Source organism: Vanessa cardui, chromosome 17 (assembly GCF_905220365.1).
Source record: "Vanessa cardui chromosome 17, ilVanCard2.1, whole genome shotgun sequence".
Lineage (NCBI taxonomy): Eukaryota > Metazoa > Arthropoda > Insecta > Lepidoptera > Nymphalidae > Vanessa > Vanessa cardui.
In genome coordinates, this window is record NC_061139.1 from 6631213 (window position 1) to 6691064 (window position 59852).

The 59852-nt window shown below is 30.6% G+C and overlaps 4 protein-coding genes across 5 annotated transcripts; all 4 read right to left on the reverse strand.

Annotated features, from left to right (window-relative positions):
• Window positions 1-230: 230 nt before the first annotated feature.
• LOC124536748 (sialin-like) lies at window positions 231-20417 on the reverse strand. The gene is made up of 9 exons (XM_047113333.1): window positions 20218-20417; window positions 8812-8938; window positions 6263-6353; window positions 4724-4966; window positions 3860-4031; window positions 3110-3252; window positions 2517-2737; window positions 1889-2189; window positions 231-1464 (listed from the first exon to the last, which is right to left on the reverse strand). Exons 1-9 carry the CDS (start codon window positions 20240-20242, stop codon window positions 1264-1266), a joined length of 1524 nt encoding a protein of 507 aa, XP_046969289.1. The 5' UTR covers window positions 20243-20417; the 3' UTR covers window positions 231-1263.
• Window positions 20418-28713: 8296 nt separating this feature from the next.
• On the reverse strand, window positions 28714-33021 carry LOC124536912 (arginyl-tRNA--protein transferase 1). Of its 2 annotated transcripts, XM_047113578.1 has the most exons (9): window positions 32870-33021; window positions 32620-32746; window positions 32302-32546; window positions 32152-32202; window positions 31857-31919; window positions 31602-31789; window positions 30760-30921; window positions 30486-30667; window positions 28714-30272 (listed from the first exon to the last, which is right to left on the reverse strand). In XM_047113578.1, exons 1-9 carry the CDS (start codon window positions 32958-32960, stop codon window positions 29867-29869), a joined length of 1515 nt encoding a protein of 504 aa, XP_046969534.1. In that variant the 5' UTR covers window positions 32961-33021; the 3' UTR covers window positions 28714-29866. The 2 variants fall into 2 exon arrangements, with proteins under 2 accessions (XP_046969534.1, XP_046969535.1); XM_047113579.1 differs by lacking the exon at window positions 31857-31919.
• Window positions 33022-34733: 1712 nt separating this feature from the next.
• LOC124537086 (sialin-like) lies at window positions 34734-38233 on the reverse strand. The gene is made up of 11 exons (XM_047113801.1): window positions 38000-38233; window positions 37775-37884; window positions 37133-37262; window positions 36964-37048; window positions 36644-36861; window positions 36413-36568; window positions 36194-36329; window positions 35932-36059; window positions 35563-35670; window positions 35122-35243; window positions 34734-34818 (listed from the first exon to the last, which is right to left on the reverse strand). Exons 1-11 carry the CDS (start codon window positions 38147-38149, stop codon window positions 34734-34736), a joined length of 1428 nt encoding a protein of 475 aa, XP_046969757.1. The 5' UTR covers window positions 38150-38233.
• Window positions 38234-38607: 374 nt separating this feature from the next.
• Window positions 38608-53052, reverse strand: LOC124537077 (sialin-like). The gene is made up of 7 exons (XM_047113790.1): window positions 52854-53052; window positions 44432-44558; window positions 42413-42506; window positions 40585-40824; window positions 40210-40515; window positions 39496-40017; window positions 38608-39412 (listed from the first exon to the last, which is right to left on the reverse strand). Exons 1-7 carry the CDS (start codon window positions 52879-52881, stop codon window positions 39170-39172), a joined length of 1560 nt encoding a protein of 519 aa, XP_046969746.1. The 5' UTR covers window positions 52882-53052; the 3' UTR covers window positions 38608-39169.
• Between the last annotated feature and the right edge of the window lie 6800 nt (window positions 53053-59852).

Sequence of the window (59852 nt, forward strand, 5' to 3'; positions counted from 1 at the left end):
TCATAGTATGCCAATTTGTCACGTATCTTTAAATCTTATATAATCATTCTGAAATAACGGATTCATATTAAAAGTGTACTTAAATATATAGGTATTAAATATATATTATTATGGCAATATTTATTTACAGAAAACGTAGAAAATGAATATTTAAACAATTTTAGGTGATAATAATATAAGGAACAGTATAAAATAAAGATTGCAGCCCACAGCAAAAAAAAAACAACAAATAAATTAAAAATAATTTAATTATTAATTCTCAAATACTCTCAAATTCCATCACAGTCTAACAAATAGTCAATTATCAACTAAATCTAAGATATGAGAAATGTCTTATATCGTACAGATATCTATAACAAGACTTGTTTTATATTATTGGCAAATAATTCGTATTACATCGTTGTGTTTCATGTTTTTTTGCAATAGCAACCTCATCAGTTAATCGAAGGAAACTCAATTATTAAGTCAATATATTTCGGAGTGAACCTTATCTCACATACAAACACCCTATAGATTTTAATAAGTTATACTATAATAATTAATGAATAAGGTATAGTATAAGTTCTAAGCAACGATTCATACAATTGCATTTAATTTATAAAAAAACAATTTCACATTTTTTTACAAAAGTATTTGTTCAGATAAAACCTTTAACTCTTTTTTCGTAAAAAAACTTATTAATTAATTTTTTTACATTACAAACAAATATTTCGATCACAGTCAAGCCTCAATACAAATAAAAAAAAACTATGTTTTATACTAATATGTCATTATTTAAATTCGTAATATCACTTATACTAAATTAACTACATTATTTTAAGTAAATATGTAATAACTATAGCCTATTCCAATCTAAGATGGAATACAGATAAACAAAAGTTTACAAAGATTTACGTAATTGTTAAAGCTAATCGCTCTTCTGTATTGTGCACTACAAACAGTTCTAGATTATACATCTTTATTTAAAAAAAGAACACTATTCCATATAACTACATAGTCTACATATTATATCAACTTAATGTTACTGAAAATATGAATAGTTAATGACAGCTGCAATGACAGCTTCGTTAACAACTAAACACGAGCAAAGCAGACTCGGTCAAATATGTGGCGTCAATTCGATGTATTTTTTTATTTGACTTTATTCCTCTCGTGTTGGAACAGGCTACACGTGACATTATTCAAAAGTATTCACTTTGCCAATCAAGTAATTACTATTTTATATAAAAGTAGCTAAAAATCGTCACGATCGAAACTAAGGTTTTATGTTTTAACGGCGATTGTAACGGTGGTATCGTTAGAATTTGCACTTGGTCTCTTGTCTTCTTCATCTTCTTCCTCCGCTGGTGCAATGTAATTCCATGATTGTGTCTCTCCTGTTCCAAACAGGATGAAATAAAGCGCTGAAGCGATATACAAAGACGCCCCGGTGATGAAAACTGGTCTCCATTCCGCAAAACCGTTCTGAAATTAAAAAAAAAATCACCATTTAGAAAAAATAAATCTATGTAATACGAAATAAATAATCATGAAAGAAGGAAGGCTTGTCAGTATACTTTATTTAAAAAAATAAATAATTGCTTTGAACATTATATTTATTATAGGAAACTTTTTCAAGTAATGTTATTCTATTAATCATCTATGTTATGAATTCCTTGTAAATATTTATAAAAGCTGTTTATTTAATTCTTTTTATGGTAACTTACATACATAACTACAGCACTCGTATGAATTACTTTTAATTATTGTATTTATATAATTTCCGATAAGCATCTACATGAAAAATTCATGAAGCTAAATAAAACTATGCTTTATATAAGAAAATATTTTTTTACTTCAATTAAAATGCTGTAATGTACCATTTTGCTAAGAATTGTAAACCACTTACCCCATTCTTTGTGAAATAGGCAGTAACAATAGGCGTAATGAAGCCAGCGGTGTTACCGATTCCATTAGCAAATCCATACAGTGTTCCGGCGAAATTAGGAGCAAGATCTTGGTGGTTGACCAGATTGGTCAAAGTGGCCGCGCCGTTCGATCCCATCGAGAATGTTATCAGAGCCACTGAAAGTATCGGCGCACATCCAGTGTACCCAAGAGCGATCAGTAGCAAACCAGGCACAATGTGGGAGAACAGGCAGAAGAACTTTCTCACAAACGTCGTCGAAACTATGTTTTGTTTCATGATTCTAAAAACATAATAAACCAATATTATTTTGCTTAAACTATCATGATTTAATCATAAAGACCCACACATGGTCACGTTTCGATATTAATTATTCGAGATTAGAACGTAAACTTCTAAAAGAAACTGTAACTTCAATCGCATATCACACAATTAAAGTAAGCATTACAACTGTACATATATTTAATATCTGTCAGTCGGTAAAAGAATGTTGTTTTGGCCACATCCGAACTTACGACCTAAATTCAAAAAACTGAAGAACACATTCACTAACATAAACATACCAGTGACCTTGTTAATAATCTGATTAAAAGTGTAACAACTTTCTCACCTGTCTCCAATTGCTCCGAAGATTAATGAGAATATCATCCTAGCTAAGTATGGCAAGGAAGACAGTGTTCCGGTTGAGGTGAGATTGAAACCTAGTGCGCTGGATACGAATTTTGGTGCGGCTGTCATCGCGAAGTACAGTCCCCAGTTATTGCCGTAGTGAAGAATCACCATGGCGAGGAAGGGAAACGAAGTAATGATTTTTAAGAAAGGAGGTACGGTCTGAAAAGATTTGTTATGATTTAATTAAAATTAAACAAATTAAAAAACATTAATAGTTGTGCAATGTCTGAAAACTGCACTTTTATCTATGTAATTATTCTTAAACAAATGAAATAAAAATTACAGTAAAATTCTGAGAATTCTCCTCTATTATTTTATCATCATTTGTTCCTTATAAAGAGATTTGATTAAGTATGTATACTTTATACTTTCTGTGCTTAGATGTAATAATAAATAATGAAACCTATTTATCGAAAATTGTAAAAATTGTGATGTCATATACGTTTCTCAGATTTACTTTAAACATTTAAAATAATTACAATACGATTATATGTATAATTAAAATTAGGTTGATTAATTTTAAGAACCTACTTTCGTCTTTTTCGAACTCTGCACTTTGTCGCCGATGGCTTTTAATATATAATCTTTTTCTGCAGATGATATGCGTGGATGTTGGTTGGGGGAGTCATATACCAAGAACCACCAAGCCATGCACCATACTACACCAATGATACCTGTAATTTATAAATATTTTAACTACAACCTTAAGCTAAATATTTTCAGATCACTCATAAACATCCAAAGCAAGAACTTCAACATCTCTGTTTAAAAAAAAAATTAGGTTACTTGTCTTTGCTCGTAACCTGAGCCTAAATCCGAATATACATAAGCAAACTTCTATTTATAAAATGATATATGTTTTGATTTCTAATGGCCGAAATTGGCCAGTGGTTATAACGTACATCTCAACCGATGAATGCGGGTTCAAATCCAGGCTAACACCTCTGAATTTTCATATGCTTAATTTGTTACAAACATTCATCTCGAGGTCGGCGGTGAAGGAAAACATCGTGAGGAAACCTGCATGTGTCTAATTTCAACGAAATACTGCCATATGTGAATCCACTATACCGCATTGGAGCAGCGTCGTGGAATATGCTCTTGGCCCTCTCCTCACAGGGAGAGGAGGCTTTTGCCGCCGTGGGAAATTTACAAGCTGTTATTATTATTTATCTATTCTATATATTTTCGATTTTGCATAAAATAAACTAATAAAGAAAATCACCTTTGTCAAGACATGTTATAATTTTTTTTATTTAGTTATTTTTTAATATCACTTACCAGGAACGTAAAATGCGTAATTCCAACCAAAGTTCTCAATCAGCGGCCCGGTGAGTGACCACGTGACGACGGTTCCTATGGCACCGCCTAAAAGTGAGCTCACGAATTTTCCTTTCTCAGCTGGAGGTGCCCAACTGGCAACTAGCGAGTGCAATGCAGGGAACAGGAAACCCTAGAGAATTAATTTATATTATTTCTGTTGTCTTAAATTTACTGGAACCGGAACGTTACTCAAGATACCAATTGAGAAATCGTTGGCGGTAGTTGTGAATAATATTTCTTTTGTTCTCCAAATAAACAAATGCCACCCGTGACCACGGACGCTGTAAAGTGCTCGAAACGTCGGAATGCCAAAAATAATTAATATACGCGATTCAAATCCGTTATAACTAGTTTTATTTTTATATTATTTCTGCTCGTAATATGTTATTTATGTAATCAGTTGAAACAGTCAAAAAATTAATTTTGTTTTTTTATTTCTAAGCATCCATATTATAGATATTCTGATCTATTTATTTAAAATTTTCCATGATGTCTGATGAAAAGTAAACAAATGCTGGTTTTTATCAATATCATGATAACTGCCTATTCAATCTCCAAGTTCAACCGACCTCACATACCTGATATAAAGATATATTATGTGACCTAGATCATTGATATCTGTTCGAATCTTTGTTATGAAAATAAAAGTTCTATTTAAAATATGATTATATTTTAAATAAATGAAACTCTGTCTGTATCGCTTTTATGGCTAAACCATACAAACGACTTTGAAAGAATTTCATTTTCTATATATTTATTTTTGTGTTTAATTATAAGTTGTATTAAATGTACAATAATATTTCTTACTAAATAAGAACTTACCGATAAAAGGCCGATGACGAATCGCGTGCCAACAAGGAGGGAATAATCCCATATAGCTGCTTGTGGTGTCAGAATTGTCAGTACAGAACTGATTAACATCGTCAAAAAGACGATTTTTCTTGGACCCCATAATTCTGCTACAGTGCCACTAAACAGGGAGGTTATGGCGTAGCCCCAGAAGTAGCTAGATAATACGTAGGCTTGTTTTTGGGCTGACCAATCAAACGTAACAACACCTTCAGGCTGCAAGAAGAAAACATAAATCACGATAAATACATAATATTTATTATCTTTACTTCTGTAAATCGTGAAGTCTAATTTGTAGAACATCATCGATTAATGCACCTCTACCTCTTATATAATTATCTAAGGCGTAATGTTTCAGCTGTGTTGAATTATTTGATGACTGGAGAAGTAATTATTAAATTAATTTATCTTAGTTACTGCTATAGATTAATCAAAATATACATGATAAAATTGAATTTTGTCATAAATGTATACAGTTATAGCATCATTACTTAACTCATTACTTAGCGGTTTTGATATTATAGACACATATTTTCTGCTAAATCCTTTGTATGGTACATCGTGTACATGGTCATTGCTCCATGTTGCCGGATTATAATGATTATTACCACTAGTAATTGTGTAATTTAGAGATAGTGATAAATTATCCAATTATACTATTATTATAATAATGACAAATGTTACGATAGAAATTATTCTATCAATTACCAAAATAACGAAGTATAATTCTAAATTCATAAGTGCCTTATCACACCTATTCTCATGTATTCTATCATCTTACGTAATAAATGATTCGTAATTCAAGAAAAAAAAATCTAAACCAATAAAAAAATCATGTAAATATAATATTTTATGCTTCTTACAATAAAAATCGAATAATGTCCTTCTAACCGATTTCGGCATCGGCAGTTTTTCTCTAAGAAGAATAGCATGTACATATTATGTTTCACATTGTGTGAATAAATACACGACGTTCCTCTAGTCCCTTGCCCCCGTACGCCAAAAGGATACTAAATCCAGATAGAATTCAAGTGTAGACCTGACGTGATTTCTGAGGAAAGATAGTGTACACACTATCTTTTTTTATAGTATAGGTTGGCGGACGAGCATATGGGCCACCTGATGGTAAGTGGTCACCATCACCCATAGAGAAGAAATGTTAACCTGTAAAAATATTAACTATTCCTTACACCGTCAATGTGCCACCAACCTTGGGAACTAAGATGTTATGTCCCTTGTGCCTGTAGTTACAGTGGCTCACTCACCCTTTAAACCGGAACACAACAATACTGAGTACTGTTATTTGGCGGTAGAATAACTGATGAGTGGGTGGTACCTACCCAGACAGAGGTAATAAATACATTACAATAAATTCTTAGTAGTAACACAATTTGCTTACAAATTGTAACTAGTATGGCCTGAGGTTTGAACCCCAGACCTGCAGGTAGTGCCAGTTCTAGACCAAAGAGGACGTCAAGGCATTCGATATAGTAGTTGTAATTATAATATTACCTGTCGCAGCACCCGCTTCGTAATCACTTTTATAGTGTCGTTATATAATGAGCTATCGTCATTAGCGATGGCCTCGCATTCGCTTTTCACCCTGTGAACAAAAGAACAATGTGATCAGTCCTCGCTGAATCGACTGTATAATATAAAAATATATTTAAAATATTTTATAACCATAATAAAACACATTTTTATCTAAACATGCAACTACTACTTTATTCGTATTTAATTACTTTGATAAAGATAACTATATTCAAGACTGTCATTGTTTTAAATTGTAAATAACGAGTTATAAAACTACAATTAACATTTACTTTATGTCTTTGCAAGCGATTTTCAATGTAGAGACTTTGAACTTTTCCTCTGGAAACCGTTTTATTCATATTTAGTGGCATTATTAAATTTCGACCTGTACCGTCCGCAATGTAGTCTCGTCTAGCTAAGTTACCGGCTCAGTCAGTCATTGAATCGAATCGCAATACTTTGTATTGATAGAGTATTGCTTAGTGGTAATTTCTAATTAAGTAATTTTCGGGTGAATTCAGGTTTTCCAGCTCAATACGGAAACGTCGATAACATAGGTTTCATAAGTGTAATTAATTTGACAATATATAATTATTTCAGCCACAAGCAGAGCAAGCCAAAGAAACAACTTTTTATATAGAAACAACTTATGATTCTATGATATTGATTACAATGACTTTTATATCGCAATAAAATTAATAATAAAATTTTATCTATTTCAATTTTGGAAGTTTAAAGGGGATAAACGTAGTGTAGTGGAAATAGACTTGCATTTTAAATAAAGATATATTAATGACAAACTGTTTGTAGCACATTATATATATATAATAGAGCTATTCTCAAAACGCAAAAATGTGAGTTTAAAGTTTGTTCAACTTTACTCCTTCGATTAGAATAGGCCATAGATATAATTTATTTTCGAAATGTCAAACGTCTGTTTCTGACAAACAGACATGCTGAAATCAAGAGGTCATACACTTTGCGTGTCTAACGTTGAATGAATAGGTAAGTCCATTTGTCGGCCTCTTTGATGAGAACACAATGCAATATTAAACCATTAAGTTATAGCATTGTCCTCGTAAGATCATTGTGATCGTTTTCATTGAAAAAATATTTAATAAGTGTTTATTTAAAACAAAATGAACTGTATAATCTTCATTTATCTCTTTTTCTTCATTTATCATTATTTTGTTTTGAATAGGTACGTACATAAATAACATAACGAGTACGTTAAAAGGGAATTCCCATGCTTTTCGGATGGCTGATTACGGATGATACCTAAGCAGAGGAGAGATAAATTATTAAGGCAAAGTACATAGGCGACATAGTCGTATAAAGAATTGAAAAATGACCTTGATAAAAAGTAAACAATTTCTAATAATAATAAAAATATTTCTCATATGAATCAATCAAACTTTATACATAAATAACATCAATTTGATATATAAAGCTATTTAGAACCTTCGCAGTATTAACAAGTTGGAAGTAAATGTTTAAGGTTAACTGAAGGTGTGTACGATGAATGACGAATTGATTGGAGCCGAGTGAATGATTATTTTGAGTATAACACTATTTATGTCGAAATAAACTAAATGCACCAACACGTAGTAAATTAAAATAATTCCATTTTGATTGTTAACCGGTGTAATATCTATCGCCTTGCGAAATATTTACTATATTTAAGATTTTATCTCATTATATATATACGTATAAATGTAAAACAAAACGTTTTTTTTCAGACAACTTCACCTTGAAGATATTATTCTGATAAATAATATCATCACACGAGACATCTGACCAGTCTAGGTATTTTCGGACTAAGTATTTACCTACGCCAATAGTATTTTGATCAAAAGTTTGTTATGTAATCAATTTTCACTTCCACACACGATATCAAGTTGCATAACATGTTGAACTAAAACGTGTTAGAGAGAAACGAAAATAAAACATATTTTTGCAAATTATCTAAACTATGTCATATTGACATTTCGATTTGAAGATGCCTGCTTGCCTTGTACGAACTTGTTTTTATTTCAAGATAGATTGAATGTAGCAGAGATAAGCTTAGTGCAAATCGATGGCACAACAACTTAAGGAATTTATTAAACGTTTTGTGAAGGTCTTCATTAAGAAGAGTTGTTTAGTAAACAAAATTGTAGAATTTGTTTAATTTATACTCTCCACAAACAGTTTTAATCGTGGTTATTGCATAGGATAGAGTTTTAGTTCCCTTGTAAGTTGCTACGTCTTTATTGTATTATAGAAATGGTTTTATATATTTATGTGTGGGAATGGTGACTGGTGAGGGAGGAAAGGGAAATAATTAATATCATCGAGGCCAATGAAGTGTGAAGGAATAATAAACGACGCACGTGTTATAATATCCTTGGTAGGCCGAATGGTCGACCGCTATGTACGTAATCGTAAATAGTTCTCCGAATGTCTTGCAATTCCAGTTCATTAGTAATACCTTATATATGTGTGATAATGATACCTTGTTTCAGTGTTAATTCTATAATAATACTAACGATTTAACTTCACTGTCGTCTGGAACCATTGCGATGATGTTGACGCTCATATTTACCCTTAACATGTAATTAACCCAGCAAGCGAAAAACATCATTAAGGCCACGTTAAACCGCGCCGGGATGACATCTGAAAAATATAAATACATTTAGTCGAACACAATTCGTTTTACGTATACATTTTTTTAAGGATTGATTAGTTAAATAACACATCGAATGTCAAATCAATGACGACAAAAGAAGGAAGACTCACGTTAAATATCTTTGAATTTTAAAATTGGAATATATTTTAAATATCCTTCGAACCGCATAAAATATTCGAAAATAACACGGCAGTGACGCATTCATGTTCATGATTTTATTTTTATTAAGGTAGACACCTGTGTATATGGACCATCTTATAGTAAGTCATCAGTCTGGTAACATTGAAACTGTAAGAAGTATTCGTAATTGGAGTGGCAGTTTTTAAATAGAATCAAGGTAGCATCTACAGATTACTTTACCTATTATTTATTTACTTTACCTTAAATTATTTTATGTTATAAATGGAAACTGTATACTAGATTTTATTCATCCTCGAAAAATATGCAATTAAGTATTCAATGCCAAATTCAGAGTTAACACGTAGATAAGATATTTAATATAGTTTTGTAAAAATCGCAGTCGTAGCCAAGTACGCGACCTCGTCCAGCAGACCTGAAAGCGATTTCGCGGAAGATAACTTTCAAATGCAATGTCAATATCGGATGAACATGACAGCAGGTCGCTTTGAATCAACATGACGATTTCAATAGAAATATTATATTATAATAAAACAAATCGAGACAAGTGAAAGGGAAAGCCTAAAATCCGATGAACTAGTTCAACGATATAATTATTCAGTGAACTCGAATAAATATTCGTTGGCACTATCTAAATTATATGCAATCCGAGAACAACAAAAAACATAACATAAGTATAGCTATTTTTAAAACAATTAAAATTATCTTTATTAAATTAATATTTTGACATAATGAAACACTTTTTGAGCGCATTCCATTATTTATTGGTGAATAGTCACAGGTCAAACATCATTAGATATCTTAATATATATGCATTTATTGATTCAAAGCCTATGAAAAATTTCATTGTTTTGATGTCAGAAAAATAAAAATAAAACTTTTTATAATTGTATATTGCAAATAGTAAATTTTTGGATAATATGGTGGTTTCAATCGACCCTGGGCTGTGTTACCTACCTATCTGACAACGAATAATAAAAGAATCGATACAAGGATACATATTAAGGTGCAAAATAATATATCTAATTACTACAGTACAGAATAAATATTTAATTAATTTAACATAATTAAAAAATATATTTTTTTTTATGTTAACCACTTGTACTTGATATTCGTTTCCTTATTGTGATAAAAAAAACAATAAAGATATTATTAAGAAGTACAGGTCGGATAAACGTTAGCGTTGTATGTAATTTAAGTCCTTTGAAGTCGTTCTTTGTTGGATCATTTCATTGTAAACTAACATAGTAGTAACAACAGCCTACCAACCACTTTAATAGTTGATTTCAAAATTGCTCGTGAATGACTTACTATCAAACGAATACACTACAATTGTAACCAATAATCATTTCGAACAGTTGAAAATATTAATTATCATTTCACCTTTTTAATGGAAGGACACAGTAATTATTATTTTTTTTAATTGATTTTAGTTTTATGTTAATTGCACTGGGTGAATATTTACTTCGATTGATAGAAATTCATCTAATAGCTAATCGTAGATCAATTTATTCAACCATTTATATTTATGTTAAAGAATGAAATGTGAATGTTTTTTTAAATTTTGTAGAGATATTTTTCTTTTGTGTTTTATCGTATGTGTTGTTTAAACTGTTTGCCTAGTCTGATTGTCCCTAAGGTCATATGGGTGACCTTTTGCTAGGCGATTGCCATGATCGAATGATTTTGTTGAACAATTATTATTGAATCACAAGACTGTAAACATTTGCGTAACGGTTTGGTCGTTTTAGCCTTGCCTTCTGGAAGATTCCGTTTACGGTGAAAGTGCAATAATGCAGGGCCCGAGTCACCGACACCAAGGCGCGACGTCGCGGCGGCGTCTTGTCACTTCCACCCGAGTTAAAATCTTATCAATTTATTTTTACATCTCATAATGATTAATATCTGAGTGACAGATATCGAACACAACTTTCAAGAATTAATATAAGCATTAACGGTGAGACCTACTTTCGTATCATAACAAACTATTGATTCAAACTTATGTTATTCACACATCATTTTGCGTACCGTTTAAAATCTCTGTACATTATTTGCATAACACAGTAAGAGTACGGGCAATATTTCTTTGTAATTTAACTTAATGGCTATACTTGTAACCTACATATAGTCAGTTGTTCTACATTGTCGTTCATTCTGAGATAACATATACAGTAAAGCGATACAAATTGAAATAAAATATTTACTGTGACGTTTTTCAAGCATTCAGCAGATAAATAAAAATTTTAACAAAAAGAAAAACCGACTTCAAACAAAACACTATTTTAAAACAAATGAATATGCACGAAAAAGTAATAAAAATAATTGCGTATTCAACATATTTTTTAGAGTCTTCCTAAGTTAAATGAAATGAAAAATATTAGACTACTTAAAAGTCGATTTACGATTATATAATGTAGTTATAGTTATTGGTATATTTGGAGCCGGTGTCAGCCACGGTGCCCTTGCCCCAACAATCAAAAGAAAGAAGCGATACGAGCCCCTTGATTGATCCAGTATATTATTGTGTAAAAGGTAATTTGTAAAAAACATATTTGTTAAAGTATTCTCGTATTGTTTTTTGATAGATATACTGTAGGGTTTATTGGCTGACACCGACTCCAAATATACCAATAACTATAACTACATTATATAATCGTAAATCGACTTTTGCAGATTTAATACGTCACGCGGCGTAAACTACAAGGATCCCTCGAAAGAGCTGTAATCGAACTCAGCAAAAAAACTTTGAAAAAGACCAACTATATTTCGTACATCATATGACATCACATCACATACACAAAATTTGATTAAAGATAGTAAGAAATTCTGCCCCATATCGCACCCTAACTGCGAGCCGTATAGGAGTTCCATCACTACATAGTATAAAACAAAGTCGCTTTCTCTGTCCCTATATCTTTAAATCTACGCAACGGATTTTGATGCGGTTTTTTTAAAAAGATAGTGTGATTCAAGGGGAAGGTTTGTGTATATAATACATGAACAATATAGTAAAGAAACACTGATAATTTTAGAAGTTTGCGATGTGATGTCGTAAATAAACAAATTCAGTAGTATATTTTGTATCAGTATTGCACCCGTGCGAAGCCGGGGTGGATAGCTAGTTGATTATAATATTCGACAATGATAATTACATAAACATAACCACATTACGGAAGGTGACTCAAATTTCCAAATAACCTATAAATAAAAGATTCGACTGAGTATCGCTAACGTGCTCCTCAGAATTGTTCCGTTCCCTTCCGTTCCGTTACTTTGTCATGGATCCTGTGCTCAGAACCTTACCAAACTTTCACCAAATTACCCTTGAAGTATATATTTTATAATAAAAAAAGAATTATCAAAATTGGTTAACGTAATTTTCAGTTATTCACCTATTTGTCGCACATATACATAATGCAAATTTAAGACTTATGTCGTTTTCATATGGATACCATCATCGGAAAAAAATAAAAAAAAATGGGACCCCACGGGAAGCACTACCTTTCAAACAAAAAAAAATTATCAAAATCGGTCCACCCAGTGAAAAGTTATGAGGTAACAAACATAAAAAAAAAAAAAAAAAATACAGACGAATTGATAACCTCCTCCTTTTGGAAGTCGGTTGAAAAGTATATTTCGTTCGATGATATCTCCATATAGTGTTTTTTACGCTATCACATTATACTATAGGAAATTGACGTGTTATATCGATTACATTGAAATATTTATAGTGTTATTATACAATTATCAATGTAAAAGACTATTACAAAACATATTTATGCTTGTTGTAGGTAATAATCAAACGGTTTTTAGTACTTCAGTACCTTGCGCTGCAGTCTGTGTATGTATTATCTATTTGTAACAGAATCGTTGGATCGTAACTATTCATTTAATGCGATTTGTCAAGGCCGAAATAGAATGAATGGAAGTTTACTTCCACATGACACAAATATATGTGAGAAAATTACAAAAAACAAGTTTCCGCAAATTATCATATCAATTTAAAGTAATTATTAAATTTTTCAATAAAAATAATTTGACTTTATAAAAAAATTACATACAGGTTTTTATCATTTACATCTTCCCTTTCACTTTTCTGCGATCTGTGGTACTCCCACAGATTTAGTGTCACGGGACGGAAGTGTGTAACAGGAGCGCGCGCTATTTGATTTGACCAATGAGAGCGCACGATGCTACAGTTGTACCAACACCCACTCATTTTTCCAAAGGATATATTGATAATATTGCTTATGATGAATATATGACAGACGAATTTCATCATATATACGAATACGGCAAGGGTCACTTGATTTTTTTTTTATTATTTATTAATACTATTTCGGACCTTAAGTTGTTGCAAAAACAATAGAAAAAAAGGTTTATCACTGAATGTCATTTTCAAATCGGACTGTTATAAAACTATTGTCTTATAATTTATGCTTGTTACATAAATTATTCATATAATTCGTTCTGTAATACGTTTTAAAATATGTAAGCAATCATTTCGACACCATTTTTGTTATCTATGACATATATTATGACATCTATTATAATAGAAATATTTCAATTTACATTATTTTTGTTATATTGAAATGTATATGTGAAAGAAGAAATATTTCAGAAAACATGTACATCTTTTTATGGTATAGTTTGGCGGACGAGCATATGAGCCACCAGGTAATTGGTCACCATCACCCATAGACAATGACACCGTAAGAAATATTAACTATTCCTTACATCGTCAATGTGCCACCAACTTTGGGAACTAAGATGTAATGTCCCTTGTGCTTGTAGTTACACTAGCTCACTCACCCTTCAAATCGGAACACAACAATACTGAGTACTGTTATTTGGCGGTAGAATAACTGATGAGTGGGTAGTACCTACCCAAGTGGACTTGCACAAAGCCCTACCACTAAGTTAAATATATTCAACTTGCTATCACCATTATACACTTTGGTCATTATAAGATGATTTTCGTTGACCCAAAGCAGTTTAATAAGTAAATGTGTATCTGCATGGGCTAACAATTATCTTCGAAATATTACGTGACACAATGTTAGTTAGCTACATGACTATTTAACTTGTATTTGTTTGAACGATTGCACATCATCTATTATTAATATTAAAAATAAATCATCACGTAGTTATCACGAGATATGTAAACTAAATTAAATAAAAACACAAGTTATAAATCTGAAAAATAACAACCTCTTTTGGTAGCAAAATAAAACAGGTATTAGTTTAAATAAAAAATATCATCACAGTAACAAAAATATAACAATGAATACAAAATATTCATAATTAAAGCAGAGGCTCATAACCTCTTTAGAATGATTATTTTAAAAGATTAAATTAAATGTAAAGAGACCAGTTATAAAATCGACTTTATAAGAATAGTATCTTATAATTGTTTAACTATTTGTTTTAATTTGACAACTCTTTGAACTAAAATAATAAAATATAATATACTATATAAATATACTATTAAAAACTTTGGAAAACGTATTTCTTCTCTGCTGAAGTCCACGTCACAACTCGTATGTGGTTCAAAACACAAAAATAAATGTTTATGTCTGTGTTGAAGTATTATTATCTACCTGTTAGTAAATAGACGCAACAGTCATAGCAGGTGCAATTATTCACGCTATTGTGATCACTTTCCTACTCTATCACACTCATTTTCATCTACTGTTTTATTAGCTGCATGTAAATGTCTTAAGCCTTTGTCAACGGCAAATTTAAATGCGTTCTACTTAAAATATAGCTAGCACTAGCGTAACCAAGTTGTATGGAATATTATATTTGTTATGCATCGTCGATTGTAAGAAATGCGAGTTCAAATCTCAAGGCGAGCGATGAACCACGCAAAACTCGTTAATCTTAAGTTTCTAAAGAAATAAACGGAAAATAATAAGTGTATTGACGAGTCGTTTGCATTTCTTATTACAATTTGTTATTTAACAATTTTATATAAGGCCTTATTGTGTAATTATGAAAAATACGAATACTAAATAATCAAGTGAATTTACTTCATTGAAGTAATATAATCTGTGCTTTATACTCAGCATGTATTTGTAGGAGATATGTAGCATCGTTATAAGATGTAAGTGTAGACATTTTTAAAATATTATTTTATTTATCATAAAATTAAACGTATTCGTAAATAAATATTATTTGTAATAGTAAAAAGGCTTATGAAATCTAATCTTACCGCGTATTACACGAGAAGATCTAATTGTATTTATTTCAATGTTAAACATAATATAATCAAAACACTTAGGTACATATTTGCATTCAGTATATAGAATTAACGCAAGAAGTTGTATAGAGTTTTCAGCTCTTGGGATGGTTTCCCGCCACAGTGATATCGTCTGGAGACTAATTTCAGTGTTCTTGTCGTGCAGTGTGTGGGCAAACAAATGTGCAGAGTGTAGTCATATTTACACATTTTCCGATGGGACGAAAAAGGACTTTACGTGCTTTCCGAGGCACGGAAATATACACACTTCTAACATCCAGACTCCGGACTGTTAATGAATTTTTCTATGGAAAAAATTAAGAATTTTTATCATCCTGACTTGGGCCTTATAAATGGCAACTAGACCAAAGAGGCAATCAAAACCGCCACTATTTGTGTTGTTCACTTTTATTTGCTGGTTGTATTGTGGGATTCGTTTATCATTTAATATTTTTTACGTTACCAATGGATAGTACTACTTTAAACCAACAGCTGTAGGTGTTTTCCAAAACAGCATTTAACTTTCTCAATCAAATTGCCTCAAAAAATCGTGATAGCTAGCCACCAGTAAAAAATGCAACATTGCTGTCAAATTTCAAAAAATAAATAACTAACACAGACAAAGAAAGTCATTTAAAAGGTATACAGTGATTATGAAATATTATTAAGAGCACTATTTGTTTAAAAATATGTTAGTATTTGAATAATGAGAGCAATATTGTGCATTGTAAAATCTAGTACTATCTCGGAAATGTTGTAAGTTGTTACCGAAATGCGGGCGCACGTACGATTTGAAAATACTTGCAAAAGCATTTATTGTATAATAACGAGTAGGTAAGTACTATATGAGAATATAAGATTGAAAAACATTTTATTCTATTTATTTATAAAATAGGGTCGACTAAGTGCCACCTGTTGGTAAATGGTCACCACCGCCCATACACATCGGCGTAAGAAATTTTAACCATTCCGTACATCACCATTGCGCCACCAGCCTTGAGACATGACTTGCCTGTGACATTGGCACACTCACCATCCAAACTGGAACACAATGATGCTAAATATTGCTGTTTGGCAGCAAGAATGTGTGACGTGTGGGTGGTACCTACCCGGACAAACTGGTACAAAGCCCTTACATGAAAAGGCTAACTAAATACCTTAACCTCAATCGATATTGTTGTGGTTTTTCCTGGAAACAAGTATGAAATTATAATAAAATGGTAGTTTCCTCTAAAATTATTTCGAAGATTACAGAAGTAACTATCGTTATAGCTTATCAGTCAGATATGTCATAGCTTGATTGTTTCTGAAATAATCTCTTTTACACAACTATTCTTAAGACTCACTTTTCATACTGAATCATGTGCTTAGTGTTTATAATTAAGTGAGAAAACAGAGATTTTTTCCAAAAAAAACATCCTTCCATGTTTGACGCAGCGGTGAAGTTTGGTGGGGTAAACATAAACATATTTCTGGTCCGAATAATTATCACCTAAGTTTCGAAAAAGATTTGCAAGTAAATTACATCCTATTTAACTAATAGTAAGATCTAATTTAGAAATTTGCCTTCTGTCTTATATCAATTTTATACACTCAAAATGTTAAGTACTTTAAATTGAGATAATATTTTATGAACATAACAAGCGACCGTAGATCTGTTGATCGTCAGCAAACAAATTGTAGAGTAGGTAATATCGCAAATGCGAGTACATTTTGTTAAATAATAGAATGAATAAGGATTGATATAGAAATGGCCATGACGCGTTGTGTTTTTTTCGAAACCGGTTTTTCCTAGTGTTTTGTCTGAGCTATATATATTTTGAATATAGTTTTTCTTTTACATCTTTTTAATACTATTTTTGCACCATTACTTCCAAGTATGTTTCTTGTACAAATGGTACAAAAATGTAAGTTATTTGGAGTTAGATGATAAGCACAAAAGCAAAATGTTTCGTTAAAAGAGTTTGGGGCTTGGTTTCGTTTAATCAATGTAACCGGTTATGCTCCTTTTAAATATTGATGACTAATTTAAAACACCTTATTTTAAAATTGTATTTTTTCTTTTCATAAAATTAACGACATAATACTTTTTTGAAACATGCAAGTCTTGCCCAAGAATAAATCGATAATTTACTATGTGCAACATAGTTAGAAATATTATAGGTATATTAGGAAATTAATTTTTAAATAATATTTTTATTTGAAGATTATTTTTAAAATACGATGCATTTAAAAATAAATAAATAAAATAATTTATTCGACATTTTTGATATACGTGTCATCAAAAATATTGATAGCGTTATGTAATTTGGTAAATACTTACAAAAACATAAAACATTATGTAAACATTAAACAGTAGGCAATTTAATTCTTCTTGTTATCTCGTTTATTATGTTGCCTTAGTAAATACATACACATAATAATATAATGCATATTAAATATTAAAAATAGTGCCTGCGGAGGTTATCCTAAATTTTATTTATTTCCGTAGCAGTGTCAGCTTTACATGTGACCAAGACGTTTTGTAAAATATTCATAAAAGCTTACTTCAATAAAATATTAATTCGCTAATCATAATTTTTAGTAGATATTCGAATGGAATATTCTTAACATAATATATGTTGAATGCGATTAATGTTGTATTTTCCTATACGGAATTACAAATGACAACTTAATAGAGTAACTGAATGATCTTATATAATAATACTTGTCATTAAATATAATATCCAATTGTAGTGATTTTATCGTGTCAATGTAGGAATTGTACTAAGATATAATGATCGAAGTAAATGGATGTTATTTTTATACAATATTTATTTTCAAGAATCAAATATATTTTTTCATTTGATTAATTTTAAATTATTCAAATGAAAAAATATATTTACTATGAGAAGGCCTTTGACTCGGTTGAAATCTGGGCTGTTCTGGAGTCCCTGCAGCGTTGCCAAGTTGATTGGCGATATATCCAAGTGATGAGATGTCTCTACGAAGCCGCCACCACGTCCGTCCGAGTACAGAATCAGCAAACAAATCCCATACCATTGCATCGAGGAGTGAGACAAGGGGACGTTATTTCCCCCAAATTGTTCACTAATGCAATGGAGGATATGTTCAAGACGCTGAACTGGAAAGGACGTGGCATCAACATCAATGGCGAATACATCTCTCACTTGAGATTCGCGGACGACATCGTCATCGTAGCAGAAACGCTGCAGGACCTACAACAAATGCTGAACGATCTGGCTGATTCTTCTATGCGTATCGGCCTACGGATGAACTTGGATAAAACCAAGGTCATGTTCAATGAACATGTTCTACCGGAACCGATTGCGATACACGGTACCGTCCTCGAAGTTGTTCAAAAATATGTCTACCTTGGGCAGACTCTGCGATTTGGTAGAAACAACCTTGAGGACGAGGTGAATAGAAGAATTCAGCTAGGTTGGGCAGCGTTTGGAAAATTACGTCGAATCTTTACATCGTCGATCCCACAGTGCCTTAAGACGAAAGTCTTCAACCAGTGCGTCCTACCCGTCATGACATACGGAGCCGAAACGTGGACACTCACGGTAAGGCTGGTCCACCAGTTTAAAGTCGCTCAGCGTGCTATGGAAAGGGCTATGCTCGGCGTTTCTCTGCGGGATCGCATCAGAAATGAGGCGATCCGCCAGAGAACCAAAGTCATCGACATAGCCCACCGGATTAGTAAGCTGAAGTGGCAGTGGGCTGGCCATATTTGCCGCAGAACCGATAACCGTTGGGGGAAACGTGTTCTAGAGTGGAGACCGCGTCTCGGCAAACGTAGTGTAGGACGTCCTCGGGCACGGTGGAGTGACGACTTACGCAAGACGGCTGGCAGGAGCTGGATGCGAGTAGCCCAAGAACGATCTCAGTGGCGTGCAATTGGAGAGGCCTATGTCCAGCAGTGGACGGAAATGGGCTGATGGATTATGGATTAATTTTAAATTTATAATATGGATCTGGAAATCACGAGCCATTTCAATCGAATAGAATATCTCATTTTATACACGATAGAGCCTAGAGACTTAAGGGAAATTAGGATAGGTCTTTCCGCCTCTAAACCCATGCTTACAGAAAGAAGGATGTTTTGTGTTATGCGTACCCATCAAAATCAAACCTCTAAAATAGCGAAAACTAAAACAAAGATAAAAAGAGACGTCTGCTAAATCATTTTGTAGAAGTAGTTACGAGTAAAACACACTACGCTTCCAATAGAATGGCATAAAAGCAATGGAATAATGACGATGGAAAAAGAAAATTAATTTTAATTGCATGTGCTTGTTTAATAATAAGGTACGTTTTTGTTAGTATATCTCAATGCTATTATATCAGATCTGAATTATTGCAAATTTATTCTATTGTCTTGTAAGTATTCCTTACTTAATTTACAAATAATGAGGTTATTTTATAATTTAAATCAAGGATTTATTCGCGCTACGTTGAATATTAAAGCATTAAGTATTCATCTCCTAATTATACTTGTACAAAAAAAATCGCACTAATCACATTTTAAAGGATGTGCTATGTAGGTACCAACGCCAGCGGTCAGTGAGACTTTAATCATTCCTAGACCCAAGTTGAGTGAAAAAGAAAGCGTGCTACCTCAATTACATACCTCTAAGAATATATTAGAAATAGTTATCACGTTTTATTTAACTACATGTTATTGGCGCTGTTTTAAATTATGAATGCTAAATAATAATAAAATTATGCTAAATTCGTTGATAAATAAAAAACTCAGTTTTTTATATTCAAGGATGCGAAATCTCTAGCCGTTTTATTTAAATGGAATGATCATTAAACATTAATTAAGCCAAATTCCGGTAAATTATTTTCTGTATTTTTTTCATATAATAATATACTTACCGAATAATTTTATGTTAATTTTCATGTTAACTGATAACCGCAACTGTTGACACTATAACGTCACACACCAAACTCAAGCACACACGAACGTTAGGTTGCGGCGGGCTGCGCGCGCGCTTGCCTTCATGAGACTGCTATTCGCAATGGTAAAAGCCTCTCGGACTCGCGTGCCACTCAACCATACAATTGTCAATGAACATTGCAACTTAAAGCGACGCACATAAATGATAACATCTAGACCCTCCTAAAGGTGATTGTAGTCATGCCTAGGCGCTACATACGCTCATACTTGTGCAGGCTTTTATTGAATCAGGTGATACTTCAAAGTAAATAAGGACGTAATAGAATAAACCTGTCTCTGCAACGAGTGTGTATGAAAAAAAGAAGCAAACTGCAAGTATTCTTGGTATTGCAGTTCTTACTTATTTTAATGTACCTACGTTGCTTTGATAGATGTTTTTGTTTCTTTTTAGATTGCAAGGTTCAACGTTTAAAAACACTTTTTTTACATATAGTCTGTAATTTGAAATTTTATTGTTTATCATTCTGTAAACTATTAATTGACTTCGTGTAATTAGATTTAAAGATTTTATTATAATACGTTTCAAGAAGATGATTACTTTGTTCGTTTCTTATATTCCTTTGAAATTACACAATGGGTCTTTAGAGACCTAAATACTAAGCTGTACCTAACACTAGCCTTTAAGTACTTATTAACGTCCGTCGTGGAACTCGATTGGGTACCGTTAATACGACTTTGTAATTATTTGTGAATCTCATTATTTGTCTTACACGTAAGCCTTAAATAACTGTTTCTTTCCCTGTGATTTGAATGTTACTTTCGTAAAATAAACGTATTGATAAATAATTTAAATATTTATTGGCATATGCACACATAGGGAGAGAGAGAACGATGAAATATTTCTTATAAATGTAAATGAGTATTATAAAAAAAATTATATGCATTTTAAATCAATCTCTCTCAAAAATCTAAATAAAATCCAATAGAATTTAACACAGAGGTCGATGATGCACTGCAGAACATAATTATGGAACAATTTTATCACCATATCAATTTAAAAAAATATAGGTAGCTGTATGTAATATAGCCGTCGAAACATTTTCAACATTAATATTGTTCTAGTTACATGTTTTACTTCCATATAATTATTATCCTCGATGCGCCATGTTACGTACCTTCTCACTTTTTTTTGTAAAACCTCTGGCGTCGTCTGATTTATGTCCTAAGGTATTGCTGCAGCTAAGACCAGTTCACTCGTTTTATAGAGGGTAAAAACCTTATTTAATTCTTTCATATCAGTGGAAGAAATATTAATAGGTATAATAAAATTGTAAATGCTACACACTCTGAACTCGAGCTACAAGATTATTAATTTAACTTTCATGTATTATTGCAAATATGTTATTAATAATCAAAACATGATTATAAATGTTATTTAGGTACAGTACAACTCTTGAGGCAAAAAATAAACTTCGAACTTTTTAGTTACGATGAGTGTATTTTTGCTTGTGACATACTAGAATAATTAATATAAAGAAATAATGTTCTAGAAAAAAAATTTGGCCCCGAGACATTCGTTTTATATGAATTATTGGAATTTATTGAATTGAAAAAAAATTAAAGTACATCAACAACTGAATGTGAAGTAAAATAAATAAGAACATTGTTTTCGTTTATAAAATAATGTAGTTTGCCGTCTCGAGTACGAGTCAGTTTTACACCCAAGGCGCGTCAGTAAATATTACACGTCATCCAAAACAAATATTTTATTTAATGCTCTATATAACTCGCAATTACTTTATTATAATAAAAACATGCAAAAACAATCCAAGCTTTGAGTCTTTGCCTAAATAGTAATCATTTAAAGAAAAAAAAGCATCCAACTCATATAAATGCTTTTAGAATCTTTAAAATAAATACCTTATAAAATAAATTTAAAATTACATTGCCCGTACATAGTTTTTTAACATATTTAATAAGCATGCCTATGCTATGCAACCAGTTTAAGGTTGCAAGTAATATTGATTATGTTTTGTATCTTAGGAAGAAATCTGATAAAATGCTATTCTGATGAACAATGTAAGGAAAATATAAAATAGAATCTATTAGTTATAAAATTCTCCTAACTTCTTGCTTGTCGTAAACGATAACTAAAGCATTGATATTTTTATGAGATTTAGTCAATAATACTACTAACAATGTCAACGAAATTGAACAGGAAATTGACAAGTATATTTATTGCGAGAACTGGTTATTACTGATACGCCTTTGTACGAGAGAACAAGTATAAAACTATTTTGTTGGAAACTATATAGAGCAGATAACTTCGATCAAAATCAATATATTCTTTAATCAAACGGCACAGGAAAAGATCAATAGCGTGTGCCCGAGAATGGTTACGTTCACGTAGTTATATCCCTTGGGTCAACACATTAGTCTTATAACTCATAACTTATAATTACATTAAAAAATTACCTTACTTTTATAAGACCAGAGAGAGCAAAGATGGCCCAGTGGTTAGAATGCGTGCATTTCGGGTTCAAACCCAGGCAAGCACCACTATATTATATATGTGCTTATAACTCATCCCGTGCTCGGCGGTGAAGGAAACCTGCATGTGTCTAATTTCATAGAAAATCAGCCACATGTGCAATCCACCAACCCGCATTGGAACCGCGTGGTGGAATATGTTCCAAATCCTCTCCTTAATAGGAGAGGAGGCCTTAACCCAGCAGTGAGAAATTTACGGGCTGCTACTACTTTATAAGACCAGCAAGCAACAGGGTACTTATACTACTAAAGTATGACGATCAAACATTAGTAGAAGTTGGATAGAACCTCCCGGTTCTACTCCGATCCAACTCTGATACACCGCAACTGGTTCGATTTAAATAAAATAGAAAAAACAGCTAAAAGAAGGATTTCTTTTTGATTTGATTGAGACAAAGTGATCATTTGTTAGCAAAATTGTTTGAATCCAGTTCATATAAAATGTCTTGTGATATTTTATTGTTGTTAAAAAATTTGCAATGCTATATCAATTGGTCCAAATTTGAATGAGAGAGGTGATTTATGAAGTACTCGTTTAAATCAAGGTGTCCTGTCAGTGTATTTTTGCAGGAGAAAAAGTAACTCTTGTCAACAACAATTATATCGGTTGCTCATGGTTTTAGGCAGAGGTGGTATCTCACATTTACGCTGTCTTATCGATATAAAACTAATATGGACCCACAAAGCAATTAAGACCAAAACTTTGAATAAATGGTGGTGGTAGGGCTCTGTGCAAGCCCGTCTGGGTAGGTACCACCCACTCAACAGTCATTCTACCGCCAAATAACAGTACTCAGTATTGTTGAGTTCCGGTTTAAAGGGTGAGTGAGCCGGTGTAACTACAGGCACAAGGGACATAACATCTTAGTTCCCAAGGTTGGCGGCACATTGACGATGTAAGGAATAGTTAATATTTCTTACAGCGTCATTGTCTATGGGTGATGGTGACCACTTACCATCAGGTGGCCCATATGCTCGTCCGCCAACCTATACCATAAAAACAATAAAAAAACATTTTTTTTTGCAAAATCTATCGAACACGTTTTGCTCGAAACAAGACACTAGTCGTTTTAAAAATAGAATAGTGTTTCTGAAATATTTAAGATAAGCTGCCTGATATGTGATGACAATCGTAATCTGCAATTTAGGTATCAAGACAGGAGTTCTTAAACCATTAAATTCAAAATTTTATCTTTCATTTTTTTCCTATATAAATTTTAATGTTATTAAAGTTATAATTTTAAAAATAATTTATTATATTATGGTTAAAATAATGTCCATTATCTTTTTCATTACGCGGCTGTCAGTTTACCAGTTTTTCTAACAGTAAGCGAAACAAATTTATGACATTGTATGTAGTACCAAAATAAAACAATATAATTATTCTACTAAGCATGTAAACATATTATATGATGTATAAAAATAAGCTGAGAAGAACATCGAAATAGCATTATTTCGTTTATAATAACTTAACCATAATCTATACGTCGTTGGAATTGGACTTGCCGGCAAGTGTGAGTTGGCCTCAAGTAATAGTTCACTCATTAAGTAGCTAGGTCTACTTCCACATAACAAACCAAATAGCAAGTCATATTGATTATCACACAAAGCGATTGCTTTCATAATAAATGTTTTTGATCATAGACAGATACTTACTTAGTAAACTCCGACAAATGATTTTTATTTATGGTGCCACAGACAAATATTTCTACTTATAGGGCTTAAATCTAACATCTACAGCTGCTTATTTCAAAAATAGCTACGTGAAATAACAAAAAAGTCTCGTTTTAAAGGCCGATAAAAAATGTATGCCTGAGTGAAAGTTGTTTCTTTAAAACGTAACAATATATGTATGGTATCGGTGTGTAATATTTTAAATAAAAAAAATAATGCCTGTTTTAAATTTGATGTTTTGTAATTGTTGTGAGTGATAGCTATTATACAATTTTAATTTTACTTGAAATGAATGAATGTGATAAAATTTTTAGATATCTCTCAAATATATTTACTGTAAAAAAAATTAAAAACATCCTAGATTAATAAAAAGATAACATTAACCGAGTTTACTCAGTGGCACTTGAATCTTATCCGAAGACTCAAATCGAAATACCACTGACTTTTCCTGTAGTTTGTATTTACAATTCATATAGCGCGTTCGGTGGTTAAAGAAAAAATCGTGAGAAATGTGTGTAAATGTGTCTGATGAAAATCTTTCATATGAGTATCGATGCAATCACATTTGAGCAGCATGGTAGCGTAAGCTTCAAAACTTATCCCTCAAAAAAGGAGTTCTGAGTATTATAGAGAACTTTTTTTAAGGCTCTTAGTTTATTTTTGTAGATGATAAAAAAGCGTGGAATTAATACGTTTTGCATTCCAGGCAGGATATATTAATTCAAATAATTGTATCGTTAAAAAAGGGGTAACTACTGAGTTTCTTGCCGGTTCTTCTCGGTAGAATCTACTTTCCGAACCGGTGGTAGCTTCACTTAATTGTTAAATGACGATTCAAAAGTGCTTGTATATTTTTATAAGCCCACTTGAATAAAGTTTATTTTGATTTTAATACAACTTTTGTTACATTTATAAACCATTTAATAATATAATTGTTCTAGAAAAACTGCTGCACGTAGGTTTACTTAATTACGAAAGGCATTAATCCCAATTTTAGAATCGCTTTTTTTGTCATGGTAAATCTTAGGGAAAAAGTTGTAAGAACATTTATTTGAAGATAATCGCATGATCTACGAGATATGTCTATACTGTTTTTATCATAAATAGTAGCCAAGGAAATAAATTGCCGTAGATTTTCATAGCGTTCGTTGTACCAAGGATTGTTTTGCGTGAATTTCACTAACAAATACAATTTAAAATAATAAGACGACAGCTATTATATCGACAATATAATTAAGAAAGACATTTAAAATATTTTACATTAATTGGTTCGTACAATCCTGAATATTTTATATTACTCATATTTATTTATAGGTTTACAAGTACATTAAAATCCAACATTATCTTTTATTACAAGTTTTTTCCTGCATCTTTAATCGTAGAATTTTGGTGTACAAAGTAGCTTAACCTGACGGACCTAGACTTAGGTCAGGTCAAGATAGCTTCACTTGATCAAATTTCTTTAAATTTGGATAAGCAGTTTAGGTATTAAAGCGTGAAGTACATATTATATACATACATATCATTACTTGAATATTGAATATTTTTATTGCATTGTATTGGCAAATATAAACGTACTGTTAACAAGTGGAACATAGGCACCCAGCTGTTGTGGCATATAATAACAACTCTCAATAATATATTATATCCTGATTTATTTACCGATACTTTATTATTTGTATAATGTATTATTTATAATTACGTTATTCGTCATGTTTATTAAATTAACAGTAATTTAACTTCACTAGTATAGTATAACTTTACGCTGCACTAGTATATAAAATTGAGAGTGTGTTAAGTGTTTTTATTTTCTGAAAAACCCACAAGTGTCAAAAGTACCTATAAACATATTCTTCATAGTTTGAACGGGATACGTGACCAAGTCTGTATTTCACATTATGAGCCTGAATCATAGTTTCAATATTTTCTATAATAATTAATTCTGGTACAATACAATGTAGGTACTACACACAAGTTGTAGATTTGAAGGTATACTGACTCTATATTAATATTCTAATTGATTTTAAAGGCAAAGCTGGTTTTTTTTATATATTTCTTTAAGTACTTACTTCTATTGTTATAAATATTAGTCTGTTTAATATACGTATAAGTAGGTATTTCAAATTTTATTGAAATAAAAAAATACTATGAATTGCGAGTTTAAACCTACGTAACACTCAAATTTGACAGATTTATGTTATCGTAGAACGTTTTGATCTTCAACATTAAATCTTCATCACATGCCAAAATATGATAAGTCTGCCACGTGCACTCAATACTATAAACAATAACAAATTGATAAGCGAGATCCCTGTATCCGATACTTTTGGATCTCCGAAGTGTTTTAAGGAAATTTTACTACGGCATATATTTCGTAAAGATAAACTACGATAACTTGTTTAAAACGTTTTTTTTATTATTTATAACTTTAGTCGATTCATTTATCACATGACATTAATCAAAATGTATGTATTTTATACATTTCTTATAATTTCTTATGCTTGAAAAGACTATGTAGCTTTAGAGTGATCAATTTCATAGCTACGAATATGAGCTTATTACACTAAACTGAGAGACTAGAGCTGAGATGGTCCAGTGGTTAGAACGCGGGCATCTTAACCGATGCTCGCGAGTTCAAACCCAGGCAAGCACCACTATATATATATATATATATATATATATATATATATATATATATATATATATATATATATATGTGTATGTGCTTAATTTGTGTTTAAACTTCATCTCGTGCTTGGCGGTGAAGGAAAACATCGTGAGCAAACCTGCATGTGTCTAATTTCATCGAAATTCTGCCACATGTGCATTCCACCAAGCCGCATTGGAACAGCGTGGTGGAATATGTTTCAAACCCTCTACTTAATGGAAGAGGAGGCCTTATCCTAGCAGTGGGAAATTTACGGGCTGTTACTTTACTAGACTACTTTACATAAAACGGTTTTTACTGTAAGTTTAATTTAAAAGTGTCAAAAGTGCTTTGCTTTCACCCGGAATTTGTTAAGGTTTCTCCATATTACATTATTTGTATTCGATTAATATAATAGGGTATTTGACAATGAGAAAAATAAATTGTGAATTATTGTAATCAGTGTATATTATGAGTTTTAAAAATGGTTATTTACTAACGAAAGTTTAAAATAATACTTAATTTATTCAAAAATTAAAATGCATTTTTTCAAACGTTTCTCACGTGACACGTCAATACGCTCCTGATTGGCTGGGCTTATAATGAAGTCACTTTCTTGTAAACCTTGCTTTTCTACTATATGTACCACAGATTAAAATACAGCAAAGTGACGTCACCGACCCCATTGCAGCGCCATATTGTCCATGTAGCTTTTTCGCGCGTTATTTAAATATGGAATTTTTAATATGATATTTTTCGGCAAATATGTACTAGAAATAAAAAAATCAACTTATAAAGGGTTCCTTAACCTCTACTAAATAATATAAAATGGATTTTAAAAATAGCAAGTCAAATAGCCTATTGCAGTTGAGCCCGTGAGTAATTACGTGGTGACAGTTTATTTAGCAGCTTATCTAGAGCTTTATCCTAGTTAATAAACAACGTTTTGAATTTTATATCGCCAACGTTTTGAATTTTATTCGCCTTGGTGGGCACCAAGGCGAGATCCAAACGTAACTTATAATGTTTAAGTGACAATAGATTAGGAGCTTCACATCTCTTGAAATCCATTTTAAGATCATCAGAATAATCGGTTTGATGGTAAATATAAATGGTTAAAACAATAGCAAATAAAATAATTTACCATTAATTCAACGGCTTTAATAAAGCCTGACGTCACCGACGTTATCGTGAGTGTGTCTCGTGTATAATACCTAACGTCAATCGTCATATTTCTATATCATATCGAAACGAACTCAATACCTTTGCGATGCGAATTCGACAGCTTTTCGTGCTAAGACTGATATATTCCATCTACAATATATACATTTTATTTATTTATTTATTTATTTATTTATGGTCCACAAAACAGATTATAACTAAAGACACGTTTAATACATAAATAAATATTATAAGCAAGCTAAGTTATAACCCAACAACTATGTGAACACAGATTGTAGACGAAATATTTCACTTATAAAAATCAAATAACATCAGCACTTAAGAATACATTGGATACATTACAAAAAACTTATTTATATATTTAACAGTTTATAGCATTAAATATATGGAAAGAAAATTTCAAAAAAAATACTATAAATGTTTCAAACATTTTATTGAATCCATCCAGACTATGTACATATAATTTAATTATAGTACACATTACACTAATTAAAATAACTTATTACTATACAAAACTAATTAGTAATCATATTAAAACAAGGAATACTATTTTAGGTGAAACAGGAGGTGGGTAGATTAAAAATGCAATTATGGATTATTCAAATAAATTAAGTACCAGGTATTTTTAAATAATGTATGTAGTTTAAAACAAAACACAAATGTATGAAGAGTTGGATAACCATTTCCGTATATACAAAATTTCTTTGAAGATGTGTAATTTTAACACACCTATCCTTGTAGCCCCCGAAAACGCAACTCTTTCAAAACTAAAAACTACAAATTACCATGACAGTTTCAATTTATGGGTTCTTAAAAATTTTTTCTAGCGCTAATTACTGATTAAACTGCTTATAAATATATTTTTTACGGACATAACAAAACCCTTCTTACCCAGACTCCCAAACATAAATGTTTTATATATTAATAGCAGTAAGAAAAGCTATACTTTCCAAACATCTGTGAAATTAAATTCACTATACCTGGGTATTAAATTGGGTCTGTCAAGTTAAAAAGTCAAATTTAATTATCTAGTATTAAAACGTTTATTTGTTTTCAAAAATATTATTAATTTTACTATAGCCTATTACAATATCAAGAGTGAAAGCAAATGAAAAACTATGACCTTGAATTATCAGAGGTATTTTTTGACATCTAGAAGAATCCATTACAGATTGGAGAGAAAACATAACTATTAAAATGGAATATTTTTGTTCAATAACTGTTTAGGTGCTTAGTATAGCTGAAGAAATAACAAAACGCATGGAAAATGTAAACCTAAGGGATACTTGTCTTTATTTCTTATTCAATAGGAATAAGCTAGAGTTAAGAGGAATTACACAAATAGTGTTGTATTATGAATAGAAAAAAAAAGACAGCAGAGTTAGTAGTATCACATAGAACATGTATATGAAAGATATATTGTATTACTTTTGGTATTGAAATAAGCTATGTTTATTAAAATTGGGTTAAAAACAACTGTATAGTTATTTTTTTTTAAGTAATACATTGTGAGACTAAAAGTCTGCTATCTTCTACTAGTACGTCTTTCTATAGTTTATATAAACAATAAGATATTATCTGACCACTACTAAGCTTCTAGCTGTTTTGGAGCCGACTAGCTTCGCATATTGTTGCATCTCTTCAATATTCTCATTTCTCTTCCCAACTCTTCGCCTATACAATTTGTAATGCATAACTTCTCCCCTTGATAACACCTGTATATAATTAATATCATTCTCACTAGGATAGTTTTCATCTACACTATCAATATCGGGATCAAATCTCGTATATGGCACAATTTCTAGTTTTTCCAAACAGCCTTTAATGGGGAACCATTTGTATGTCTCTGGACATAGTAGGTCTGATGGACAGAAATTTCCCTTATATCTCATCTTACGGCAAGAGTGTATATAGAAACCCATATAGTAGTATTGCAGAGACGGACTCATGGTATGTAAGTATCTGGTGAATGATATTTCTCTGAAAAAATACAACAAAAATAATCTAAATGATATAACGCAAAGAGATAAACCAAAGAAAATCAAATATAGATATGAGCTTCAAACAATTATATTCACATTCAGAGACAGACTAAATAATTGTACATATTATATACAGCTTGACAAATATGGCCAAATGTGTAAATGTTAGCAAACTTCACTATTCATATTAATAATAATCATAAAAAATTACCTTAAAGCGCCATATGTTCCCAGGGTCAAGTTTCTATATGCTGGATCATAAAAGAAATATACAGACGAAACACACTTAGGTAATATATCCAATACTCCTACTGCTATAATTTTTCCATCCAACCAGTATTGTTGATGAAATGATCCATAGCCACAGTAAGGACCAACCTCTGAATACTCTTCCTGTAATAATAATACATTTTTTAAAGTATTTTAATATTATGAATAAGTTTTCTTAATAATTTCGTCTTCAATAAAAATGTAAAGTATATTACCAACAATGGGCTATTCACTAAAAAGTCTTTAAATTTTGATTCTGTACACTTTTCTGGTTTATCACCATGAATTATTGTCTGGTACTTAACATAAACCTCATGGGTCTCCTTCGATGTTGCTAACCATTCTGCACTGGGTGGTGATGTTCTAACTAACTTTATCTGAAATAAATAAAATACAATTTAAACATATGATAAAAAAAATACTATATAATCACTAAATTGTAAGAGAAGAAATACAAATAAATAATGATTTATTTTACTTTAAATCTACTCCTTGTGTTCATCATTTTTAACAAAATTGGGATTAGAGTTCTTAAAGCTGCAACTGATATAATCTGATACATTGTATTTGTCATGTGCACGCATAATATAATCCAATATTATAAAATATCATTCACATTGTTAATAATATTTTGATAATTATTGTTGAACGGAGAGGCATATTGCCTGGGAACATGTTTGTGGTAAGTATATGTGGTTGGTAGACTATAACAGATGGTACATACAAATGTATAAAACAAATGAAAATTGTTTGTTTGTTAAATTATACATCTGGCAACACTGATCACCTTTACTTGAGGGAACTTAATTTTGATGCACTTAGTAAAATTTAAATTATTCTACTAATCAATCCTAATAGACAATATAATTAAAAGAGTTGCAGTTTTAGGGTAAGCTTTTTCTAAAAAAAGTCTTTTAAATAAACTAGAAATAAAATGAATAATATTTATTGTCACACGCAGCATTCATTTTGATAATTATATACATCATCACCCTAGTTTGAATCTAGTATTTATTATACGTATATCCTTGTTTTATTTATTTTACAATATACATACCTCAAATTTCCTTGTAACTTCATTAGGCAACTCATTTATAAAGTCTTCAATCTGTTTTTCCTTATTTTTATTAGTAGTGTCTAAACTGTTTATATCAACACCTTTATTTTTGAGTTTTTCTAACATTCTCTGGCGTCTGATTAGTTTAGCTTTTTTACATGGACCTTTTGTCGGATCAGGACCGGCCACTAAACAAAAAGTTAGTTAATACTTCATAATACTTAAAGTTAAACATAAAATAACACATTAACAAACCTTTGTTTTGATTTAGTTTTGTACATTTATCCTTAATTATGTCTGTTTGTGAAGTTGATTCATCTGTTTAGCAAGACAAGACAGTATTATTTCACAGTAAAATATTATAATTACCAATATTTTCATCCCTAATCTTACATGCATAATGTGCAATTAGAATGAAATGGAAACTTCCCAAGTTAATCAATCATAACAGTTCTTGAACTGAGTAGCATTAATAAAGAAGTTTTGAACAGCAATAATCAAGTCTAGCAATACCAAAGAGATTTTATATAGCAATTAAACAATATAATACCTTCTTGTTTAACGACTTTACTTGTGTGAGGTTCTTCAGTGGGTATTGTTTCTGCAATAAAAGATAAATATAAAGTTTAATAAATTATTAAAGTTAAGGCAATAATTTAACCTAAATAAATTACTTGCAAATATTTTATTAGTAATTTACCTAATTCTTCATTTCTTGGGTCACTCGCATCTTCAATAAACGGTAAATCTGTATCAGTTATAATTCCCTCCTGATGAACTCTCGTAGTTTCTACAAACTGTTCTCTACCCTCAGCATCATCAATAGTCATGTCTTCATTGCTCCTAGACATTGATTTATCCTCATCTTGGCCCATCAAGAATTTGTTAAATCTTTTCAATATTTTTTTCTGTGATTTGGAAGATTTGAATTCTAATGCTCTACATCTGTGCATAAAAATTTAACTTTCTTTACAATGATTCCTATATTGTGGACAAAGCGAAGCAAAGTAATACAAACCGAATGGTATACATCGGACAACAGATGATGTCTAGGGTTGGTTTATAGCAATATTTTCCAGACCGCCTCCATCCTCTGTCTATTAAATCTTGGTAATCCGTCACAGTCATTGTGTGAGCCCACATTCCTGTATGTATATTACAATTTATATCAACCATAAAAAGTATTATAAAGGACACATTAAACATTTTTTCATTCAATAACAAAAAAATCTAGTTAGATTTTACATTATGACTTTTATAAAAATTACCGTAATTATAATTTGAATTTGGTTTTTTACAATAACCGCATTTATAGCCATCATGTTCGGAAAAATATTCAATTATACTACGTTTCATCATATTTATATAATTTTAAAATTGTATAATATACAAAATCGAATTACTATGACAAACAAAAGAATCAAATGTCAGATGTCAATGTCAAAAAATACAGAATTCATAATCGGATTAACGTTTAGAAAAGTAATCAAATAAAAGCCATTATAAAAATATAAAAGTAACACTATTTCGTAACCTTCAGAAAAATATTAGACTCTTAAAAAGAAAGTAATTAAAGATTACTTCAAGATAATAGATTTTATATCTGAACTAATAATTTTTACACTACAATAGAGTTGTGTATTTGTGTTTAAAAATAGTTGAAATATAAGTGCTTAGTATAGCACTAGTTCAAAACTGGATAATATTATATTATGTGTTTCTTTAATTGATTTACGTTTTATTATCGCTATTAAGTTTTTTAGTCTTGCTTAATTTTATATTATTCCTTTTATACGTAACGTAACGGTTCATCGGTATAGATTCAACATTTCGTTCTGGCGTACTTTCAAATAGAATACTAACCATTTTTTATTTTTAACTCTTACAAAGACGAGGGCGTTTAAATTTTTCTACATATTAATGATTTATAATTATATTCCTGACAATTTATAAAATATTTTTTAGCATAGATGTTTTATGCACATCATATCCTAACATTAAATGCCTAGTGGTGCCGAGCTGTGTGAAATTTCCATTCCACTCAATATCAAACAAACCGCGAGAGACGTGAGAGGTGACTAAAAGGTTTTTGTATAACGCATCAATCGATCAAAATCACAAGCGTCTCAACCCCTCGTATGCTGATGGAAAAACAATCCACTACAAAAGTATTCCCTGTATGTAATCCCTTTTAATGCATTTTACTCATTGCAGTCACTCCAAATAAATGAGATAAGGCCAAGTGTGATCACAACTGATGATTTATTTTAATTTTTTTTATATTTTATGATCTCTTATTTTCCATTTATTTTATATAATTCCAGGTGGTTTTATGTACTACGCTATAATAATTAAATAACCATCGACACTATTACACACATTTTTCATATCTATTTTGATACGAAAAATAAAGTCCAATATCAATTACCGCCGATTACGGGTACTAAAACTAGGCATTTGGACTAGATCAGTGATTACACTTTAGACAAATTTCTGCAATGAAAATATTTATAAAAATCCGTATTGAAAAATTGTACATCACAAAAATGTGTATTAAATCATTAGTTTAAATAATACATAGTTTATCAATATTTTTGCAGAGAGAGATGAGCCCTGAAATGAGCTCTGCGCTAAACTGACCATTTCCCTTCATCTTTTTACCCCTTTAACTGGTTTAATTAATAGAAGTAATATTTTAAGAACCCAGTTTAATAAAAAATACAACAATACAGGAAAACAATAAAAAAATGTATAACTACAAAATATGTTTATATAAATCATTACTTCAGAAATTAGAAAAATTCACAATTTATTTATGTAACGAAACACTACAAACAGTATTAGACCTCAACTTAGGCAAACGGTGTTCCCTCAAACTTTTCTCATTCCGATTATGGTGTGGGCACAAAGTGACTTGGCCGACTGCTCCACAACACATAGACTTTCTCCAATCACGTAACTTCTATGATAATGTTGAAATGAATACCATAAACTTAATTCGACGAAAGTTTCATCGCCTTCAATGTCCTTGGACGCTGAGGCAACGAAGAACGATATCTATTGTTACAAAACATACATTTTATTATATAATTCATATTCGGCTTATATTTATTTCACTTTACATGTTGCTACTTACGAGGCATCATCAATTTCATCCACTTCAACAATGTTTGACATGATAGATGGTCTTATTACGATCCGCCTTTTTTGCCGCGGCCTTTGCAAGAATAGTATGATTTAAAAATTATGTACGAAATCAACCCAACTACCTAACTACAAACTATCTAATCATTCAAAACACACATACAAAATTTTATCCAATCGATTCAGCCGAATACAATATTATATTATTTTAAATTGAGATATAACCTATTGAATCTATAATTTACCATGGCGTAAGCAACTTTTTAAAATTTATTACCTACCTATACACTAAAATTATATAGGTAATTAAATTGTTTCCTTTAAAAACTGTTTTAAATGTTGTGCGTCTCCTTGAGCCAGACTCATAGTTAGTTACCTTCGCTGCATTTCATTCCATTCCTGAACATGCGTTTCACCCCAAACAAGGAATATGAGTCCACTCAACAACAATATTGAACCATGAAAACTCCAAACGTATTGCCACACCAAAGCAGTATTCTAAAAACAAACAAATACGCTTTTTAACCTTTTCTTTCAATCAATTGCTCAAGGTATCCTGTTTTTATAACGGTGTAAAAATCCTTTCTAAGATAAAAAAAAAACGCAATAAGTTAAAGGAAATAAATATAGTACGCCTAATTTAATTGCATTGCGCATTGAATATTCAACTCAGTACGTGCAAAATAATTGTGGTATGCGTGCATATAAGTGATATCTATAATTTGTTTATAACGATAAATTATAATTTGGGAAAGTGCTAAATGGATTGTATTTTAATATTTTACTTAATAGATAACCTAATCAAGTTGGTACTAACTTTATCATGAGTAACTTCTCCAACACATAGAGATATAATGATTCCGGGTAAATTGCCAATTATTTTAATTACAGTATTGATAGAATTGACGTAATTCGGAGATAGTTCCTGGAATCGTTTAAGTAGTTTATTAAAAGGGCACATAGTTAAACACGTAAGCTAATAATAAAATAAAGAAGTAAGATATTTATCTTAATTGATAGTCGCAAAGTACCACAAACTTTTTGTAGACAGAAATTTATATGAATATATGCTTAAACTATTATATTACATAATAAGGTATTTATAGTATTACATAGAGATATTTAATCTATTTAATTATATTTATTAAGTTTCTAAAAATAAAATAAGGACACACAAAAATCTTACGTAACAAATATCTAAAGTAAGATCCATTCCCGCTGCGGTAAAGGCAATAGCTGTGGTCAGCAGAACTGGGCCAGGGTTGATCGGCAAGAACCACGCCATCGACACTAAAATTCCCGGCAACACGTGAGCTATGTCAAATTGTATAAATATAAAATCATTCTTTTATAATAACAATACAATATATTAGTTCAATTTACAAGTTTAAATATAAAAGTAAACATAAAGGAGGTCCACAAACACCAAATACCAATAAAATACTTACAAAAAATTATAAAATATTTCCGGATGTTTTTAACTCTCCTAATTTTGTTATTATGTTTATACCAGTGATACGTTTGAATTATAATTGTCCCCAATAGCAATCTTACGAGAAAAGGTAGTGCAGTCAACGCTGATGCCTACAAAAATAAATTTAAATTGGCAAGCTTTTTCATATATTTGGTATATGTATATAAATCTTGAAATTATGCAGAATAATTACTTCATAAACACTATAATTTAGGATAACTGTGTAATAAAGAGGTCCATGTATACAAACGGATACGATCATCCAGGCATAACCAAAATTAAGAATACAAAGAGCCCAAAACGAGGTAGATTTTAAAATGATCTTCCACGGCGCTTGAGAATTTGTTAACTGGAAATATGTTTTCGATTAAAAACTAAAATTATATTGCAATGAATGATTGAAATTTAACACAAATCATATTACCTTAATATTAAAAACTGTTCCGATAGTTGTTGACAAATATTCTAACTCTTCTTTAGATATGAAGGTATGTTTTTCAGGGCTATCAGTTACTAAAAGTACCCATGCGCTGGCCCAAAACATTTGCATCGCTCCAGAAATATAAAACCCAAAAGACCATCGAAAGTAATATTGCACAGCTGCGCAAATAAGAAAAGTGCTACACGTGCCTGTTGTAATCCCTGATTAAAGGCAAACATATAAAGATTCGTGTAAATAGAAAAAACACTAAAAGAATGTAATGAATAAAATGGCTAATCTAAATATAATTTTACAAATTTTACCACAATACGCCCACATAAAGTGGTGTCTTTCAGTTGGTGGTACCCAATGTCTTAGCACTTGAACCATGCTTGGTAACATGGCACCCTGAAGAGAAGTGAATGTTTTCTTTATGACCGAGTTTATAATTTAATAAAAGCAAAATACTTATTTAGGATGAAAACTACTGACCGCACAAAAACCAATAAAAATGCGTACAACAAAAAGTACCCAGAAATTGTAATATGCAGATGCTGGAGTAAGACAATTTAAGACACCTGATGTAAAGCCCGCTGTGCCAACAACCCACATTGGTCCAAATCTAGAAATTACATATTAATATAACATAAATCCATGGAGATGCTTATTATTATAAATATTTTAATACAGCCCGCATTGCCATAAATACATCTTTATCACTTTCTATAATTATCATAGATGATAATGATAATGACCCCTTAATCATTTTTGGTTATAATGGCAATTTATAACGAGCATAATAAACTTCGAAACTACTGAGAAATTCGCGACAGAAGAACCCAAATATTTTTTTGACCCGATCTTGTACTTGAACCAAGATTCTTGGGATCTGCCAACTTATAAGCTACTAGTTTAGCCTCTACACAAATGATATAAAAAAATAACAACATATTGCCTTTGAGGCAAAAACTAAATCCAACAAAATATTAAATAATATGCAGCTTAACTTTACTATGAAAGCGACAAAATATGAGCAGTAGTCATTTGTTTAAAATGATCTATAGTAAGTACGTACGCACATAATGAAGTCCATATCCTATTATTTTTTATGAATATTCATTAAAAATATCTTACGTATCACCAATATTATGGAATAGTGGAAAGCATATGCAATATCCAATGTGATAAGCGGCAAGTAACAAGGCAATTTTCATTTCATTCCAATGTATTATATCAATAATATTCTGTAAATTTCACGGTGATATATATTATAAACAATAAGTCTATTAAATATTATGATTATTCAATACAACATAAATATTATGATGATTCTAAAGTTACACCTAAGTAAATACACACCCCAGATCGTGCATTTAAAACCGTACGAAGAGATGGAGTGTCATTATAATATACATTGAAAAGTCTTTTCGGTATTTCAACCATATCAACGATATGTACACTAAGGTTATAACGCACTATGTAGATTAGAAAATAACCAATAAATATCATTATTCCAACCTAGAAACGAACTATAAATATTAAGATTTTTGTTATTGTTATGTAATCTGTAGAGATTCAGAATTATAACTTACAAGAGCTCTAACACAAATTTTAAACATTACAAAATAAATTATTACATATAATTAAGCCAACCTGAATTATAATAAGTAATCAATCGGAGCGATCATTTATAATCTTCTTGTCATTTGTAAATGAAAGTAAATGTTTTAAATAATTTACAACACACATTTAAAAACATTGTTTGCTTTAGCTATCTAATATGCTATACTGTCTTTGTAAAGGCCGGTTTGCAGTTGTTTCTACTATTACTACTAATTTATTCTCTCTCTCTCTCTTATATCAGAGAGTGAAGAGTGAGTGATCAAATTATTGTTAAAGTTATATTAAAATTAAGGTGTTCTAGTTAGAAAATAAAAGTCAAATTATTAGAATTAAATTTATATATTATAATGATTTGAATAGCACATAGTCACATAATAAAACTAAAATAAACTAACTAATGAATTCAATTTCTCAAAATTATATTTGTAAATTTATTTCATTTAATAAAGGACTAAAATAATGTCATGTCAATGTATACGTCCTCCTTTATAAAACCTACTTGATGATCACCTAACAAATATTGGTAAAAAATTAAACTGAAACGAGTAGGTACTAATATACATAACATTTTTGGTAAAAAACATCACAGTCACAATTTTTTATAATCAATATTCATTAGGCACATATTGGAAATAATATAAAATAATTCGATTTGAAACATTAAAAAATGCAAAGTCCTATAAATATTATTGTCTATTCATCGTCTAACGATTATAATTTATTTATACATCTTATAAAGGAAAATACTCAGTTCAATATCTGACACAACAATTATATAATTCGTTAATAAAGTCTAGTAAAGTAGTCAGATCTCTTTCATATAACTTATGTTTTAAGATACACCTAAAAATAATAAATAGTCATTTAAGTGTTTCCTTACAACTAAGCTACTTGAAATGGTAAAATTTATGTCCGGGTGGTTATACTAGTCGGGATTTCTTTTAAATCTCTTAATTGACCATTCTTTGAAGTATCATTCATGTCATTAGCATCATCAGTTTTTGTCTTCGCTTTACTTTCATTTTTTCCGCTTTCAGAAAAATTCCAATCTTGAATATTACCAGTACCGAACAAAATAAAGAATATTGCAGAAACTACATACACTGATGCTCCTACGAAGAAGACGGGACGCCACTGATCGAAACTATCCTGTAAAATTTGAAGAATATATAATTAAGAACTTTCATTATTGCCAACATTTTAATAATAGGTAACTACGTTTAAATATTTACCCCAGTCCTTGTGAAATACGCTGTTATCATTGGCGTGAAGAAACCAGAGGTGCTTCCTATGAAATTAGCAATTCCATACAGTGTTCCGGCAAAGTTAGGCGCCAAATCTTGATGATTTTGAAGATTTGTCAGAGTAGCTGCTCCATTAAAACCCATCGACATAGTAATCATTGCGACTGATAAGGCTGTTGAACATCCAGTGTACATGAGTAGCACAAGAAGTACTCCAGGCAGTACGTGTGAGAAAAGACAGAAGAATTTCCTTATAACAGTTGTCGTCATAAGTTTCTTCGCTAGTATGCAGTCTCCAACAGCTCCGAATATAGTGGCCATGAAAAGTCTAGCAAGGTAAGGAAGAGCTGAGATAACACCAGCTGCTGTTAGTTCGAAGCCGAGAACGCTGGATACGAATTTCGGTCCAACTGTCATTATAAAATACAACCCCCAAAGATTTCCAAAGTGTAATATAATCATGGCCAAAAAGGGGAATGACGTACAAATACTCTTGAATGGAGGAAGACCCTAAAACAATAATATATTAATTCAATTAAAATATGATTTTTTTTTTCGTGGTAAAAATATTAAAGATTGTAAGATATATAGTAAATTGCAAATAACAAATCTTTGTACGTTTACGTTACTTAAGCCTGACTCGCTCATAACACTTGTATGTGAAACTATTATCTACAAAGCAAATAACAAATTTAAACTAACCTTCGATTTCTTAATCTTGTCACCCAAAGCATCTAAAATATATTTCCTTTCTGATATTGATATTCTAGGATGATCATTCGGTGTATCGGCGACAAGGTACCACCAAAAACCGCACCAAATAAACGTTAGTCCTGCAGGTACGTAAAATGCAGAAGGCCATCCATATCTTTCCAATAAAGGACCTGTGAGTGACCAAGTGACAACTGTCCCCAAAGTCCCTCCCATAAGTGCACTTATAAATTTTCCTTTTTCTTCTGGCGGTGCCCATCGCGCTACTAAAACATGAAGGGCAGGATACATAAAACCCTGCAGGAAAGCATACGATTAATATTAATACTAAATAAATATAATAATATTTAATTATGTTTTATGTACCCCAGCAAATCCGAGAAAGAATCGTACTATCACGAGAGCGATGTAGTGGAGTCTAGCGGCAGCCGGACTGATAACAGTTAAAAGCGCACTCATGATGGATGTCGCCAATATCACATATCGCGGGCCCCACCGCTCAGCTGCCATCCCCCCGACCAATGACGTGATAGGGTAACACCAGAAGTAGGATCCGAGAATCATTGCCTGCTGATCTTTAGACCAATTAAACGATCCACCCTGTATCTGCAATTAATAAAAAAACCACATTACTTCTTCGTTACAATCAATTTAAAAAAGATGTTTTCTATATTACTTTATCATATAGGTAGCGGAAATTCAAATAAGCCACCTGATGGTAAGTAGCCAACACCGATTATAGGCAATGGAGCTGTAAGAAATATTGACAATTTCTTATGTAGCCAATACGCCATCAACCTTGGTTACTAAGATATTATGTCCTGCCAGTAGTTACACTGGCTCGCTCACCTATCAAACCGGAACACAACAATAGTAAGTGCTGTTGTTTGGTGGTGTAATATATGATGAGTGTTTGGTACATAGTAAAATACCCAGACGGGCTTTCACAAAACCAAGTAAGTATTGTTATAACGTTACACTATTCGAATTCATTAACTCAATGTTACATCACATTTTCCTATTGGTAGTTAAAGTAAATTTCCAATAAATAGTTTTGTTTCACCAAAACCCTTGACTCAAAACAATCGTGTAATTTCAGACGGTATTGAACATTGAATATGAAATATTACCTATCAATTGAATATATCGCGCATTTATTTTATGTTATACGCTTTTATTTTCCATGGTCACCACAATGTTTATAAATGCATACAAAATAAAAGTAATCAATCTTTGTTTGAAAAACTTATTGATGTCAATTTATATTTAATTATTATTACTAAACGTTTAAAAAATAAATGATTTAAAACGGATCATTTGCTACGAAACTGAATATAAAACCACAGTATTTGTCTATACTCACTATTGACAAAAAAATCTTTACCAAAAATGATTTTACTGAAGCAAAGCGGAAGATGTGCGAATAATGCTATTAGTAACAGTATTGACTGTTAACAAAAAACTGTTAGGTTACTTCTCTACCTAGCCGTGCTTTATTAGATATGAGCCTAATAGTATCTTAATATTTAAACTTTAGCTTTATCAGCTAATATATTGTTAATTATTCCAAAACGTAAATTAATATACCTACACATTTTCTCAACCCTGCATCAATCGTAAATTGACAGTGATATCTAAATATTGACTAAAAGGCAAATACAAATATTAAACACTATACAAGGTTAGACGTATACAGAAATTGTCACCAAAATAAACTACGTTTTCGCATGACTAATATATTACTACGTACGTAGTATGTCGTACTACGTAATTATTTATGTTTATATTGAATTTGATATTTAAAATTATTCAAAAGTATATCCATAAATTCGATTAAAATCCATTCATTATTTTTTAACTAAGACCTTAGAATGAATTTAATATTAAACGTTTAATTCATTCAGATGTTTGCCGTCTTAGTTTTTAAAGTAGTTAACATTATATCTTTATTAATTTAGGAGCTTGTTATGTCTATAATTTTATGACAATTTTAAATTCAGTGTATCCTCCACGACATAGGAGTTGCACATATCGCAAACAGATTGACGTGCCTGATATCAATTTATCAGCATAGTCGTGAAATATACTTGGAAGTTGACTTAAAAAAATGCAATTGTTTTTTAACGAATCTGTCATCGATAGTAGAGTATGGACGATATATTAAAGTAGAGATTTAAGAAATCTTGAAACCTACCTGTCTCGGAGCCTCCTTGATTTCAGCTATATCTACATGTCGTAGCGAATTGTTAAGTACCCCCTTTGGATCTGCAGAGCATTGATTTCGTAACCTGTGTGACAAATTATTCACATCATCAAATTTATAAAATAATCTAGCTATAACATTTTCATAGCACTAACATGAAAAATCAACATATGTAAATAAATAATTATGGAAGTGTTCGAGATGATATCATAGTATGAAAATAAACTATTTCATGAGAGTACATTTGTTATTTGATGTTTTAACACAGCTTGTTAGGTATTTATTGAATCCGCAAACTTAATATGGCTCGATAGTCAAAGCTCATAACGCAAGGTTTTTTTTAGATAACTCATTTGCGTGGTAACTTTTTATAAAATTGACAGATTTTTTTTATCATAAAATAGAATAAAAAGTTTGAATAGGTATAATAAATAAAAGCGTTGAATATTTTAAAAATAAATAGTCGAAGATAAGAGAGTACACCTATTAGTATACAAATATTCATAGCAATAAGAGGACTATGTTCGTGCAGTGTTCGAAATTATCATATACGAATACCATCATTATTGAAAATATCGAGGAAAACATTTATGGGTTGTTACTTTTTTTTTGTTTCGAACACTTTTTTCGAATTTCTCACTTATTTCGAACTATTTTATAGATAACACAAAAATCGTCTACAGATACCAAACAAAAAGAGCTTGAAAATAAAAAGGTGAAACTGCAAGCAAAAAAATTTACTTTTTGTCTTTGTCTTTTTAGGTGTATCTAAATGAAATGACAGCCGTTATTGCAAACAATTCCATAATCGATCTACAAAGCGAAGGAGCATCAATCTCATTAAATTTCTCATAGGCCATTGCTGTTTGCATTTAAACTAGATTAACTAGTTTAACAATTACTTGCACATACAAACATAACTTTGTGGTAATGACTGGATTCCTCTTATAATTCTGTATCACATACTTCTAACCAGTACTTAATTACAATGAGCAAAAAAACACATCATATTGAGAGGAAACTACAATAGTTTTAAGATGCCCAAATTTACGTGTATGTTTTCCGTGATGATTTACATCAAAATGCTAATTTTAGGAAGATTATTACCAGCCAGTGTCTGGTATGTATTGCTATGAAGTCATCAGTAAAGAGTTACTTTTTCTCTTAAAAATAATAATTTTATACTACAATATTGTGTCAACGTTCAATATACATATGTACCTACTTTATTAACCATACGCAAGTGTCAACAACAACTATCTACGGCACGAACAAAGAAACATTGAATTTTATATCCATTAACTCGACTCTTTAATAAATAAAAACTTCACATAAATCTCATTGAAAAATTTTAAATCGTCAGAAATGCAATATAAAATGAAATTTTATACTAGAATAACGAGTTAAAACTGTATTTTAAGTAGTGACAAATATGATAACAATTATTGCAAGAATATTAATTATACACAAAAAAAATGTTGATCAGAATGTATGATATGTCAAGTGATATTGTATAATTATTTTAATAGATATGAAACAACATTATTGCACAATAAAAGTATAAACGAATGATGCTCGATTGATCGAAACTAATAATAGAAAATATTTGCTATAATACATTAAATAAACGAAACTTGTTTGTTTTTGTTTTATAGAAGAAAGAAAATACAAAGCATTTATTAATTTAAATTCTTACTTTACGTCAGCTATGATATACAAACATAGATAATTCAACATTTTTGCAAAACTACAACCGACAAACAAAAATGGTATTCCTGGTTATTCAAGGAAATATAAAATAAATTCATTCGCATAAAATCGTCTTGTTTACGAATAGACGCAGCTAACGGTTATTTTCATAACGATAATTTTATTAATTTCCTCGAGCACTACACACAACGTGAGGACAACTTTACTTTCTAAAATAGGGATCTATGTTTAGATTTAATCGTCACAAACAGGTCTTGAGTACGCTACAAAAATGTAAGTAAACTATTAAATGCTACTTACGAGATATTTTTAGCTGGCTGTGGCACCATCGCGATCAGGTTCAGGCTCATGTTGACACGCAGCATGTACACTACCCAACAGCTCGTGAATATCATTATCCAGAGATTCACTCTCACTGGGACGATGTCTGAAAGCAAACGAGGCATTCAAGTTAACATAAAATCATATCTTCATATAAATCTTATGTCTCAGAACATTGTAGCACTTATATAAGTCAACTTGGGAAATTTCTATAAACCTGCTGGCAAAAAGCGACGTTCAGGCTTGTATATGTATTAATATTTCCATACATACACAGTAAACGCATTATCTCCTTTGGTCGGAACATTATGAGTACAAGATCATTAACTTGGAAAGTATCCATTTCTAAGGTCGTCAAAATTTTTAATCGCAATTTTCAGTGCGAAACATGTATATAGTAATTGTATCATCTCAACTAATATGTGTATTTTTTATAGTTTATTTCTCATTTAAATTGTCGAAAAACATAATCATAAACACTACGGCAAACAGGGAAACTTACTTTCTTTTAAGAGCAGTGTTAAATCATAAAATAAGTATCTACAGAAAATATGTATTACAGTTATTTAAGATTCGTATAAAATTAAAGGTTTATTAAATTTACATACGAAAGGCAATATATTAATAAACGTATCGATGAGGATATATTAAGGGACTGGTGCTTTGAACTGGAGACTTGATGATCTAAAGCCATCCAAGCTAGCCACTAGACTAATGGTGAAAGATATGTATTGAAACGAGTTCGCTCTCGTTTAATTCTTTTCTTCCTGTAACTGCTTGCCAACGACCCCTATAAGAGTATATGAGCAAACGAAATTAGGATTTGTTAATTTAGTCAAGCTTAAGAAAAATCATTTAATGAATGTAATGAAATTTAAAAAAAAAACTGACTTCACATCATACGTTTCTAAACTGAAGAATACTTCATTTAAAGGAAATATTGTGCCTGTCTTAAAAAAATATATATACCTTATGCACGCACGTAAATTATACATATCAGAATAAGTATTAAAAATTCATCAATTTCATAAATCCATAAAGTTTAAAAATATGTAAAAAGGCGTCTAAACATGATGTAGTTTTTATAAATTACACGTATGTATAGTATTCGTTTACATATATTATTATTTCTAGAAAAAAATATCATTTTAAATGAATATGCATTTACGTTTGTAATTTAACAGAGCCCGCATTAACTTGTCAATATGAAACGAATAACATTTAACGAAAATTATTTAAAAATAGAATGTTTATAGTTTCTCATGTCTGTAATCATACGGTCTTTTTTAATCTAGCAATGTTTATTCAACCGCAAGTAATTGCTTTATTTTTACTTATTTATGAATAATATGATCAATGCCAAATATGTTTCGACGTTGTAAAATATAGTTTATTTTAAAACGAAATTCTTGAAAATAACTCTTTAATTACCACATTTCATTTAAACACATTTTTTGTAACGTAAGAAGAAATTATAACGGTGTTTTTTTAAATTAACAGCTATGCATATATTAAAGAAATTATCAAATTCGAACAGGTTTTAATAATAAATTCAAGTAATATCCAATATAATTATAATCCAAAAATGTAATAATAAAATCTGTACTAAAAAATACATATAAACATACATATAAAAATAATAATTTTACGTACACGTTTAATTTTTATAACGAATAAAGGGAAGGAATTGTGCCGCTTTTCATACTGAAACTTTGTATGTAAAATTTATAAATCTCATAATAGCTAACATACATATATTCGCGATGGTATATCAGTCATATTTACAATATCTCGTCTCAGTAATAATTTTGTAACGACAACGACAGTTTAATTTATTTGCAACACAACTATTTTTCCTTATCAAAAAAAGAATAAACAACGTATTCATTTGCAAGCATTATATATAAATTAATGAGCCAATGTAGCCATCTTAATCGATGATTGTCGGTTCGGGTCCCGACAAGCTTTACTGAAATTTCGCGTGCCTAGTTTGTGCTTAAAATACCTTTAGTGTTCGGTTTTAAATAAAAACTTTGAAACCTCACTAATCCTCAAAAGGCTGCAACTTACTTAGTACAAAAAACAAATAAAATTACCGTTTGTACTAATTACTTTGCAATTTGCAACAGAACTTTAAGAATACATTTTTGTATAACGTCTACCCCATATTTTAGGGTTTGTTGGAAAAACGCTTTATGCGTTATATGGAACCGTTACCCCCACGGATATGTGGGACTCAAGAGTGGCCCAGGACGTCGACGGGCGCCACAGGATCGCATACTACTCTAACGCCCTGAATAGGTTATACCAACTTTAATATCTTTGTTTGTTTATTATGGTAAATGAAGTAGTTAATATTTATCTTTTTTTATCAAGCAACGACTTCACGAGAAACTAATTATATATTTAAATAGAGATTTAAAGAGTTAAATTCTTTAAAGACATATAAGATCAATGTTTGTTAGTATACGGTTCCCAAAGAAGCATGATATAACCTCAAGTCACAGGCGGATGTAATATATAACGTACCATGTATATGTATAATTACTATCACAAAATGTTCCATGTCTTTTACTAAAGTTTTTTCGTGAGGATTCCGATTTAGCAAAAACTTGGTTCTTCCCAAAGTGAAGTGACTTCATAGATTTTGGCAATCAATAAAAACAACGATGACTTTGACCACGATACACATAAACGTGTTGTACATTTTGTTTCTTGAAAGGTAAATGTAATTAATTTATATCATTGTTATTACGTTTACACGACAAAGGTAGTATAAATTATATGAAGGAACCTTTTTAATGAATTCCGACTCGTGTAGAGAATTATTGCTATCTACTGTCATATAAACGAAATACCACTGAGTCATCACGAAAACTCCGAAACTACGTATATATACAAATAATAATCTTAAATTTAGCCGACAAATCCAAATAAACGTAGTTGTCACTACTTGCCTTGTGCAAATACTATACTCACATTATAGTAAATGGTTTATCAATATTGGATAACGAATAAATTATAAAAAAATAAAATAAATATTAATTATAATACCTTGAAATGTTTAAATAACGACGCAACTGGCGGCAAATTAGTCTACTCCTCTTTAATTATAGCCACATTATAGTTCTCGACAGTGATGAAAAGTGTTGGGAAATCCACTTGGAACTTTGTGGTTACAACATTGAATTACTTTTCTTGGAAGTTTATTTTAAATATCCATTAGTATTCGTTTTTGTCGAATTCGGTTTAGGATTAAAATTATGTAACAATAATGATGGATGATAACTATGACTTGCCATCTTTCGTTTTTTTTTGTCAGCTATTTTACACCTAAGGTTGTAATGCTACGTTTTGTTAGGCTTCAATTTAACCAATTTTCGACACCTTCAGATAAAATTAGCATTTGATATTATTAGTGGTAGATTTACTAGCAAGCTGAGTAGGCTTGAGCCTTGGGCAGCAAAAAGAAATTAATATAGTGGTATTTTTAGTTTGACAGACATGTAAAAATGCATACGCATTAATTAATTTAGCTTTATATGTATATTAAAAAAAGCATATATTTAAGGATTTATTTTAATTCTTATAGTCTTAAAATCAGTAGCTGTCTTCTTGGTAAATAAATTAATTATTTTACAATGTGCAACCTCACGCCGCTGTACTTACAACTATAAACTCGTACTCGAGAAACATTATGAGTTGACATTATGTCGATCATCCAACCGAGCCTAATCGTTCTTGATAATATCACATGCTTAGAAATTTTATAAAACATGACAAGACTGATGACGTATTGCGTCATAATCACCCTCTTTTTTTAAATGTTTAACACTAGAGGATACTTATCTAGTTTTAAGTTTGTTCTGTTTTAAGAAAAACATCTCTTATAGTCCAAGAGCCGTCGGTTTGGATTCATGTAATGTGCCTTATAATTTAAACAAAGTAATCAATGTGTTCGGCTACTAAATATAATGTTGGATTTAAAAAAAATGGCTTTCGTTTTGTGTCTAATTATTATAATTATTATTTTTCACATCGTAACTATTACTTTGATAATATAAATAATATTGATGCATATTTTGTAATTATATACAAGTTAAAACACGACCGGAAGTGGCGTAATATTTCACTAACTAGTTATGTACTCACACAATATATCTTAAGAATCACGTTCAGATGAAAGGCTCTCGTCTAAATGGCTCTCGAGAAAATTAATTTGGTGTATTGTTTTTTTTACTTTTTTCCTGATTGAAAACAAAAAAATGTTTTTCCGTTATTCTTGAGAAAACTTAATATTACATAACGAAGAAATAATTAAAGTAAAAATTGTTATAAAAATATTTTGTATAGTGAATTATTTTTAATCTTACATTAATAAAATTATTATATAATACGATTTAAATCGGCGGTCAAAAATAATTATTATTTAGATAACTTTAACGTAAAACCCCGCGTTCATACGTATTTAGTACTTATTACCTATAGTTGACCAAATATGTATTTTCAATTGATTTTCCTCTTAGTTTCCCATTATCAAATTTCATGTTTTTATCAGATCGTCTACATTCATATTTCTTTAGAAGAAATAACTGGTTCAATTCTAGTATATGCTCATTACCGTAATAACATAATTAGACATACCAATTACATTATATAATAACACAATTAGACTTAGCAATTATATTACACAAATATATACTTGTATAAAAATTATCAGACAGCCTTTAAATGTCCCACTGTTGGGCAACCATACATATGCATTCAGTAATAAGCGTACAAATTTATTATATGTATAGATTAGTTCGTCTAGTATTGCTCGTATATTTCTAAATAACTTGAGGGATTTAATTCGTATATTTTTATTTTAGGTGCCGATGTGTCGAAAATATACTGTTACTAGGAATTAGTATGACTTATGTGACATGAGGTTAACAGGTCAAGTTATTAATCAATTTTATTTTTTTTTAATTTTTGTGTTTCGCTGGTGACTGGGCATGCTTTTACATATCGAAGGAAAAATATCATATTGATAGATGACGTCATTTGTTTTTAAAAGACGATGCTCAAATTATACCAAACCAATTAATTTCTAGAAAGATAGAAATCGAATTGATCTCTAAGAACTTCGTATGTTGATGTACATATAGGTATCTATAAAAAAGTAGACATATAAAAAACGTCATTTGAGCATAAAATGGGCAAAAATTAAAACATATATATGTCAAAGATGATTGTTGCTTTTATACATGTAAATAACAAAAGTCAAATTACCCGGAACGTTTTTTTTTTCAGGAAATAGGTATAGAAATCGTACATTGAATGTCATGGCGTTTTATAGGATGACCTCGAATGAACGCATTTATACGAATAACATAAAACCAAAATGACCGTTACAATCCTTGCTAAAATAACAGTTACATAACGATATAGTATTTCTACTATTTGTATTTTTAAAACCTTTACATTCCATTACTTAAATAGAACTAAAATATAATTAAATACATTTTATATTATTGTTATTATTTTTATTTCATAATTAAAGCTCTTGTATTCCCAACAGCCTGAAAAGTCTGGACCTCATACTACAACTTTTTAACAAATAATTAACTGCTTAAAAGCCGAATTGGCCGAGTTTTCATAATACTATTACTAATCTTTAAGATCGTGATATGGAATCCAACCAAATTTATCTGCAACTGCGTTTGTCGTATAAAATACTGTAGGTACTGTAAGTATATTACCATGTATTTAACTAACTTAAATTGAATATGGTATATAACTTTGATTTTGTTAAAAAAAAAAGAAAGGAAGGAAGAAACAGAAAAATAAGACAATTGGGCTTCTGTTCTTAGAGGGGAAAAAAGTACCTATAACAAATAGTATTTTAAAATTTATAAAACTTATTAGAAGCGTTGAATATTGCTTCATTTACCTAAACATACAAGTTGTATATATAACAATTATTCCATCTTTATTTTAATAAATTAAATAAAAAGTAAACGATCATATAACCACAGCATGTTCTCAGATAAAAATCCTATAAAATCACGTCCGCAAAACGCATTGGTAATTGAAATTTTCTTTTATCGTTTGCATTCCTTAGCATCAACATCGCGCTGGTATTTGATAACACCGGAAAAAAAGTAAACACAAAACATCGTTGCTTATAAACCGCCACAAATGTCATAAATGTCACATGAGTACAGTTAACATAAACTTATTATATCTGTGGACACAATAATATAAAAGAAAAAAACTAAACTTAAATCTACACTTTTAATTGGTGTTTAAAAATAACCTTTGTCCACTTGTTAATTTGATTAATACGTGTGTATAACATATCTTCAATACACTCAAAATATTTTGTTCCATTCATCAATACGTGTAATGTTATTCAAAACATGTACAACGCAAGTAAAAGTATCATGTCACAGATACCGTGTGGCAATTTTAAAACATTATGGCAAATATTTAAAATATGTATGCCTTTGAATTACAATACATTCTATTGTTATATTAAAAATGTTTCCTAAATATCACAGTGTAATGGTTTTTCTTTACTAGCGACCCAACCCGACTTCGCACGGGTGCAATGCTGATACTAAATATACTAAGACATCAGATTACAAACTTCTAAAATTATCAATATTTCTTTACTATACTGTCCATGTTTTATATAGAAAAAAGCTTCCTCTTAAATCACACTATCTATTAAAAAAACCACATCAAAATCCATTACGTAGATTTAAACGTGTAAACATACTTAGGGACATAGGAACAGAGAAAGCGACTTTGTTTAGTACACTATAGATCATAGGACTCATTATTAATATTAAATATTAAACATTTGGTAGTGAAAGAACGACAGACATACAGACAAAGCTACTTTCACAATTATAATATTATTATAGAAGTATAGATATGAACATGTATGGTAGTTGAGTGTTGGTACATATTATATTTGTAAAAAATAATAATAAAAGAGATATCATGCTATGAAAAATTTAAACTAAATTATATTTTGTTACGTAACTACTGATGTTTTTTTAGTATATAAAACAATAAAACCATTGAAAATATATCTCTAAATCATAAAAAAACGACCAATAGCGCGTCTAAAATATATAACAATAGCTTATCCATTAAGTGTTTTAAAAGCATTATTTGTATTTTGTATTTCTTTAATATAATTCAAAACTTATTGACATTTATTTACTGACATCGTTGCCACAGTTTCATACATTCCTTATTTACATTTTTTTAATGAAATGAAATAAATCTCTATTTTTATAAACACACATGTTTACGGTTATTTTCTCGAAAACAGTTTCGTCTCAAAAATAAACTTTCTTTCTAAAAAATATTCCACATTTGTGACAAACCTATCATTTGTCAAGTTGAAATAAATCAGAAGTGCTTAACGTTTGCAATTTATGTAAAAATATGTTTTAATAAAAGCTCTAACCGATTTTTACTACGTACCGATATTATTGATAAGTAATAAAATTAAGTAAATAAATATGGCAATATATTTTTTTACTATATTCTATGGGTTAAAATTTTCAAAGACTATACAAAGACACGTTAGCTAATTGTCTGATGTTCAAAAGCGTTTTCTATCCCAGGAAGTATTGAATAAAGTTAAATAAGTATGAAATTGTTTAATTCATACAAACAAAAGCTAAGTTAACGGTACGGTTACTGACGTAGTGCTTATTTAAAACTATAGGAATAGCTATAATAGTTTCTATTTGGAAGCATTAGTTCCAATAGTTCCAATTTCAACACACATTATACAAAATGTTATTTGATGCAAAAATATAGTTTTAAATGAATTACTCCAATCGGTGTAGGTAGCTTAGAGGGTTAATATTAAGTGTAATTTATGAAGGTACATCATTTTTATTAGAGGTATGACAGTAATTACTAGTAATAAACTAAGATTAAAACTACATTGAGTATTACAATGAACTGTCAGCATTATTCATAAAAATATTGATAGTAATTATTAGAAACTTAGTACAAGTTATTTTTAAGGTTTTTATATAATTTAATTTATATTAAAATAATGATTTTTGATTTATAAAAATAGGTACATATTGTCAATTTCAAATAATTTGTTTAATATTCTTTTTAATATTTGAATTATTTATTCATAAACTTTGAATAAATAGGAACATAATATATTCATAAGCACTAAAAGCCTCCACTATAAAAGTAATTGACCTTTATAAAAATGGTAGGATAAAACCGGTTAAAATTACTATGAAAATAAAAGGGATAACAAACATATAAAATGCACTATTAATATATTTTTATATCAAAATGTATATAACGTAAAAAAAAACAAAACTTATTGCCATTTTATAAATGTGGGTGAGAGAATTTAAAAACTCACCAATGATCTTCAAATTTATCACAGGCATTGTAACTCAAAATGATTCTTAACTTTCGATTAAAAATTTCTTGAAACAGAAGAAAATTACTTCATAGTGTGCACACGTACATTCTAGCTAGGACTGTTAACCGCGTGGACTGCTCACAGGCGAGTGTGATGTTTGCAGACGCAGCGCGGTCGTCGGTTACGTCGGCGACATAATAACAGCACAACAGTAACCAGTCGCAGAATAGTCGCAAGATCTAATATTCCACGTTTCCGTTGTTTTGCGTACTAAACTGTCGCGTCGATTAGTGTTCAATGAAGTTCATTAAAAATAACGAGAGTGACTTTATCTTTACAAGTATTGCGATGCATAGTAATTTCTAATAGTAATATTACTATGCATCGCTGAAGTAGGTAATTATGATTTACTTACATTAACACTTTTAACTAAAAACAACGTTTATGACTCATTTCAAAACGAAAGTACTTAAACTACCTCCCTGGTCTAGTTCCAGGTTAAAATTCCGTCGGACTAATGAAAAGCGGCGTATTTGGTTTTGTGTTAAAAAATTATGAGTTGTAGTCCCAAGATAGGGATTTGGCATTGAAACACTAAGGTGATTAAGGTAACAAATATAAGATATCTGTTCAATTCGAAATGGCCCAGTGGTTAGAACGCGTGCATCTTAACCGATGATTGCGGGTTCAAACCCAGGCAAGCAACGCTGTTTCATGTGCTTAATTTGTCTTTGTAATTCATCTCGTGCTCAGCGGTGAAGGAAACATCGTGAGGAAACCCGCATGTGACAAATATCAAAGAAATTCTGCCACATGTGCATTCCACCGACCCGCATTGGAACAGCGTGGTGTAATATGTTCCAAACCTTCTCCTCAAAGGGAGAGGAGGCCTTTAGCCCAGCAGTGGGAATTTACAGGCTGTTGTTGTTGTTGTTGTTCAATTTTGCCTGTTCTCTCATTTGAATATTAAGTGATTTCAGAGTAAAACAGTGTTTTTTTTCTCTTGTGCTCTTTATTATCCCCCACAGTTGCAGTCGGCAAGTATCCGATGACAAACCAATCAGCAGCATTAACTATCATCTTTATTATTACCTACTCCGCAGATACCTATTTTATATTGCTTTCTTGAGAAATATCCTTAGATACGTTTATGCGCTTTTATATTTACATTACATTTTTCTTATATAATAAAAAGGTTTTTTTGTGTACTAATCATTTGATAGTCATTTACATATTATTGGTGATAGTAATATAGTAGTAATTTACTTAAAACTAAACTCTCATATATATAACAATTTAAATTGTATACACAAATTGAGGTTTTATGTCATATCAGGTGCAAACAATATGTGCATTCTGAACAACTAGCTCAATAACAAGTAAGTAAATTTTACAAAAAGAAAAAGAAAACGAACCACAACATTTGTATTTGTTTTTTATATGCAAATACCTAATATCAGAAGTCAATGATTTTAAAAAGTTTTTCAAGAGTTGTCCTTTTAAATTATTCAGTCTCTCGTTTGTATTTAGCATAATATACCTAAATGATTCTAATTATAAGGACAACACGTATCTCTATGTAAAACGAAACAAATTTAATTTGGTTGAATCCGATCTAATCTTGAGTGGAGTTATTGAACTCACTGCAGCTTAATTTTGCAAAAGTTAACAATTTTAATAGCCGCCATACAAAAATATTCAAATTTAAAGATCAACGACGGGGATGTTTTTATTTGAAAGTAACTGAAATGTCATGATAAATACCAAATTAATATGATATATACCAAAAGGTAATTATGTACAAATTAGATCCTTGAGGTACCTCAGATGAGGAGGCGAATGAAGCCATATAAAATTACTTGTTGATTGAATTGAATTTTATTAATAATAATTATACTTCAGCATTTATATGTCAGTGCCATTTTTGAGATGTATGCTTCTTTGTTTTGTTTCGCTCCGTTAATTGTGAATTTCTAATCTCGTTATGTACATATATGTCTACATCTACGTATTATATAAACTTATTTAACAATGTTCTGATTATTACATAGAATGTTATATATTTTCTTGTGGTCTTTGTATAAACAGCTATAAATCCTGTGAAGGAACATAATTATGTAACTGCTAATCTATGTTTCCATCAAACCCGATAACCCACGATGCCTCTAATCTGGGAAGGCATTTTGATGATGATATCCCTTTGATTTTTCTTGAAGAAGGAAATTTGACTGTGGTAATAAGACTGGGGTGAATGCTCTGTTGTTCCGTCGTTCCTTTATTTGGTCCTCATGGTCCCTAACCTAAAATACTCTGTTTCAAAAATATTATCACATATAAACGTCGTAATTGTAACCTTAAAATAAGGATGTTTAACATAATTTCGAAACCAAATAAACTTCGGCACTACGGGATGTGCATTAGGTTCGTTCTTCATTTCAAAATTTCGTATCAAGGATGCAGGCAGGTACTGAACTGCCAGTGCAGTCAGTGCAGTGCCTGAGTGCAGTCGCCCCCTTGAGTTTCTTAAAAAACGCCAACAAGACCATATTGAGTCAGTCATCAGAGTCGGTTTTGTGGTAAATGTATGACCCTCAACAAAAATATCTAAAGAAACCACAACAATCAGGGACCAAATCATATAATACAGATGTTTCTCCAAAATCTTGCGGCGGAATTCTAAGTTAAATTCTTTTTTAACTGCAGTGGCGTTATTAAGTAAGTACTCCCTATTCCATGAATGGAAGATGTCGGAACCCTTTAGTAAAGTGTCTGTCCTGTTAATTAAAACGCTTTATTAATAAGTTGGCTGCGACACATAAAATGTTTTTGATTTCGGTGAACGTTTTCTAATTGAACTTGTGTTTTCTATTTTTGATAAAATCTTTTACAATGTTGGATGATTAAAGTTAATTTTAGATTTTCATTTAAAAAAATACCAGTTACACAAAAGTGTGCCGAAGATCCGGTTTTTTAATTTTATTATATTATTAAGTTAGCAACTTTATTATGCATTCATATAATATGTAAATTTACTGTTTGACTCTGAAAACCTAACGAAAAAGACAAATAACATATAGGTATGTATTATACTGCGTTATTTGTAACTGAACTAATTACTACTGATAAGAAAAACACTAGTACATGTAAATCCTGTAAAAAAACACTTTTGCAAGTGTTGTATGATAATAAAATGTAAATGACACGTTGATCGACTATTTGCAGAACAATTAAACATATTTTTTTAAAAAAAAGGTTGATTGCATTACGAGTTCATTATTCTTTTAAGACATTTAACTACAATTTTAGCGCTTATATTAGCTACATAAAATAAGGTTCTATTGCACCGATTTAAAAAATATCTTTTAAACCTAATTAAGTATTTATAGTGATTTTGGGAAACTCAAATCTTTATAAATATGTCGCAGTATTCATTAATTTATCTTCTAATTAAAGTATTCGTATTTTCATCTCTAAAAATACGTAAAGACGACGGTATCTAGCTCGAATTTTCTCAAAAGTGTCACATAGGTTATGTTTTAATTATGTATTTTATCTTATTTTTCATTTTTAAAAGTAGTAGTGTTAAGGCTAACCTTCAATAAATAATTTAAAAAATCTTTATACAAATTAAGTCGAAAGTTTTAAAGGCTCTATACTAAAATAAAATAAATTAGATTCAATAAGGGATATACCCAAGACATTTTAGTTTATATGATTTTTCACTAACCCACATCTCTATATAAAATCGATAATGTCTGCTACAATTAAAGATGCCATAAACGATTTCTTTTTAAATAAATATAATATTACGTTTGTTTCATTTTTTATTTTAGATTAAAACTTGATTGACTTGTTTAAAGTTATTTCCAAGAACGACCTATACAAACCATGTGGAGAAATCAACAAAAATATCGATTATTGAAAGAAAGCAAAATAAAAATGCTCGTAGGTATAGGAAATTCTATAAAATAACTTTTAAAGGTGACTAAATTTCTGCCACATGTATATTCCAACAACCCGCATAGGAACAGTGTGGTGGAATATACATATTCCAAACCTTCTCCTCAAAGGGAGAGGTGGCCTTAGCCCAGCTGTGGGAAATTTACAGGCTGTTATTGTTGTTGTTGACTGAAGTGGACATGACATTGAAATCGATGATAGTTTTATTTTTAGGTATCATCTTCACCTTTACCGAATGCCTACTCTAAAAGCACGATTATATGTCATGCATATATAAATATGTATTAACATAGACACGTTAAATAACGAAAGCATCAAAAATAATCTTCTAATTCTTACATTATATTAATTAATTACTTCTTGTAATTAAAAAATATATTTTGTTACCAAACCAGCAGATATAGCTGCTGCATTGAAGTTAATCCAAATTTAGGACATCATCCACAAGAATAGTTTAACATCCTCGAAACAAAACATAATGGGGCGTAAATCCACTGAACAGAGTATAAGAGCAATTTGAGCAAATTATGTCAAATAGTTGATTTTTCTTTGATGCAATTGATGCAAATGCAATGCAATTGTTTTGAAGAAACACACTTGGAACTCAATATAAAATATTATTGAACTTACTTGTATCCATGGATTAATACGAATACAAAAGATAATGAAGGCTTTAAGCCTTAAGATCAATTAATACTGTACATTTGAACTGCAAGCTTTTCTTCAATAGTTCATGATCAATGGAATAGATCGAAATACGAATTGGTGCGAGATATTTAATTTGTTGGAAATTAGCATAAGTCAAATAAATATTCAGCCACAGCGTTTAATCAATTTTTTTTAAATGCATTTATAATAAGTGACACGTGCAATATTTGTTATTATTTTATCTATACCTTTGCTCAAAAAATAAAATCATAACTCGGCTTTCACATATGTAATATACAATAAAATGCTTCAAAGAGGATCTTTATCTTGCAATGTGCAGCAAATTGTTGGCACAATTGAGAATGACAGCACCGAAGAGGTCTTTCAATGTTAAATTCGCCAGAACTGCGAGCCAATTCTACTAATTTACAACGATTACGATACGTTTCCGATTCTATTTCAACCCAATATCGACTGTTCACAAAAATAAAATGCAGGTTCATCGAAACACATCCCAATACTTTTTTTATTATTATTATATTGATAGGTGGTTGGAAAAATGGACCACTTGATGGTAAGGACTTATCACAGCCCATATACATGAGCGTCGTAAGATTTTTTAAACTATCCTTACATCGCCAATGCGCCACCAATGGAACTAAAATATTAAATTCCTGTGCCAATTGTTACGGAACGGAACGGAACACAACTATACTAATTATTACTGGTTGGCGTTAGGATATATGAACATACAAGTGCAAGCTCGTCTGGAGCTTGCACAATGCACACAGCCCTACACCCAAGCAACAATATCTAAACGTTCCGAAGCAATTTTCACTAAACTGCAACTAGATCGATGTATTAGTCAAATAGGAAAACGGCTAAACGGCAACGATTACGTTTCGATGCCATTGCGACATAGTGAAAATTTGTTAATAGAATAATTCCTCAGAGTGCAATGGTACACAATAAATGACATTTATAAGAATTCAGCTTTAGTAAGAAATGCCACCATACCAACATAATGTTAAGAACCACTTTTCCGTCTAATGTACGGTTTAAATTTAAAGAATGCTTCTCACGTGAGCAATAACACCTCGCTTACTCTAGTCTTACTGTATCAGTAAACCGTCTGATATTTATACTTATGGAAAACGCAGGCACACGTTTGTCCGTTTTTCAGTAATGTCATTTTTCTTAATTTCCTTTCATTGAATGCAAAGACAGCAAACCGAACAGTAATCAATGATTTACTCTCGAATGCTTGCTCAGTGGGTCTATTTTGCAAGAATACTTTAAATTATTTCCCTATTGATTTCCTATCATATAAAAATGCAAGGAGTTAAATCGAAAATTAGAAAATTAATTCAATAAATAATTTCGATATCATATAAAATACAGTAAAACGTTATTATTAATTGTATAAGTAGATTGAAATTAAATGTTTTACATTACACTTTCAACATTGTTAAAGAAAAATATTGTATTAAAACTTTCGTCGCATAAGTGACTCGTATTATTATTTAATTATATTTCAAATCGAAATACCAACCATCTATCGAACATCATCTAGCATCAACTGTTATCGTTATCACAATTTGTTTAAACATATAAATATAAAAACACATCATAACACATTTACAGGTAAAAATAAGTTATCGGTCATATTCATTTTTTTTAAATATTCAATTTATATGCATGAGACCTCAAAATCTTCTTTTCCAGTACATTGTTAATTTTTAATGACAATTAACAAACAAATAGTATAAAATATTCCACCAACCCGCATTGGAACAGCGTGGTGGAATATTTTCCAAACCCTCTCCTTAACGGGAGAGGAGGCTTTATCCCAGCAGTGGGAAATTTACGGGCTGTTACTTTGCTTTTACTTCATTGACCAAGTTATTGATAAGTTTACGTTTTCTTATAATATGTATAAATAATATATGGGCACTTATCTGGCCCAAGTTAATCATAGCTATTATCAAAAATTGTATCGTTTTTGTTACATAATAATCTACCGCATTTACACATGCGTGCTCGCGATTTACTTCGCCACTCGACATTACACATTTATATCCGCTTACACATTTGTGTGTTATTATTTTGTAACACATTTTGCAAAAAATAAGGTAGATTATGTTTTAGATGCATATCAATCAATAATGGCTCTTGAAGTACCGATCAGTCAAAGATTATAAAACAAAGGGCAGACGGAAATTTGATCTCCTATTCCTTTTTGTTCCGTGCACAGCTCCTTTATTTATTTATTTATTTATTTAAGATCCACCAGTGATAATTACATTAATACAATATTGGGTAAAAAGAATTACAGTGTAGCTTAGTTCTAAATGCATTATCTTTTAAGGCAGATACAGCATGCAAATA

Coding starts and splice junctions, on each gene's coding strand:
- LOC124536748 (XM_047113333.1), bottom strand. CDS start 20,242: ATGAAAATTAACATAAAATTATTCG. Junction 8,939..20,217: donor AATTAACATAAAATTATTCG/GTAAGTATATTA, acceptor TATATTTTTCAG/ATGTCATCCCGGCGCGGTTT. Junction 4,032..4,723: donor TCGTCATCGGCCTTTTATCG/GTAAGTTCTTAT, acceptor TTAATTCTCTAG/GGTTTCCTGTTCCCTGCATT.
- LOC124536912 (XM_047113578.1), bottom strand. CDS start 32,960: ATGATGAAACGTAGTATAATTGAATATTTTTCCGAACATGATGGCTAT. Junction 32,203..32,301: donor CCCAAGAAATGAAGAATTAG/GTAAATTACTAA, acceptor CTTTTATTGCAG/AAACAATACCCACTGAAGAA. Junction 31,790..31,856: donor AAAACTAAATCAAAACAAAG/GTTTGTTAATGT, acceptor CTTTTTGTTTAG/TGGCCGGTCCTGATCCGACA.
- LOC124537086 (XM_047113801.1), bottom strand. CDS start 38,149: ATGATATTTATTGGTTATTTTCTAATCTACATAGTGCGTTATAACCTT. Junction 36,862..36,963: donor CTTTATGTGGGCGTATTGTG/GTAAAATTTGTA, acceptor GCCTTTAATCAG/GGATTACAACAGGCACGTGT. Junction 36,569..36,643: donor GAACAGTTTTTAATATTAAG/GTAATATGATTT, acceptor ACATATTTCCAG/TTAACAAATTCTCAAGCGCC.
- LOC124537077 (XM_047113790.1), bottom strand. CDS start 52,881: ATGCCTGTGATAAATTTGAAGATCATTG. Junction 42,507..44,431: donor CAGCCAGCTAAAAATATCTC/GTAAGTAGCATT, acceptor TTTGTCACACAG/GTTACGAAATCAATGCTCTG. Junction 40,825..42,412: donor TCAAGGAGGCTCCGAGACAG/GTAGGTTTCAAG, acceptor TATTAATTGCAG/ATACAGGGTGGATCGTTTAA.